At 34.8% G+C, this 71,615-nt stretch overlaps 5 protein-coding genes and 2 pseudogenes across 10 annotated transcripts; 3 read left to right on the forward strand and 4 right to left on the reverse strand.

Moving 5' to 3' along the window:
* Positions 1–3,649: 3,649 nt before the first annotated feature.
* On the forward strand, positions 3,650–13,290 carry LOC132031958 (3-hydroxyisobutyryl-CoA hydrolase-like protein 5). The gene is made up of 15 exons (XM_059421804.1): positions 3,650–3,799; positions 6,985–7,068; positions 7,185–7,253; positions 7,866–7,929; positions 8,043–8,116; positions 8,607–8,690; positions 8,803–8,887; positions 9,603–9,688; positions 10,462–10,583; positions 10,686–10,746; positions 10,901–10,999; positions 11,401–11,502; positions 11,616–11,657; positions 12,643–12,749; positions 12,845–13,290. Exons 1-15 carry the CDS (start codon positions 3,650–3,652, stop codon positions 12,954–12,956), a joined length of 1,341 nt encoding a protein of 446 aa, XP_059277787.1. The 3' UTR covers positions 12,957–13,290.
* A 1,658-nt stretch (positions 13,291–14,948) lies between these two features.
* On the forward strand, positions 14,949–21,337 carry LOC132031074 (DEAD-box ATP-dependent RNA helicase 53, mitochondrial-like). The gene is made up of 8 exons (XM_059420928.1): positions 14,949–15,435; positions 16,597–16,724; positions 17,127–17,538; positions 17,647–17,745; positions 18,000–18,224; positions 18,923–19,084; positions 19,739–20,297; positions 20,897–21,337. The coding sequence occupies exons 1-7, from the start codon at positions 15,049–15,051 to the stop codon at positions 20,255–20,257; spliced, it is 1,932 nt and encodes a 643-aa protein (XP_059276911.1). The 5' UTR covers positions 14,949–15,048; the 3' UTR covers positions 20,258–20,297; positions 20,897–21,337.
* Positions 21,338–21,847: 510 nt separating this feature from the next.
* Positions 21,848–30,444, reverse strand: LOC132031080 (uncharacterized). Of its 2 annotated transcripts, none has more exons than XM_059420936.1 (12): positions 30,302–30,444; positions 28,531–28,650; positions 27,316–27,398; positions 27,150–27,225; positions 26,962–27,029; positions 25,220–25,304; positions 24,753–24,859; positions 24,483–24,566; positions 24,104–24,250; positions 23,086–23,194; positions 22,887–23,006; positions 21,848–22,234 (listed from the first exon to the last, which is right to left on the reverse strand). In XM_059420936.1, exons 2-12 carry the CDS (start codon positions 28,616–28,618, stop codon positions 22,161–22,163), a joined length of 1,041 nt encoding a protein of 346 aa, XP_059276919.1. In that variant the 5' UTR covers positions 28,619–28,650; positions 30,302–30,444; the 3' UTR covers positions 21,848–22,160. The 2 variants fall into 2 exon arrangements, with proteins under 2 accessions (XP_059276919.1, XP_059276918.1); XM_059420935.1 differs by having other exon boundaries at positions 21,950–22,234; positions 24,753–24,871.
* A 3,885-nt stretch (positions 30,445–34,329) lies between these two features.
* LOC132031081 (WD repeat-containing protein 26 homolog) lies at positions 34,330–43,973 on the forward strand. 5 transcript variants are annotated; one of them, XM_059420938.1, is made up of 5 exons: positions 34,330–34,482; positions 38,625–39,484; positions 40,729–40,830; positions 41,606–42,235; positions 43,588–43,973. In XM_059420938.1, the coding sequence occupies exons 2-5, from the start codon at positions 38,726–38,728 to the stop codon at positions 43,813–43,815; spliced, it is 1,719 nt and encodes a 572-aa protein (XP_059276921.1). In that variant the 5' UTR covers positions 34,330–34,482; positions 38,625–38,725; the 3' UTR covers positions 43,816–43,973. The 5 variants fall into 5 exon arrangements, with proteins under 5 accessions (XP_059276921.1, XP_059276924.1, XP_059276920.1 ...); XM_059420941.1 differs by having other exon boundaries at positions 34,339–34,486; XM_059420937.1 differs by having other exon boundaries at positions 34,385–34,618.
* A 1,912-nt stretch (positions 43,974–45,885) lies between these two features.
* LOC132029279 (polygalacturonase-like) lies at positions 45,886–49,504 on the reverse strand (annotated as a pseudogene).
* Positions 49,505–56,260: 6,756 nt separating this feature from the next.
* Positions 56,261–59,891, reverse strand: LOC132031083 (polygalacturonase-like). The gene is given in 6 exon segments (XM_059420942.1): positions 56,261–56,683; positions 57,531–57,559; positions 57,562–57,624; positions 57,627–58,044; positions 58,628–58,927; positions 59,671–59,891. Coding segments are annotated over 6 exon segments (1,212 nt in total). The 5' UTR covers positions 59,800–59,891; the 3' UTR covers positions 56,261–56,410.
* A 6,204-nt stretch (positions 59,892–66,095) lies between these two features.
* Positions 66,096–70,092, reverse strand: LOC132031084 (polygalacturonase-like; annotated as a pseudogene).
* Positions 70,093–71,615: the final 1,523 nt, after the last annotated feature.

Below are 71,615 nucleotides of genomic sequence, written 5' to 3' on the forward strand. Positions count from 1 at the left end.
ACCAAATATTTAAAAAGTTCGAATTTCGGTTTGGATTTCGGGTTGGCCCAAACTGTGCCCACCCCTAATTGGGCAACAAAATCTTGACTAACAAATTTTTTAAGAGAGGCCATTTTCTTAAATAGGGCCAAAAACTCAAAAGCACCCCTTGTGGGAGTCATTCTTGAAAATCCCCACATCGATTTACATTAAAAACTTTAATTGTAAAATACAAGCTAAGTTAAACAACTTCTGTATTATTATATGAAACGTTAATTAGTTTCGTGAACACAAAACTCGAGCTTCTTTCTTTCATTATACACTGGCTAAAATATTAAGTAGAGTATGCAAAAAAAATTTTTTGAAAGATTTCGTACAAATAAATATATTCGTCTGTATTATTTGAGTGGCAAGTTTGAGATATGATGAAAGTCAAAGTTTTTGATAGATTGCTGAAAACATCAACTCAAGGAAAGTGCAATACATTATTAAGACAGATTGCATTTGTGATTATACAAAACAAATACAAATTAATTAAAAGAATAGAGGAAACAGTGGCAAAATGGAAAATGAGAATAAGAAAAAGATAGTGGAGAAAAATTGTCATTATCATACTATTCTAAAAGCGGGGACCTAAAAAGTTAAAAGTTGAATTACGAAAATGTCCATCAAAAGTTGAATGATTTTTCTACCCTTGAAACACTATTTAATTTCCAAAAGATTGGTATACATGTGATGAATACAAAATAATAACTATCCCTTTCATTAGATACATGTACGTGATGTGTGTTTCATCTTCCAAAGTTAATGTAATTTAATTTCTAAAAGATTGGTATACATGTGATGGATACAAAATAATTAATATCCCTTTGAATAGATACATGTACGTATGTGTGTTTCATCTTCCAAAATTATTGTTAGCTTTTGCTGTCTTTAGTTTCATTTAAGACTTGACCTGTCAGATTTCTAAGTGAATTTTCATATTCCAAAACTGCAATTCTTGCCCTATAAATACTATTTTCATAGAAAGGTTTTTTGTGCTACAATTCTTGTTTGTAGAAGATTAGAGGAGCTCTAAACCAATGAAATAATGTCAAGACAAGACGACTTGTGGCCAAAATTGTGAGGCCTGCTAATGTGGTGATTGACATCGGTTCAATTACTGGAATATCGGAGCTTGACGTCTTAGTTTTATATTTATTTGCAGAAATTAAAATTATGATAAGACCTCTCTACATATATAGTTGAAAAGTCACTTTCGTTTACTTGCTTTCCAAGCTTTTTAATATTTGTATGCTCAAATATTGAGTGTTTAGTAAATTAGGTTTGTTTCAATTTTCATTATCAAAGAAAAGCGAAAAAGGAAAAAAAATTGTCTTAGAATTTTTCTATATTCGATGTCTTATGCTGTTGAAGCTTGCTCCTAGGAATATTGTGTTATTTTTTTGGCCTTTGTATTTGTAATTTCATCTTTTAAGAATATATTTAACCAAAGGCTCTATTTTTTTTCTATAGCAAATGAAACTTGTAGAGTCAGATTAATGGTAGGTAAGTAAGTCATGTATAAAGAGACAAACTTTACATAAAAAGGAATTCACTTCCTTGCTAATTTCGTTAAAGGATTATATGCATTTATTAATTTTGGAGCACAAATTCATCGACATATTCATACCATTAGAAGCTATATTATCTTAATTAGCTTCACATATTTCTTGCTCGACGGCAAATGCACATTATTTTGAATAAAATGTAAATGGTAAAATCAATAGTCTTGATTTCAGGATTTTCCATTTTATAGTATAACTTTTTAAATATATAGAAGTTTTATAATAATGATAAGAGGCTAACGTGCAACGCACGTTCCCAGAGACTAGTGTTTATAAAAAAATAAAAAACATCAATAGTACTGTTTGTACTTTTTACACTAGTTTAATCCGTAAAATATAAACTTACAAAAAATAAAAGTTCTAGGATTTTGCATTACAAAAATAATCGACTTAATTAATCCACTACAACAAAACACAAAATTGTGACGGATTTATTCTTCCGTCACAGCGTTTGTTCGATTGTGATTATGGAATCACTTACACTTTTGAGGGGAAACAAACAATGACAACTAAACTTCTTGTTACTAAGATCTTGATGAAATTTTAACTTGAGTTAAGTTGATTACAGAGGATAATGACGTGGCTCAAGTGGTGAATAAAAAAGAATATATCTTCTTTCTCTAGCTATCAGAGAGAGGTTGACATCCCATCAGTCGAATTCTGCGGGTTGTGTCACAATCCAAATTAAACCCATAGCATGTATTGTCCGTTTTAGCTCAACAGGCCTAACACAAATTAATTCGTTTCTCAGGCTACGTATCATCGAGTCTAAGAGCGCACATACCATGTTAGCTGATGGTTCTTATCAGCATTTTAATAGTAAGAAAATGTCATATTAAATTGCCTCTGTTACCATTTCGTTGGTGGCAGAAGAATGACCATTTGGTTTTCATTTGAAACTCATTTGGCCACTATCTCATTTCATATTAATGTGTCCATAATGTTGCTGAATCACCTGAACGTTAGTGGCCATTAAAGTCAAGAAAGTGACAATTACTTTCTTTGTGACCTCCTACTCATTAATCACCCATATCCATCCTCTTTAATCTTGTAACTCATGTAACCTCTAAATCATAATTCTTCATTATTTACCTACTTTACTACCCCATTCATATCCTATTTAATTCAAAGATGATTTTCTTAGCTATAAATAGTTAGTCATCCTTACTTTGTGGGTGTAGAGAAAAATATAGAGTGCATGAAAAGTGAGTTAACAAAGAGAGTTTTATTTAGTTGAAGGAAACTGTTTTTTTTTTTTTTTTTTTGTTTTTTTTTGTTGTTTTGGACTCAACATCTTGTCCAGAGTTTGTTGAGTTATACGACGTTGTCGTCGTCGTATCCGAAGGGGACAAGTCGGAAGATTATCATTTCGGGCCAGGTAAAGATTTCTTTGCAAGTGTGCTTGAATCCCCTTAAAGAGAGCGAGATATTCTCGCCTCAGCCTAAAGCTATTTTATTTCTTCATTTTATTTTTCAATTGTAATTGTACTTTCAGTTGTATTTTAACCAACAATTTTAAGGAGATTCAATGGCTACAATTGAAAAATCCGCGGATATCAAAGTGGGAGATCTTCACAAGCCATTTCGGTTCAACGGTACTCATTTCAAGAGATGAAAGGGTAAAGTACTTTTCTACTTAAGTCTTCTCAATGTTTCTTATGTATTAACTGAGAAGCATCCAAATAAAGTAGACAACTCTTCCATAAATGATGAAGAACTTATTTCTCTTCAAGAAAAAATTGAAAAGTACGATGAAGATTCATACAAGTGTCGGTATTATCTTCTTAATTGTCTATTGGATAATTTTTATGATTATTATGATAGAACTTACTCTACTGCAAAGAAAATTTGGAAAGCTTTGCAGAGTAAATATGATACTAGGAAAGCCGGAGCGAAAAAATATCTCGCTAGTAGATTTTTTTTCGTTTCCAAATGGTGGACAACAAATCAATGGTAGACCAAGCTCAAGATTTTATAATGATCATTGGAGAGCTTAGGTCCGAGGAGATCAAAATTGGAGATAACCTTATTGTTTGTGGCATAATAGATAAACTTCCACCTTCATGGAAGAAATTTCAAAAACTCGTGCCCTTAAACAAAAGGAAACTTCACTTGAGACATTGATTATGCGAATCCGCATGGAAGAAGAGGCAAGGGGCCAAGATGCACTTTTGCAAACGGAAGAAAGCACCTTACAACCCGTCACAAACAAGGTAAATTTAATTACTTCAAATAATGTTCCTCCAAATGCTAACAAAAATACCTCTATGAAATATTTAATTGGGACAAAAACTTTTGGCTTGTTTTATAAAAAAATATCCTGCTGTACTTGAAGGCTTTTCTGATATGCAGATTGGAACACTTTATCTAGTGATTCCTGTTCTACCACTAGCTATATTTTTACTTTGGGAGGTGGTGCTATTTGTTGGAAATCAAAAAAGCAAACTATTATTGCTAACTCTACCAGGCTTTAGCTTCAGCTAGTGAAGAAGCAAATTGGTTGAGAGATTTACTATTTCAAATACCTTATTTTGAAAAACCAATTCTCCCTATTTTAATTCATTGTGATAGCACCGCTGCAATTGGTAGAGTTCAAAACCGTTATTACAACGGTAAATCCAGACCTATAAGGAGAAAACACAGTACTGTGAAATCATATTTGACAAGTGGTACCATTAACGTTGATTATGTCAAATCTTGTGATAATCTTGCAGATACACTAACCAAGGCCTTGGCAAGAGAAAGGGTCTGGAGCACATCGAAGGGGATGGGATTGAAGTCCATAAATTCATGAGTCGTATATGAGGAAACTCAAACTGGGGACTAGAGATCCTATAACCAGGTTCAGTGGGAAAAACAAATCATATGAGGACTTGTTGTGAAAAAAATGCACTATTATATTTATTCCCTTCCTATGGTGTGAGTGCATTATTCTGTAACGATTTGTGGAGGTTGAGTTTATAAACTCTTAATGAAATGCTATAGCTCGTATGAGTGGGGTGTTAATGTTACAGAAGCACCCTTGACAAATTTCACCTATGTGAGTGTGGAAGTAGGCCGCTTCCTATGAGAATTGGGCTCGTTCTCAAAAGCACTCATGAAAACCGGGATAGCACAAGGCCGTAATGTGCTGGCTGTTAAAGCTCATGTCATCACCTTGATTATTATGTGTAAGCAGTGATTCTTTATTTCCCTTAAACAGTCATAATTCAAGTCTGAGACCACTACGACTCTGAAGTAAAGATTATTGTTTTACTAAGTGGATGTTCAATGCAGAGCACACCTTCACTTTGCATAATAGTCTCCCTTCAGTTGGTAAACTCTCTTATTTAATATTAACATGAGTGAGAGATTGATGGTTCTCATAAGAATTTTAATATTAAGAAAATTTCATATTAAAATGCCTCTGTTACCATTTCGTTGGTGGCAGAAGAATGGCCATTTGGTTTTCATTTGAAACTCATTTGGCCAGTACTATCTCATTTCATATTAATGTGTCCATAATGTTGCTGAATCACCTGTACGTTAGTGGCCATTAGAGTCAAGAAAGTGATAATTATGTATCCTACTCATTAATCACCCATATTCATCCTCTTTAGTCTTGTAACTTATGTAACCTCTAAATCATAATTTTCGATTATCTACCTACTTTACTACCCCATTCATATCCTATTCAATGCAAGGATGATTTTCTTAGCTATAAATAGTTAGTCATGATTTTCTTAGCTATAAATAGTTAGTCATCCTAACTTTGTGGGTGTAGAGAAAAATATAGAGTGCATGAAAGGTGAGTTAACAAAGAGAATTTTATTTAGTTAACGGAAGGTGTTCTTTTTTGTGGAGCTTTGGACTCAACATCTTGTCCAGAATTTGTTGAGTTGTACGACGTTGTCGGGCTGTTGTATCCTGAAGGGGACAAGTCAAGAAGATTACTGCTGGACCGGTAAAGATTTGCTGCAGTGGGCTTGAATCTCCTTAAAGAGAGCGAGATATCCGCGCCTCAGCCTGGCGATATTTTATTTCTTCATTTTATTTTTTAATTGTAATTGTACTTTCAGTTGTATTTTCACCAACATAAGCTTATGTTATTTCTTATAAAGCTAGTATTTACTTTCATCTCTCATTGTGATGTGAGATTCGCCTTCATCGAGCTGAAAAGCGCATGTTGTGTTCTTATAAAACTATTTACTTTCATCTCTAATTGGTGTCATGTACACTTCTTCTTTAGAAAATTATCATTCCTTTTCTTTGACCTGCCCGCATCAATCCGTCCTCCGCCAAGTGTGATAACTAGTGAATTGTGGAAGTTTATCTCAAGTTTAATTGCCAATAGCTATCGCTGATAAATTGATCATGGAGTTGAAAGTACATTCCATTTATTTAATTCTAACTCAAGATTATGCGTTTATATCTACATATTGCGTCTTAATCTTTATTATGATTGTTAATTTAATATCTTACATATCTGGTAATCAAAATCTGAAGATACTTAATCAATACATAATGCACATGTGTCGTGAAAATTTTATAAGATTTTGTAAGCAATTAAATTAAAATCCCAGCAATAATAGTTGGCAAATGTGATATGAATATTTTATAACATTTGTTAGCTGTCTAGTTTGTTTATTATATTATAACAAAAAAAATAGTATTTTAATGATGCTCCAAACACATATATTTAAAGGTCATCTTCTGTGTACAAAAGAACCTAAACTCAACTTCTTTACCATTATATATCTTTATTGTTTCAAAGTATTTTAATTCAAAGTTCTCATTTGTGTAAGTGGACTTGCCACAATTTTTTTTCACTCGAAACTCTATTATATATACAATTTACAAATGCTTTTTTAATTATGGTAACTTATAAATTTCAACTATGTTCAGCTCCAAGTTCTGCAGTTAAGTTTCGGATGGCTGAAGCAACGCTAAAACCAGGAAAAGGGGTAATCTTTAATCTTTTATGCCTAGATATAAGAATTTAATTAAGTTATATATATTTACTAATTTAATTTTTTACGCTATACGGTCATTAATTTAAAGGATATCTACAAGTATAAATTTTTTTGAACAAAGCTACGGAAAAGTCAAACCATTTATGTTTAATCGACTATATATGCAAAAGGAATAATTCTAGCATTTTTAATATGTGAGATCAATTTATAATCTTGAAAATAAGACAAGTTATAGTTAAAACAGGTAAAGATGATCTGATAGTGTAAACATTTCATAGACAATGTATATAACTTAAATGATGGTAGGTGGTTATAATTAATGTGTTATTTTTATTGTGTTTAGTTAGAATATGCAAAATTCTGCATACGTTACTATTATAATTGTTTATCCTATACCTGAAATATTGGTACATGACTGTGTAAAAAAAGATTGAACTTTTCACCAGGTTGTTATTGCTGAGGAATTTGGCCATGTCACAGTGCTCACTTTAAATCGTCCTAATCAGTTAAATGCCATCTCTACAAAAGAGGTATATTTACAAATAGATAGAAGGGGATCAAACATGATTATTCAAGTCAAGAATTATTTAAAATGGCTTTTTTTTCAATTAACAAAAACACCATTTCAATTTTCTTTGTACAATAGGCATTGCTGCTAGGACAAATATTCGAGAAAGTTGAGAAAGATGACAATGCAAAACTTGTTATCATAAAGGCAAGTAATTTTTTTTTTTCATCCAGTATCCGTTTTGGGATTCGATTCGATTACTTTGGATTCGTGCCGAAAAATTTCAATTTAGGGTGAAGGACTCCCTACCAAAGACAACTCAATTTTCAAGGCTCAACCCGAAATCTCGGGTGAGATATTTTCCACCCATCACGCAGCCTTTCCTTTTGGGATCCGATTAATCCGAACTCACACCAGAAAGTCCTACTTTGAGGGTAAAGACTCTCTACTAAAGGTGCCTCAACAGCACCTCACCAAAGGCTACTATATTATATTCTAGGTGCTCAAAAACGAGACCTAAAATTAAGGATGAGATACTTACCACCTGCTATAGCCTTTCGCTTTGAAAACCGATTAATCTGGATTCACACAGTCCCACTTTAGGGATAAAGGGCTACGTACCTATATGACAAACGCGACTCTATTCCCGATGCTTGAACCCAATACCTCAAATTAAGGAGTAAGAGATAATTACCATCCCACCACAACCTTTGCGGTGACAAATATTTTCTTTTTTTCTCTAAATCACGTACGCTTATTACCCTATATTGTCAAATTTACTATTTCTTGAAATTGGATTTTCTTTTTAATGCAAAATAGGGAGCTGGCCGAGCTTTTTCTGCTGGTGGGGATTTGAGAATGTTCTATGATGGCCGAAAGACAAGTAACTATTCTTATTTTATTTGTTTTCTTTTTGGGGGCAGAAATAATTAATTTTATGTTTCAAAACTATTCAATGATCACCAAAATGTGACATTTGCTACTTCTATTTCTTAGGGGATTCTTGCGTAGAAGCTGTCTATAGAATGTATTGGCTTTGCTACCACATTCATACATATAAGAAGCCACAGGTACATGTTGTCTGATACTCCTCTGCGGGTCATAATATTTACATCATGTAACTGACTGTATCCACTGTAACAGTAAAATCATAAAAATACTTTTTATCATATTAAAGTAATTGAACTTTGTTCATTAAAAAATTATTATTTATGTCTGGATGTTACCTAATTTGACGACAAATCTTATTTATAATGGTGACTTTAGTGTTACTGTGGTACGTAAAGGTTTTTATGAGTTTTCTTATACTGTGTAAGTAGGGTCTACATTACATTCCCTTGAGGTTATGCTCTTTCTCAGAACCTGCGTGAACAGGAAATGTTTTGTGGACTAGTCTTTTCCCTCTTACTGTTATGGTGCGTAAAATTCGATTAATTTAGTGTGAGAATAAATTGATTTATAATTTACTGTTACAGTGGATAATCTTTATATACTCAACAAATAATTTTATGACTTTACTGTCGTAATTTTCCCTTTACTAAATGTTGATATACTTGACAGGTTGCTCTTGTTCATGGTATGTGTATGGGTGGAGGTACTTCCTTAATGGTGCCAATGAGGTTCTCTGTTGTCACTGAAAAATCTGTTAGTATATCTATCCACTATTTTCAAGTCTGATTTTAATCTGATCAGTTGTAAGAGGAGAGTGGAGACATGCATACATATCATATCTAACTTTTTATTTTGTTGGTATTAGTTATTTTCAACTCCAGAAACAAGACTAGGATTTCATCCAGATTGTGGCTTGTCTTATATGCTTTCTAGACTTCCTGGTCGGCTTGGTAAGCCTTCAAATGTAGCAGTTGAATAAATAGATATTGTAATCTCCTGGCTAAGTTGAAAATCCTATAAATTCTTTTTCTTCTAGGGAGAAAATCCAAATGTACTCATTTATTATATGAAATATCTTAATCTTAGTCTTTGTTATACTTTTGAAATAGTTCATATTCTTATCTCTCTCAAATCGTGCGTCATGTATTTAATTGCCCTTATGTTTATCGGAGCTTCAGTATGGACAAGGTGAATTCGACATGTCAAAATACGTTAGGCAGATGTTCAAATTCACCCATCTACTTTGACTATAATCTAAAATTACCGCAGTTATACCTCAATTTTGCGAATGTCCGTTAAGGTGAAAGGCAAATACGAAACGATTTGCTAATGGTTGTATTTATTTACTTTTGACTTTAACGAAGCCTCAGTGTGGACCAGGTAGATTCCAAATGTCAAAATACTTTTAGAAAAGTCCAAATTTACCCCTCTACTTTGACTATAGTTTAAAATTACCCCGAGTTATACTTCGATTTTGGAATGTCCGTTACGGTGATAGATATATGCGAGATGATTTGTTAAACAAAATATGATTGACCCTAAAGTTATATAGAGATATTTGTATAGTAGAGAAGTATTTTTGACCTTCTTCCCTTTCTTCTATGATGAACTAGAGGCACTGATTGATATATATTCAATTGACATAGCGTATGACTGTATGTATAGGAGAATACTTGGGCTTAACTGGGGCAAAGCTGAAGGGTAAAGAAGTGGTTGCTGCTGGACTTGCCACACATTTTGTTCCTTCTGATGTTAGTCCAAGCTTCATTTTTCACTTTCTTTTCCTTTTTCTTGCTTCACCATTCACCAAAGATCCTTCTCGTTGCACAAAATGACTAAAATAGCGATACTATGAGGAACTTATCACTTGTTCATGTAGCAGCTTATCATAGATGATGCAATAACTTATCATATGATGATTCAACAATTTTATCGCATTTTCTTTTATCATTCTAATCTTGATAAGATTAATTGTATCATCCTTATCTTGATAAGATTAGTTGTCAACCTTACCTTTATTAGATTTTAAGTCTCACATCGGTTGGTGATCCTTACTTACTAGATTTTGTAAAATAAAGGTCTTTAACCCTTAATGTACAACATCTTATTTTGAGTTATAAAACTTTTATATAAAGCTAGGGTTGTGCTTTAGTTAGGTTGCTTGTTTGAAGAGTGTTTTGTCTTAAGAAGTAAGTGAGTTATTCTTGGAAATAGCTAACTAAGGTGACCTCTTTTTAGGCTATCATATCATAGTAGAGTTTCTAACTTCCACAGTATGTCACGTCCTGTTTTTACAGAGTCATGCTATTACTCTACTTTTTAGATATCATATTAGATTTTTTTTTTTTTTGAGATATCATATTAGATTTGATATGAAGAGTTATTTGTTATTGTAGGTCAACTTAATCTTATAATGCAAAAATTTATTTAGACAATCCCTAAAGAAAACATGATATCTATATGTATTTGTTAATCATGTGTATGTATTTTTTTATTTTTTATTTTTATTTTTTATGAATGTTAGAAATTGCTTTACTTGGAGAAGAGCTTGTTGAGCTTAAGCACTGGTGAAGAGACAGCAATCAAATCAGTCATTGAGCAATTCTCAACAGATATTCAGATAGATGAAAGAAGCATCTTGAACAAGTAACACATTTTCATTAATAAATTAATGCAATCTATATCCTTTTTCTTCTTCTTCTTCGTTTTTCGAATATAAACTGAGATATGCCCGATAAATTAATTTAGGCTTCCTATAATCAATGACTGTTTTTCCAAGGATTCCATGGAGGAGATAATGAAATCACTTGTAAGAGAATTCTTCAGCCTTACCAAAATATGTTTTTGAGTTCTGTAAATTATGATAACCAAAAGATTTAAGTGATTTACCTTGAGAGTAAAATAATTTTCTTACTATAATACCATAGTGACCTCATTAATTGAGATGCTAATCTCATTTTCAGGAAGTTGAGGCAAGGAAAGTAGGAAATGATTGGATTATAGCAGTGCTTGAAGGGCTAAAAGAATCATCCCCAACAGGATTGAAAATAACACTAAGATCGGTAATTCTTCAGTATTGTAGTTGAACCTGTGATAATAAATTAATTATTGATCGATGCTAATCATTTTTTTTTGAGGGCAATTATCCTATAAAAAACCTAATTATATAGGTGTCTTTTTCATCGTTAATACATCGAATATAAACTAGATGACCCAATATGGTACACTATAATCTGCGCATAACTAGTATGTGACCATAACAATCACTTAATTTGGATTTTTGTTGTTACATATTACTATATTTAAAAAGAATTGTTCGTATACTGACTTGAGTTGAACATATTAAACACGTTTATCTTAAGTACGATTAGATCTAATATTCCATGATATATCGATCTTTTGTTTGTATTGTAATTATCAGACTTCTTCAACTACTAAAAATGATAAATATCAAATATTTCAGATTCGAGAAGGAAGAAAACAAACGTTGTCTGAATGCCTCAAACGGGAACTTAGACTTACAACGAACATCTTAAGAACAATCATATCTGGTGATATCTATGAGGTAAGTATTGTAGCATAATGTTAAAGCTATATTTCTAGAAATAACTTTTCCTTTTCTTAAAATAACTTTTCCTTTTTGAATATGTCGATTTTTTTCTTCTTATTGTTTACAAGGGTATACGTGCTGTTTTAATCGACAAGGATAACTCTCCAAAGGTATGCTTCTCTTCCTTTCATTATTCTTTTTAAAAGAGATTTTAATATGTTCAGCCAACGGTTAATTTTTTATCTCTAACCATAATTGTTGTAACCAATAGGATATACTCAATATACAACAAATATATATAATGTATATACAGATTATACCATAATTATACTGGCTAAACTTGGCAACAAAATAGTGTTTCGTGGTGTAAAATCTCTTTTGATATTCAAAACTTATGGCCTAGTTAATTTAGACTCGCATCATGTAAGATCTACTAAAGGACGAAGCACTTCATAGGAGTTGTCTCCATTATCAAGGGTCGAACTTGAGCTGATCTGTTCCTTTCTGGATGTTGACATATGGGAGCAAGTGAAGTTGGTACCACCATTTAAGTAATGCTCAGAAATTTGCAAGTTTAGCCCGAAGTTGTAAAGATTCGCGTACGAAGTTTGGCTTGGCAAGGACAAATTTCAAGCGTCTGTGCATGAAAAGTTTGGCTTGCCAAGGCTAAACTTTAAACCTGTATTTCTGAAGTTTCAGATATATACATTCGAAATAGAAGGTAGTTTCTTTGAAGTTCGACTATCAATCTTCATTCCTATGAAAGTCTCCAAGCTTTTCCAACAACATCCACTTGATGTGAATGCAGTTTTATATTCGAAATTCAAAACTCACTTCTCCAGACAAACAATGGTAATTTTAATGTTGAAACCTTAACTGACTACAGATACAAAGTTTTTAAAAAGTGACCGTGCCATAAAAATGTTGTTGTGCAAATAGGCTGTCTGTGCATATTTTTCGTACATATATATGTGCCCAAATATAATCTCTCCAATCCAATTTTAAATGATTGTATGTTTAGGACTAGTGAAGAAGCTTAGGAAACAACAAAAGAAAAAATGACAATAATATGCTAACGGGAGATAAATTATCTACACACCAAATTGATAAGTATATGCAATAAATGTCTTTTACATACACTTCATCAACTGTCAGTGGTACCCTCCAACTCTTGAGAAGGTGAAAGATGAGCAACTCAACATAATTTTCAAGCCATTTGAAAAATATTTGGAGCTCCAACTTCCAGATAATGAAGAGTTCAGGTTTGGTTCATTCACACTTTTTTTGGCTTCAAAATAATGCTCCTATATACCCTACATTATATGAGATGTAATAATTCATCTAATATGTTCAACAGGTGGGATGGAAAATATGAAAATTCGATATATTTTCAGATTAACCGAGAGAAGAATCAGAAGGAATCTCAATCAATTGCTATGGGAACTGGCCGTATACGATCTACCCTATGAGATCAGATCTAGATTCAAAATTTAAACTTGATGAATGCGATCTTTAAAGTTGATTGAATTCATTAATTTTGTTTTATTACATGGTCAAGCCAACTTCTATATTATTCATACAAATGTCGGTCTAAGATGTCTAGCAGTTGACATCTGATACTGCTTCAAAGGGTTTTCTTTATTTAAATGTGTGTAAATAATATTTCTCGAAGAAACAAATTGTGTGTGTATATACCATAGCTTCCACATGATAAAAGTTTGTAACTATGACAAGGAAAGTAAAAAATGCATTGTTGTGGATATCTGCCATTTAGAAACAATTCATAATACTCATTTAAGTTTAGAGAGATAGGAACATAAATATAGAAACGGCGTAGGAGGTAGAGGATGCCATTTGCTATATACCCCTGCTGTCAAATACTAGCAAAAATATTGTTTTTCTTTTTGAGTACACTGAAAAAAAAAAATTGAGCTTATTGCTTTGAAGGAAAGGAAATAGCAGGAAAGACAACAACTATTAACAGAGGTCTCTATTATTAATCTATAAATATGCACATGAAGCCAGACCATGTCAACAAACAATATTGAAAACGGAAAAGAACAAGGGAAACAAATTAAGGATCATACAACTAATTTCAGCTTGTTTGAAGTTGATAAATAATTGTTGACTTGGTATTGCATTTAGGTATATGCTATGTTAAAATACAAATAATAATGATAAGAGTAATGAAAAAAAAATCAAATGATACTTATTTGGCTTAGAGGCAAGTAGAAAAGATTTTTATAAAATAGTTAGAATTTTCTCCACGAGCAAATAGAATAGTAACTTTACTATCCTTGAGAAATAATTAAGCCACACGACAAGTAGCATCCAAAAACGGAAATATAACTCTAAAACATGCACCTCCAAATGTGAGTTCCCCTTAAACTTTTTCATAACCTTCCTTAAATATACAGAGTGATGATCAAAATTTAATAAACATTTGGCGGAAACGAAAAAACGCTAGTACTAACTTTTACAAACTTAAAGGACCAAAGTTGTCAATGGATATACTCAAGGGACTATTTAGACCTAGTATTTGATGACCATTCTTGTAATTTTTTCATACTATACCAAAATATCTCAAAATATCTTTTCACCCATCTTTTTAAAGTCCCTTTAGGTTGGATTTTCCCTTCGATTTGGTTTTCCAGTGTTTCTTGAAAACCTTATCAAACTTAACACTCCCATAAACCCTATCTAAAAACCTAGCATAAAAAATGGCTTTGTTCCTTCCTTGACCCTTGAGATGTAGCAAAATGAACGGTCTTTTTCTACTGAGAAAGTCTTTGTCTTCACTAACCTCAAAAAGGGTCATCGTAAATGTCATTTCCTACCAGCAAAAATGAGCGCTTTCCATATCGGATAAATATTTAATAAATATTGATTGTTAAATCTAGCAGATTTAAAAAAAATAATTAGAAATACAAGAAAAGTTCTATCAAATCTTAGAAAACTGCACAAAATATACTAAAAGTATCAGAAACTAAGACTCAAAAATTGTAACAGCCACCAAATAGACTAAAAATAGCAGAAATTGCAAAAAATAGACCTCCGAATATAAGTATCGATTATTTTTTCATGATTCCTATTAAATCTAACAACCAAAAGATATTAAATATCTAACAGAAATACCAATACTCATTTTTGCTAAATTTAGAAGTCCAGAATTGCTCAAAAATATATTCAAGGGACTACTTAGGACCTATTATTTGAGGACCATTCTTGTAATATTTCTCATCCTATACCAAAATATCTTTATGAAATTGATCAAAATGATCCTTATGGTATAGGGGAAAAGACCAAATATGACACTTTTTGTTATACAACAAGGACAATATTGATCAAGTAGAATATATTAAGAATCAAAACAAAGCAACCCCTATACATTAAGGACCATTTTGATCTTTTTCTCAAATATCCTTTCACCTTATCTTTTTATAGTCCCCTTTAGGTTAGATTTTCTCTTGATTTGGTTTTCAGTTTGTTTCTTGAAAACCTTATCCCTCTATTTCTCTCCTTCCTTTCCTTAAACCCTATCTTAAACCCTAGCACCAAAAAATGGCTTTATTCCTTCCAAGTCCTTTCAGATACAGCAAAATGAACAGTCTTTTTCTACTAAGAAAATCTTCATCTTCACTAACCTCAAAAAGGGTCACCATAAATGCAATTTCCCATATCTTTAGTGATAAATTTAGTCCAAGAAATGCCCTTCAAGGTTCCCAAGTTCACAGTTTTAGTACTTCTTTAACAATATCAGTACCACAGAAAAATTGGGTTGATGGTAAATTTGGGTATAATGTAAGGGGTTTTGCTGCAACTGCAACTGCAATGGTGGAAATTGAAGAGGAGTGTGATGAAGGACTTGAGATTTCAAAGCTTGGTATCTCTGAAGAAATTGTTTCTGCTTTGAAACAAAGGGGAATTACTAGTCTTTTTCCAATTCAGGTGAAAAAAGACAGTATTTTTAGCTCTTAATTTTGTTATATTTGTGTGTATTCTTCAAGATTTTTGATTTTAGTCTTTTTCCAATTCAGGTGAAAAAAGACAGTATTTTTAGTCTTAATTTTGCTATATTTTTGTGTGTTTATTGATGGTATTCAAGATTTTTGATAGTAAGAGTAATTTAGACTAGTCTGTATCCAATTCAGGTTTTTTAAACTGTTATAATTTCTATCTGTTAAAAAAGATGGTATTTTTAGCTCATAAGTTTGCTATATTTGTGTTATTCATTGATGGTATTCAAGATTTTTGATAGAAAGAGTAATTTTAGAGTTCTAGAGTTATAGGAGGTTCTCTACACATGAGTCATTTCCAGCTGGAAAAAAGACATTATTTTTAGTCTTAATTTTGCTATTACTAGTGTATTTGTTGATGGTATTCAAGATTTTTGGTAGAAAGAGTAATTTAGACTAGTCTTTTTCCATTTTAGGTGTTTTGAAGTGTTATAATTTTTATCTAAAAAAACCCGTAAGGGTGCCTCAGTTGGCTAAGCATGGGGCTTCCATAATGGAGGTCTCAGGTTCGAAACCCTTTGCCTACGACAGGGGATTTGCCTTCTGGGACTTGCCTGCCGCACGGGACTTGCCTGGTGCGAGTTCTCTCTTGTGTGGTTTGCGAGCTATTGCACAGGAGCTGGGTTTACCCTGTGCGCACCCGAAGGGTAGCGGCTGCGGGTTCTCTTGCCATAAAAAAAATTATCTAAAAGAAAGATGGTATTTTTAGCTTCTAATTTTGCTATATTTGTGTGTTTGTTGATGGTATTCAAAATTTTTGGTAGAAAGAGTAATTTAGACTAGTCTTTTTCCAATTCAGGTGTTTTAAGCTGTTATAATTTCTATCTGTGAAAAAAAGGCAGGATTATCAGCTCCTATTTTTGCTTTGTTAATTGGTGGTATTCAGGATTTTTGATAGAAAGAGTAATTTAGAGTAGTCTATTTCCATTTTAGGTGTTTTGAAGTGTTATAATTTTTATCCGGAAGAGAGAACAGCATTTGTAGCTCCTAATTTTTTTTCTCTATTTGTGTGTTTATTGGTTTATGATCAACTGAAATTCTATGAAAAAATTTCTGATTCAAGAAGGATTCTTTTCCTTTTGGATTGTATCAGAAAGCTGTTTTAGAACCGGCAATGCAAGGGTCTGACATGATTGGCCGAGCTAGAACTGGCACTGGAAAGACATTAGCTTTTGGCATTCCTATCATGGATAAGATCATTCACTTCAACAGAAAAAATGGGTTTGTTCACTCTGCTTCCTCTTTTGAGATTTATTTAATAATGGTTAGATATGGTAGAAGCATAAAATATTATGGGCTTTTTTCATTTTTGGCTTGTCGACCGAAATTAATTGCAGACGTCGCCCAAATATACAAAAGCTATACACTGATTATGTATATTATATGTTTATTTTGTGTATACAATATGTATAATATATGTATGTTTATACTTAATACACAGAACCTATATGTTTGCTGGCTATTATTCTTTTAAGCGGTTCAAAAATGTAATTATGCCAAATATTATCTCGTGTCAAGCTTGTGAGAGAGTTATTGATGACTCTCTATTTGTTTCTGCTTATTTGTTGATTATGTTAAATTCGTTTCAATTGATTTTTTTTGTGTGGTTATTAAACTATACAGACGGGGAAGAAACCCTTTAGCGTTGATCTTGGCTCCCACTAGAGAACTTGCAAAGCAGGTGGATAAAGAATTTTATGAGTCTGCTCCTGTTTTGGATACGCTATGTGTTTATGGTGGGGTCCCCATTCAACGCCAAATGAGTACTCTTCAAAGGGGAGCAGACGTTGTTGTCGGGACACCTGGTCGAATCATTGATTTGCTGAAGAGAGGGTCTTTGAATTTGTCAGATATCCAGTTCGTTGTTCTAGATGAAGCTGATCAGATGCTTAATGTGGGCTTCGCAGAGGATGTTGAAACAATTTTAGAAAATGTTAGGCAGAAACATCAGACAATGATGTTTTCAGCCACAATGCCAAGTTGGATATTGAAACTTACCAAGAAGTTCTTGAAGAAGCCAGTTCATGTTGATCTTGTGAGGCCACTATTCTCACTATTTGGACAGGAACTTACTGTCGTATTTTTGTTGAGTATACCCTAGAGGTTTTCTATGCTCAATAATTATGTGTAAACGTGTGTGCAGGTGGGGGACTCTGACCAGAAGTTAGCCGATGGCATTTCCTTGTATTCAATTGCTTGTGACATGCGTCAGAAACCAGCAGTTCTTGGACCCTTAATATCGGTATGAATCTATAGCCTAATATAGCTTGTTTGGCCAAGTTTCCGGGAAGCCGAAACTGGTTATTTTAGGAAATTGAGGTGTTTGGCCAAGCTTTTAGAGAAAAACAAGTGCTTTCGAGTAGTAGCAGAAACTGCTTTTCAGAAGCTAAAAAAAGTAGTTTTCCCCACTATCCAAAAGTACTTTTCAAAGGAGTAAAGTGATTTCTTGTTCTTTTTCCAAAAAAATTCAAGGCTGAGCATATATTTATTCTTCAGGAGCATGCAAAAGGAGGCAAGTGTATTGTTTTTACTCAAACAAAGCGTGATGCTGATAGATTGGCTAGTGCAATGCAAAAAACTTTGAGATGTGAAGCTCTGCATGGAGATATCACACAAAGCCAGAGGGAGAGAACTCTGTCTGGTTTCCGACAAGGTCAATTCAATGTATTGGTGGCCACCGATGTTGCTGCTCGAGGACTTGATGTGCCTAATGTTGATCTGGTTGGTCTTTCATGCTTTTATTTGCATAATTATTTAACAATGTTCCCAGCATTTCTTATTCCTTGTCTTCCCTTCTGTTTCCACTTTCTGTAAAGAAAGACTGAGGGAAGATAAGCCTATAAATTCGTATTAGGTACTAAGAAAGAGTTATCGCTACATACGTCACCCGAGGTAGAAGTTACTATAACATAGACTTACATGCTTATGGAATCTCAGTAAGTATAGGACACAAACTTCCAATGAGATTATGATAAACATGTAAGCAGTGCCACATAGATACTTATGAATTTTAGGATCATCTGGACAGCATTGTATCTTGAGCCAAATTTCACACCATGTACAGAGTATACAGCCAAAAAAGCATTTTTGAACACCCTTTTTCAGAAACAAACAAACCCTTTTCAAGAATATAAGTAAATATTTTATCAATAAGAGAAATGTGCACCAAGAGCACTACAATGGATAGCTGCATGTCTAGTGAGCTCTAAAGGCCTGTACAGGGAAGGAAGCAGTTCCTAGTCATCCATTCTTAATTGGGTGATTATTCAATGACTATAAGAAAAAGAGTCTTTTATGCAGTTATCCAAAAAAGATAGAGAAGAAACATGTTCATGCTTGAAGTTTTAGAGTCTTCTTTAATTGCAGTTTGCTTTTTGTCTTTTGCTATCTGGAGTTAAAGTAGAGATTTTGGTGCTCAGGTGATACATTATGAACTTCCGAACAATTCAGAGATCTTTGTTCATCGATCTGGTCGAACTGGACGTGCTGGGAAGAAAGGAAGTGCCATTCTCATGCATTCCTCAAAGCAGCATAGGGATTTAAAAGGTATCGAACATGATGCCGGCTGCAGATTTACTGAGGTAAGGATGCTTATACCTTAAAGTTTTACTTTTTCAAATCTTCATTTGGATTTGTTGATATTTTCACTATGGAGATAGGGAGGATACAATAGATGCATGTTGCTATACTTGTGTTCTGGTAATCACATAATGTTCTGTTTCTAGCCTCAGACCCTTAGGAGGTCGTTTGGTTTGAGGTATAAGCCAAGTTAATCTTTGGTATATAAATCGGTATTACTTCATACCATGTTTGGTTTCCGGTATTAAAATCCGTAGTCCACCTTCTATCCCTATAAAATAATACGTAAATTCTCGTATAACTTATACCCATATTAGTTATACCATGTTTGGTTCCCAGTATTAAAATACACATAAGCTGTGACAATCTTTTGTGTTTCTAATTTTCTTGAATTGCTGAAGTCAAACATGGGCCTGTTGGAGTATCTTGAACTGAAGTCATTGGGTTTTGGGCTGAAATATTTTGCAGTTCTTCAATACTTCTAATAGTTATTGATGGTTCATCTCCTAAACTCGAATCTTAGATAAGCAAAATTTGCTAGCTGGTGGTGATTGGACTTTTCTCCTTTATGATGCTGACATTTTTCCCTGTTCATCCTTGTCATGCTATTGCTATCTCATCAAATTATCTTCTCTGCATGTACTTGATGAAAAAAGCTTCCAACAATTAAAGTAGAGGCTGGAGCAGCAGCAGACATGTATAGTGAGATGGCCAAAAGTGGCGACCGCCTTGGCTCCTATGGAGCAGGCACCATGCGTAGTCGATCTAGTGATTTTGGTGGAGGTCGTTCCAGTGGCTATGGAAATAAGAGCAGCAGGTTTGGTGGAGAAGGCACTTCATCTTCTGGTCGAACAGGTGGATACGGTGGAACTGGTTCAGGAAGATCAAGGGGTGGATATGGTGGAACTGGTTCAGGAGGATCAAGGGGTGGATATGGTGGATCTAGCTCGGGCCGCTCAGGAAAGTTTGGTGGTTCAGCAGGCTCAAAACGTTTGGGTGGTTTTCGTAATTTTGGTGATTTCAGAAACTCCAAAAGTTCAAATCGGTCAAATAATTTTGCAGAAGAATTTGGTTCAGGCCGGTCTAGAAGATTTGGTGATTCAGATTATGACCAAAATAACCGTTCAAGCCGTTTTGATGGCTACGGAGATGGCAAGGATAGTGGTGAATGGTGATCAGAGTCGGGGGAGGAACCATTTCTAACTCCGTTGCAAGGCAAGTTTCATTCTCCATTACATGTAGATACTTTAGCCACTGAACACAAAATGTTGAAAAGAAGATTAAAAAAGCTAAGTCTCTAGGGTGTTATGCTTGTAGTGGGTGGTTTATTACTGGCTCTATCATGCACATAGTGGAGGGACCGTCCTTCGTAGAATAGTTTTTGGTAGTTGTGGGGACTGGGAAACATGCTTTCAAAAGGACATAAAAGTGAAGATACTGCACTCAACTCACATTGGTTGATATGATGCTATTAGGGCCATAGACATATGCATGTGATTGTTTTGAATGCTATGCTGCATTTCATTGTACTTTGTACCGGAAAATTTTTTTTGGGGGGGGGGGGGATATTCTTTTTTGGATGCTATAGCGAAAAATGATGCTATAGAGAACATATAACATAACATGAAAGATCAGTTCAACAAAAAACATGGCTGTTATAGTGAAATGTTGTTATAGAGAGGTCTGATTGTATATTTCTTGCCTGATATGTAATACCAGCAGCAAATAATGATTTGATAATATCATACTGCCTCCATCGTAGGAGGCTCCTAAGGTTTTAACCTGTTCTCATGTAATGCCTTTGGTTGGTTCAGGAGGGTGTGGGCCACTCAATGGATGGTGCAGATGAACTCTGATATGTGAAGTATATGCGTTGATTACCAGGTGCTGTAGCCGGAGTAGCAGCAGTTGCAGGTGATGATGCTACAAGTCATTACAGTTTAAAATAACACTTCAACTTCACTTGGTCTCGGAAGGCACCTACATGCTATATGCAATCTATAGTTACCAAGTTCTTACCATTGCTGGCATTATATTTCTTCGCTTTATGTTTATAAGTAATTTTTTTGAGCTCAAGCTTGAAATGAATACTTGTTTGTGAGAGCTCATATTGGTACTTGCTAGTTACCTAGTGATTGTAATGTTCCGATTTCAGTATAAATTTTGTACAAGCCTAGACGTCGTCGCATTTATTCATTTTATGTGGATGTACTGAATTATTTTATCAACAGGAGAAAAAGGGCTTACAGTGGAAAGTGTATTTAGTTATTACAGTGGAAAGTGTATTTAGTTATTCTTTTGCACTTAGAAATTGTGTTTCTTGTGAACTATTGTAGACTTTATAGTCTGATTCTGGACACACTCAAATAGAACAAATAAGCTACAACTTAGTTATCATGTCAAATTTTGGTGTTGAATATTTTTCTGGGAGCTGGGAAATTTGATTTTGGACAATTAATTATTAGAAAGACAGTATATGGTTTGAAAAGTTGCAACTTTCTAAGTATACATGGAATTAGTCGAGGTGCGCGGAAGCTGATTCGAACACCACGATTATCAACAAAAGGTTACAATTTTTTGAAACAATAAAACCTTTCAAGATTAAAATTTTTCTCTTTGCAAAAAAGTCTTTCTGTTCTTTCTTGCAGATTTGCAAAAAAGAAAGGAATTTATCTTATCACAGAATAAGAATGCTCATCGAGAAGGAAAAGGTACTCTTAGGAAGCGCATGCGCATCGAGAAGGAAAAGGTACTAGCCTAAGATCTTTTTCTTGATAAAGGAGATCAATATGCTCATTTCTATAGTTTCTCAACAAGTGAACAAAAATGTCAGTGAAATGTTCATAATCCTACGTTTTGTTACATTCACCAATGAATAATTTCTTTTCTTCTCAAACAGCTAGAATAAATTTGGGTATTGTTGTTATAGTGCTACCAAAATCACAGGATAAAAAGAAACAGGAAATCATTGTCCATAAACTTGCTGTTGATCTGTTTTGTTGGCTAAAACTCCTGCTTAGTGCACCAGTTCTGCAATTCAGCTTGGCTGAACATATCAGAAGTGCAATGTCTCTACGTTTAGCGCACAATAGTTCTGCTGTTTTTCTTTGTAACAGCTTCAAGAAACTTGAACATCCATCCATCTAGCATGCCTATTACACAAAACAAATACCAACATGTCAGTATGTTGGACTACATATTGAAGATTTCTGACTGATGCTGACTAACGGTTAAATTTCTTCTGCAAGAAACAATTTACGGGGGATTTGTCGATTCGTAATTAATGTAAGCCAAAAGCAAGTGATTTGTCGATACGTAATTAAAAAGACTAAATAAAGAGAAACTATGCCAATCCCAAATCTATCACTGCCATAGCATCATCATAGAAAATGCGTTTTACTTGATAACAAGAAATGATAACAAAACCTATAGTCACTTCGAGATGTTGTGGTCTGTAAAGTATACGCAAATGGTCAGGATAAAAAAATAAAGCTCAAGAGATTCCTTGCATGAGAACAGGGAAGACGAGATTCAAACACTTTTTTTTGAGTAACAGAAGAGATTCAAACACCTGCTTGAGACTATTAGAGGACTTCCCCCTAGGAATTAGAATTCAGCTCTTGATATATGGGTGATCAGGAAAAATTATTTTTCACTTCTTCACAGATATTCAAGTCAGGAGCCTTCAGTTCAATTAAATGAGGAGCATTTCGGATAAAAGAGTACAACAAAGTAGCAGGGACTTATGGCTTATCAGTGGTTTTCACATTAACTAAATCATACAGCTTAGTATTAAAGGCAAACCTGTTAAGGCAAATGTCCCACCCAGAACTGCACAGAGCCGAGTGATAAAGTGCAGAAAACTGCGACGTTCTTCTCTGATGGTCACTGTAATTGGTGACAAATCATACAAGAAGTATACAGCTGCATATAGGGGCAAAAGACACTCAGTGAACAATGAAATACAGCCAGAGGAGAAATGAGAAGGATAACGGAGACTCACCTGGCCATGTCCGTTCAAACTCATGGATGGTTGAAAAGTACTCCGTTACAGAAAATTGATTAGTCGGTAAAACTTCTTTTGATATATATCTATACTCAGTTGGAACAACCTACACGAAAAAAACCAGAACGTCAAGATATGGAAGCACGAGCACATCCAAAAGAAAAAAATCATTGTGATTCAACACTTATCTTCTGAAAAAATTCACAAGGAAATCCAATTAAGCCAACCTGGATACATGTTTCAACTAATGTTCCTTGTCAACACTGTTAGATTGTGTGAACCGTCTCATCTAAGTCTAATCTTGTTATAAAGGAGACAAACCTATTTCAAGTCTACAACACGTTTCCTTGTGCAATCAGTTTTTTCCACAAACATTTGTTCAGTGGCAGTGAGTCTTTAATTAAGCCCTCTTTATTTTGTAAATTGTCCCATCTAAGAATTTAAGTCGCTAGAGAGGAAACACTTTATTTGTTTATTTTAGATATGCGACATACAAAACCCCTAAATGGTTTAGAGTGGGGTTGGCCTAGTGGAGGAGATCTTGGACCTCCAACCATGCGGTTACGGGTCCAAGTCACAAGGCACAAAAAAGTGGAAAAAGCCACTGGTGGGCCCGTGGAACAGGATTTCAAAAAGAAGTACAAATCCGCTAATATGTTTTTCACACTGGCGGCCAATAATTGTAGATATTTAGCCTTGGTGAAGAATAAGATAATTAGGTCCTTATATTAAAGGAAAAGAGTGCAGGGTTAGGACTTTAATTCGGTTCATATATCATACGCCACAAAATAATCCAGACAAATTACTGAAGTATCATAACAAGTTTGTTCTTTCCATCACTTTAAGTAAGTTGGTCAAGTTTGTTCACTCCACCACTTTAAGAAAGTTGGTCAAGGCTCCATATGTCACAAAAAAAAAAAAAAAAAAAAAGATAAAAAGAAAGAATGGTCAAGGCTATGCTGAAATACCCTATGCAATGTATTCAAACTAAACACAGAATTAGATCTTCACAAACCTTAATGTAGTATTTGAATGTGCCGCTTGCTTCACGCAGAATTCGTGATGTTCCGTCAAGTGGGTTGTGAATACCTGGATATTTGGGCCCAAATGATAAGTCATGGATGATATGGCTTACATTGACATGAGTAGGCCCTTCAAAAATCTGCATTTTTACAGTATACTAATAAGAGTGAGCAAATACACTGGAAGTGAGGAGAAAAAATAATACTTCAAAGGCTATTCTGTGAACGCCGCTGTAAAATCCAATCTATGAGAAGAACTTAATGTATTTCAGAACATGGATAACAATAAAAATGGAGCAGTGCACATTTTCCAACAGTTATCGTGTATGTCCATCAAATCTATAAAAATTATAAAATATTAATAGAGCTGACCATTTGAGCAACAAAAATGTTCAACCCGTGAATGGATATATGGAAATTCCCAGCAACCCGCTGGACATCTAAAAACCCATACACCTGCACACAACAATGTCAGCATCGATTGGTGAACATTGCCATCACTTAGCTAGCCAAACATTGTTTTTTTTTTTTTTTTTTTTTTTTGAGTCCCAGAGAGAGAAAGATATGGGGGTGGGGGACTGGGGGGAAGAGGGGAAGTTACAATTACGAGAACAGGCATAAAACAAAGCGCCCAAAACATACCCTGCATCCTTCCCCAGCAGCCAATGCTTGCTTAACCTTCTTGATCATTTTTTCAGATTCTTCATCAATGCCCTGAAGATGGATCTTGTCCGAATCTTCATGATGTTCTGTGTGCACATCTGGTAAAATTTGTTACTTAAAACCATGTTATCGATTTGTAGGAGATTAATACTCAATAGTTTTATGCAAGTAGAGCACAAACTAATCAACTGATATATCCATATAAACGGAATTTCTCAAGTTATTTGCTTTTTGCAAGTTATTCCGCTTCCAGAAAGAGAGAATTTGATAAAAGATGCTAAGGTCTAAGGGAAGTTCTTTATATTTGTCAAGAAATTAACATTAACAAGCCGCACTAAGCATGTTTAAAGCAAAAGCATACCAGTGTACAACTTGGACTCAGATAAAGAGAAGCAGACAGTTAAACTAATGCTACTACCCAAATGCAGAAGAACCAAAGACATTACCATGTTTATGAGCTTCATGTTCCTTCTCAACAAGATCTGACAAATACTCAGTGCCAGTGATATGGCCATCACTGTTCAAGCGAAGCTGCAAAAACTCTCAACCTTAGTTGCCGAAAAAATCCTGAAAAAAAAAAAGTATATGCCTGGGCATGCATTCACTATAGACTGAATCTAAAATTAAATGCCAATTTGAAGAAAAAGAAAATTGCAAAATCTACTATAAACATGAAATAGAAGACAAATGACAAATATCTTCATAATTTGCTTCAGTGTTACAAAGCTTGCAAAGACAAATTCGCTTGACTAACAAACTGAAACTGTGAAGGTGTGGATGCTGGAGTACGCCTATTCATAGTTGTAAACTTTAAGACTTCCAGAAGTTCTAGCCTGCTAATACCAAGTTAAGTAAGAAAAAAATGTTGGGTGAATTACACTGACATTCCTAATTGCCGGGTTACAACAAAGAAACCAGGTGGTACGGAATTAAAATAATTGTCCTACATATTATGAGGCATCACATTTTTATTGGGAAAACTACAATAACATTGTACTTTACTAGTACACAATGGGCTTATAAGTTAATGGTCTTTTGGACAAACCTCCCATGCAAAAAGTTTCCTGCTTAGTATTGCTAAAAGATCCTTAAAATCTTTTCCAAACAATCTAGCTTATGAAGCTACTGACAGAATATAAGCCAATACGAACTGTTAGCAGGAAGTATAAGAAAAGTAAAAAGGAAAGGTCAATCTTTTTTAAACTACATCTCTTTCGTGTTTGTTAAATTTTTCCTTTTTGGCTTTTACGATTTAAGAGAGAGTTTCTTATAGAATCAATAGTATTTAAAGACTGTAACTTTACAAAGAGGATGATAAGTAAATTTAAAATTGCAATGGAGGAGGAGGATAAGTAATTGTGACAAAGTAGAATGGACATCAAAGTATCTTATCCACAACCTAAGTATGGCATAATTGATGTTGCAAATCATAACCATCAAAACTCGAGACATTTTATATTCGTTAAATTATTCAGATGCTACTGTGTAGTACCAATTACTAGATTGCCCGTTTCAGATACAATAAAACCAACCCCACCCAAAAAAAAAAAAAAAAAAAAACAATGACTAGATAGCCAAAAAATTAACAAACATGTCTTACAAGAAGACAGAAACAAAAACAATGCGAAATCCAAAACTTCACTAAAAACAGAACAATCCTTTTCATCTTCCATAATCCTTTTCATCTTCCATTTCCCCGCAGCGCCAAAAAAAAAAAAGTAGAAAAAGAATTGCTACATGACAAACTAAAAGTTTGCAATACTTTTAACTGGAAAGGCACCGGAATAATTGTGTTGAGTGTTGACTATTATAGGTCTGATAACATGATAACAAATTGATTCATCCCATAAAACTTATCCATCTAAGGCGTAAAAGTTTCTTTAACTAGAATCCGACAACATTAACATTATGATCCTTTTTTTTTTTTTTTTTTTTTTTGAAACTGTAAGAAACACAAAACAGCCTCTCTACCTTCTCAAGGTAGGGGTAAGGTCTGCGTACGCTCTACCCTCCCCAGACCCAACTTGTGGGATCACACTGGGTTGTTGTTGTTAGTAAGAAACACAATTTAATAAAACACGTAACAATCTAACGGTATTATGCATTACCCTGTAGTACAAAACATTCTCGTTTAGTTTTCAGTTCGATGGACAGCGAAAAATTTCGTTAGTCACAGTAAACCAATTACCTTCCATATGTTTGTATCAAGATCTACTTCATGCTTCCCCGACATATCAATAGCATCCACACTTAGCACTACCAAAAAGAATAAATTGATCAACCGCTGAAACATTACGAAAAAAGTATTAACAAAGAAAAGCGAAACTCAAATTGAAATAAACATACACGGACAGCAAGTAGAGAATATTGACTTACCATCACAAGGTAAAGAGGGGAATGTCATATTTATGTGAATGGGAAGATTTTCTCCACGTCTCGAGTCAACAGCCATCTGCACAGATGAAAGTCACAACAAACTTACTTCAAATGAGCTAGAATAAGCTAAACCTGAAGAAGATTTCATCAAGGAGATGTAAACTACCTGATGAACAGTATTTATATTAAGATAGTAACTCAGTTCATGCAAGAACAATGTTGCCATGATTAGCAGCCCCACGATGGAAACTGGTAATGAAAGGGAAGAAAGAGTAAAGTTAGCAAAAGAATCAAACTCAAGTAAAATACAGACACAAAATAAGCAAGAAATCTTCTACATGTACATTCAAAAGTAATGCTAAATTGGTGAAAACGTTGGAGAGAAATGTTTATGATATCTCACGATGGGTAACACAGATAACTCACAAATATTTAGCGGGACCCTAGGTAACACAGATCACACAAGTAAAGGTTGGCTATAAGAATCCTCTCTATTCATTCCACACACAAGGGTAAACGAAACTTTTCAAGAAATTTCATTTCTGATCAGTTATGCCTCAATCTCAAATTAGTTAGCTCAGCTATATGAATTCTAGATGTGATCCAATTTCATTAAGAATAATTAAGAAGAAAGAGGAGAATCAATAAACTATGCCTCATTCTCACATTAGTTAAGGTTGGCTATATGAATCCTCTCTATTCATTTCACTCACAAGGGTAAATGAAACTTTTCCAGACATTTCGTTTCTGATCAATTATGCCTCAATCCCAAATTAGTTGGACCAGCTACATGAATTCTAGATGCAAGCTCATTTCATTGGAAACAATTGAGAACGAATGCCGAGAATCAGTCAACTATGCCTCATTCTCACATTAGTTAAGGTTGGCTATACGAATCCTCTCTATTCACTCCACTCACAAGGGTAAATGATACTTTTCGAGACATTTCGCCTCTGATCAATTAGGCCTCAATCCCAAATTAGTTGGATCAGCTACATGAATTCTAGATGCAAGCTCATTTCATTGAAAACAATTGAGAATGAATGCCGAGAATCAGTCAACTATGCCTCATCCTCACATTAGTTAAGGTTGGCTATAAGAATCCTCTCTATTCATTCCACTCACAAGGGTAAATGAAACTGTTCAAGACATTTCGTTTCTGATCAATTATGCCTCAATCCTAAATTGGTCCGATCAGCTACATGAATTCTAGATGCAAGCCCATTTCATTAAAATAATTAAGAATGAATGTGGAGAATCAATCAACTATGCCTCACTCTCACATTAGTTAAGGTCCTCTCTATTCATTCCACTCAATACGCACGCACCATTTTGCAAACAAACAAAAAGCACAGAAAAAAATAGGATTAAGATCGAATACCAAAGGCGCCAAACTTGGTTTTCTGCAACAAGTGTTCTTCAGCATGAGGAAATGCATGAATAGCTCTTATTGCTTGCTTCACTCCCATCTTTCCTCTCCTTTATTTCCAAGATTCGATTGCTGTTCCAAATATATCAAAAATTAAACATCTTAAAGTTGAAAAACCCAAGAAATTCACATGATTTCATATTTAACCCATCAATCAAGCAATCAATTTAACAAATGAATCATCCATCCCTAAACATTTTTCTCTAATCAACCCCAATTCATTCAAAAAAACTTAACTTTACTTGTAACTAACTAGAAATTTCAAATTAAACGCCAATTTAGGAAATAAAATGAGTATATAAAGCTACCCCCTACGTCCCAATTTATGTGGAGCAATTCGAATTTCGAGAGTCAAAACCTGTTAATTTTGTCTGTGAATTCGAATTTCGAGAGTCAAAACCTGTTCATTCAAAACCTATAATGTTTAAATTTTAGAGAGAGAAAGTACAAAAAATTCACAGGCTTTCATTTTAATCCATCAATCAAGCAATCAATTAACAACATTTTGCTCTAATCAACCCCAATTCCATTTAAAAACCTAACTTTACTTGTAAATAACCCAATTTAGGTAATAAAATGAGTTTATAAAGCTGATATCGATCATTTATAGGAAATTGAAACAAATTACTATATACAAGCCAAAATGAATTTGCTTTACCCCATTCATTCAAAAACCTAACATTACTTGTGACTAGCTAATCATTTCAAATTAAACCCCAATTTTGGGAAATACAATAAGTTTATAAAGCTAAAATCCATCATTTACAAGAAAGTGCAACAAAATTATTCAGACCCGATTTATTAAAAATCCTAACTTTACTTGTAAATACTCCCTCCGTCCCATAATAAGTGTCACCTTAACCAAATTTTTTTGTCTCATAATAAGTGTCACCTTAGGAAACCAAGACATAAATTGACTAGTTTTTTCCAATTCTACCCTTAGACAATAAAGTAACATCTAAATGATGATTGGAAAAGCCACATATTAACTTGGTATTGTTGGATTCCCAATGTCAAAAGGTTTACTGGTAAAAGTAATTTATTTTTATTATATAGGGTTAATTTGGTAAACTTCACATTGCATTATTGGTTTTCTTAATATGCGTGTTTTTTGCAAAGGTGACACTTATTATGGGACAGAGGGAGTAACTAGTTATCTTTCAATTCAAACCCCAATTGAAGGAAATAAAATGAGTTTATAAAGCTAAAAATCCATCATTTACAAGAAATTCATAGGCTTACATATTTAATTTTGCTCTAATTAACCCCAATTCATTCAAAAAAACTAATTATTCCAAATTAAACCCCAATTTTAGGAAATAAAATGAGTTTTATAAAGCTAATACCCATCATTCACAACAAATTATATACAAGCCAAAAATGAATTATGATTTGCTCTAATCAACCCCAATTCATTCAAAAAACCTAACTTTACTTGTATATAAGTAGTTATCTTTCAAGTTTAACCTAATTTAGGAAATAAAATGAGTTTATAAATCTAAAATACATCAATTAACAAAATTATCATCCATTACATTTGCTCTATTCAACCTCAATCATTCAAAAAAAAAAAAACCTAAATTTACATGTAAATAACAAGTTATTTTTCAAATTAAACTCCAATTTAGGAAATAAAATGAAATTGAAACAAATTATGTACAAACGAAAATGAATTTTGATTTAAACAATGGAAAAACTGTTAAATTATAGAGAGAGAAAGTACCTATAAATGTAGAGAGAGAGAGAGACCGGAAAATGAGACTCCGATCTCCGACGGGAAATATTAGGAAGACAAGATTTAAAAGTTAAAACGTTATTTTAGGAAAAAATGGTTAAATTTGGCCCTAATACTATTTCATAATGTTTAAATTTGTCATTATATTCACGCTTGGACATTAAAAAAAGAAAGAGAGAGGGAGGGGGGGGGGGGGTGTTGGGGTGTAATTTCAATAATATATAATCCAACATAAAATATTATATCTGCATAGTTATATTATATACTTAATGTAAACAATGTATAAATCTTATATAAAAGTTTATAATAATGTATAAAAGGGTCATTTCGGGTAAATATTTTCTCCAAATAGATATAGAGTGTTATTTTCCCTAAAAAGACTGTGATATATGAAAAAAAACTGCAAGAATTAAATTTACACTGAAAAATATATTTAAAATTTGATATTGTATTTGAACATGCATTTAACTTGGAAAAATTTAAAATTACGTGAGTGGAGAAAATTTCTCACTTGAAAAATTAATTAAAATCACTTTTTCAGACTTGAAACTCATTTTCAAATGGTCTAATGTATGATGAAAGGCTATTTCAAAACAAGAAAAAAAATGCATGCGTTGATTAATGGTGTACTTTCAAACACAATGAAAGTCAAGAGATATTCCATGTCTCCTTACCTATTTGTGTTGGTTATGAAATACTTGAATAGATGCCTCTCCACTTTGCGGAAGGATCCAGATTTTAACTACTTTTCTAGATGCCAAAGATTGAATATTACACACCTAAGTTTTGCTAATGATCTATTAATGTTTACGATGAATCACTTGAGATTAGTTTAACTGTTGAGGAGTAGATTGATGCTATTTTGAGAGGAGCAAACCTCAACAAAAGTCAGATCTATTTTGGTGGGGTGGATAGAGATACTAAGAAGGTCATCCTACAAGAAATGGGCTATGAACTGGGTGAATTGCCATTTAAATATTTAGGAGTGCCACCATCAACTAAGAAGTTAACTGTTGCATAACGCAGGTCATAAATTGATAAGATCACTGTCAAAATCATTTGATGGATGGCTAGGAGATTTAAAGATTACAGTTAATTAAAGTTGTTGTTCTAATGGAGTACAAGCATACTGGTCACAACTATTTCTACTTCCCAGGATATCATTAAACCGGTAGAAGCAACCTGTAGAAGCTACATTTGTTCAGGAGAGGCTACAATTACTAAAAAGACATTACTAGTATCTTGGGATAAAGTGTGTTTGCCTAAAGGAGTCGGGGGCTGAATATAATCAATATGAAGATTTGGAATCAAGCAACACTCTGCAAACTACTATGGGCACTAGGCCAACAAAAGAAAAAAATTGGGATTACTTGGATACACACATACTATATAAGCAGAAAACCGGCTTACCATGGATATACCAAAGCACGCATCATGTGTGGTGAGGAAAATATTGAATTTGAGGAGGCATAAGCTTCTATTTAATCAACTCAGGCATTATCAGTAATGGCAAGTTTCTTATCAATATGGCTTACATACAGATTAGAGGAGATGTCATAAATGTACCTTGGAGGAACTTGGTTTGTCACTCTGCAGCTTGTCCTAAACAAGTATTTATTCTTTGGCTTGCATTGCATGGGAAACTGAGGACTAAAGATGTCATGCTTCAATGGGGTATGACTGTATCTAGAGACAGTGTATTATGTGGTTGTCGACTTGAGAACTTACATCATCTATTTTTTAGTGTGCTTTTTTTTTTTTTCCAAGTGGACTATAAAAGGACATGCTATAATGGTTAAAGTGGCGGAGGGGCATTTTGGACTGGGAACAGAAGTGTCAGTCGGTACAACATTCTAGCAGATCTAGAGCTCTAAGAGGGTTTCTGTTCAAGGCAACATTTGCAGTAGTCGTTTATGGGATATGTGGTGAAAGAAGCTCAAGAATTTTCAGCACTACAAGCAGAAATATAGAATCACTGTCACATGAACTGAAGACTAACATTTGCATAGGAGTTAGGAATAATGTGAAGCTGTTTAAATACATTAATACTTTATAGATGTTTTGTAGTTGTAGTATAGCGGGATTTATCTTGGTTTGATGTTGAGACTAGCAATCAGGTTTGATATGCTCTTGTTTTGTAATGTTGCACTGGTGATTAATAAAATGACTATTAATTGCCAGACAAAAAATTGCGGACAAACGGCTAAATTGATCCAAATTAGAGACTTTTACACTTGACCTACCACAAGACCATTTTTTCCACATTCAAAAGTCATTAGTAGAGAGTGATATTTTTGAACATTTAGGTAACATCAGCATCGGGGGATTTGTGTTTGGATAAACCTTTCGATGCATAGGGGCAAACTTGATTTCTTTTCTAGTCCTATAGCAGGCAAGTTCAGGGGAAATTGCACAAATAGCCAAATTTAAGATTCCTTTTTACGGCATAGCCGAAATCTATAACTTTTTGCATGTTTAGACTTCTTCTTCTATGCTTTGTAGGTTCATCTCTTCATATCTATTTCGTTGTCTACAAATACACATGTTTATGAAAGATTTATTTTGTTAATCAATTGTTCTTTTAGTTCTTTATCATTACAAACTCATTTTGATGCTCGAAATTTTTCCTTTCAAAGTTGCTGTTTAGTTCTATTAATGTCTCCATTTATAAAATTGTGACAAGACATGTAGTTCTATGCTAATTTAGACGAGTAATTTCAATGTGAGCTTTGGAAAAACGATACACGAGAAGGAGCGGAGGAGGAGAAGATACATGGTCTAATTTGAAGTTTGTCTATAGTAATTACAAATTAAATACCTTTTGAAACATTAGTTGTGGCTTAAATAGTAAAGAGAAAAGGAGATGTAGGTAGCAATTTCTATTCGTATAAAAGGGTACTTACTTTGGGGTGAATATTTTAATTTTGTCCCTACTTTTTAATATTTGCGAAATAATTACGGACTAAAATACTCTTAAGTTGACCGAAGAGACGTCGATAAGAGGAATTAACTATTGTTTTAAAATGTATTTTAAAACCGTGACCTGTAAGCAGGGGCAGATCTACTTGGGAGTCAGGGTGTTCGGATTACAGTGTATATGTAGGATTAATTTTCTGTGTTTATGTGCATATATTAACTTTTGAACACCCTCGGCAAAAAATTACAGTGTATATTTAGTTTTTTTTTCTTTTTCCGAACACCCTGAATGAAAATCCTGGATCCGCCACTGCCGGTAAGTCATAACAAACTGATATGCTTCATGATATATTCAATCTAACTATTGTTTCAAAGCTACAAATAAATAAAAGGAAAATATATTTCAAAATTATGACATACAAGTTATGACATTCCAGTGTAACTTTATAATGGATTTAACCTAATTCTCCTATTCGATTACTCACAAAGTATGCAATATTATCATAATTTTAAAGCTTAAACAAGGCAGGAAGAGAAATACAACTCAAAACTAAGTTCACCAAAGCTTACGTCTTCAATTCTCACAATTTGTTCCTCCTTCTTACGCCTTGTTTGGATGGTTGTTACATATTATTCATATTATATACTCTGTTGTGCTGCATTCTAATGTATTGTTTTTGTTGTTACATAATGCCAAGCATAAACAATTTGAAGGATAAACCTATAAAAAGTAGGTTACAGAGTAAAGCTATCATAATAAGACACCGTAAATGATAAAATATGATCATCAGATAATAAGCAAAGATAAAATGAAAAAAAATAATAGGAGGGTAACCAGGGATTAAATCGACCGTTACGTAACGATGAATAACCATACGATCCAATAAAATCAGATTAACAATCAAAACAAACATTGCATTTAAATTAACAACACAACACAATACAATACAACAATTAACAACTATCCCAAGCAAGGTGTTAGATGTTTAACAGAAATCTTCGTGTCAAAGAAATTCAGTATTATGCGTTCCTCTTAAAGGTTGTTTCTTGAACCACGCAATACTATACTTACAAATATTACAACAATATTTTACTACTAATACTTTTTTCATTTTTGATACTTACAAAGCACTATATATAAATACATCACACAAAAAAACTAAAAAAAATAAAAATAAAAATAAAAATACCCCCCTTCTCCACCATTTTTTCTTCACAACAATCAAACCGCCATTAATACAGCTTCCAAAACAGTTAGTAATATTTCTCTAAACTTTTTTTTTTAAATTCTTTTTTTTTTTATCTCCTCTTAAATCCATAGATTTGCTACACTCATCTAATATACAGATTATTATTATATTAAGGTGCCGACAAATAAGAGACAAAAAGGTATTTTTTTTTTAATAATTTCATATTGAGGTTATCCATTACAAATTCAGTTACTTTTAATCTTTTTTTGTATACCCATTTTGATCTTAAGCGTTATTGAAGATTTGACAAGAATCTATTGATATATTTTTGTGGTAAATTTTTTTTTTTTTTTTTTTTTTTTTTTTTTGTGTTTTGTTTTTATTTAAATTGTTTTTGAGTTGGGTTTTGTTTGATTCTTGATTATGGATATTGGTGAGTTAGGTGTAACTGTAAGTAGTTATTTGTTGGATTTATTCATTAGTACTTAATGACTTTTTGTAATTTGGATTATGTGTGATTGTTGTAGTTTGTTTTGAAGAACTTAAGTTAGTAGTTGTTTATGCTAATTTGGAACTTTTAGGAGTTTGTATAGAGTGGATGTGTTTCAAGTTGAATTAGTTGGGTAACAAAAAAATTTATTCATTAATGTCATTTGATATGGGATTGGCCGAGCGTCTATCGGGAACAATCTTTCTACCCCACAAAGGTGGTAGGGGTAAGGTCTCAGATAGATTCTACCCTACCCAGACCCCACTTGTGGATGCACTGGGTATGTTGTTGTTGTATATGGGATTGGATGAAGCGAAATGGATAGAGAGGAGGATTCATAGTGCCGGTCCTTTCTAGTTCTCGATTGAGGCATAATAGTCAATTAGAGTGTTTTATTAGGAGCTGATCTAGAGGCCTGATTATGGGTTCACGTGAACTCAGTAGCTCTTGTTAAGACCTTGTATAAATATTAAAATTCTACTATATATTTATACAGTCAAACCTCATTATAACGGCATTGTTTTTGTCGAATTTTGGTTACTATAAACGAGATGTTGTTATAAAGAACCTATATGATGTAACACAATATGAATCTAAGTTCCAAAGAAAACTTGGCTGTTATAGTGAAATGTTGTTATAGAGAATGACTACTATAGAGAGGTTTGACCTTAATACTAGCTTAAGGTCATTATAGGAACCATAAACTTTAAATCTTGGTTCCGCCTCCAAGCTGATTTACCTTAATGAACTAGAAACTATAATGTGTAGACCTGTTCTGACCATAGATTGCACTAAGTTTGATGAAGTGAACACTTAAGTCTATTGTTGTATTGTTTGGTTAGCTCCTCATCAAATATCTATAGTCGAATCACTAGCCATTGCAGTTGTTGGCGTGGATTATGTTTTTGACCTTCAAATGGAGTGGCATCGGTAGAGGACAAGATGCGGAAGCGAGGCTGAGATGGTTTGGACATGTCCAGAGGAGATGCACTAACGCACCAGCGGAGGTGTGAGAGGTTGGCTATGGACGGTTTCAGGAGAGGTAGAGGTAGGCCGAAGAAGTATCCGGGAGAGGTGATTAGACAGGACATGACGCAGTTTCAGCTTACCGAGAACATGACCTTACTAGGAGGTTACGGAGGACACAAATTAGGGTAGAAGGTTAGTAGGTAGTTGAGCATTGTCCCGCTTGTCCTTTCCTACTAGTAGTCATAGTATTATCTTTGTAGTTTTTGCCCTTCGATTTCTGTTATTATCTGATGTTTCTTCTACTTTACAACAACAACATACCCAGTGAAATCCCATAAAGTGTGGGTTTGGGTAGGGTAGAGTATACACAGACCCTACCCTTACCTTGGGAGGTATAAGCAATACAATAACAGAATTAACCAAAGCGAGTTTCTTCTATTTTGATTTTCGTATTAATTTGTGGTAGCTACTGCTCATTTTTTTTTCAGACTGCTCTATCATGCTTTTATAGTGTTTTGCCTTAGCTTATTCGCTTTCGTTATTCTTTTGTACCGCTTTGAATTTGCTTGTTCTTGTGCTGAGGGTCTACCGGAAACAACCTCTCTACCTCCCAATGTAGGGGTATGGTCTGCGTACACTCTACCCTCTCCAGACCCCACTTGTGGGATTTCACTGGGTATGTAGTTGTTGTTGTTGTATACTAGATGCAACTGGAAATTAGAGGACCATGATTATTGAGAATTTAGTCATTGTTGATCATTGTTGCAAACGTAAATACACACATACAAAAGTGTCGTCTCTAATAATTTCAATTTTTTAAAGAGGCAGTACACACATTTCAACATATTATTGGAGCAAGCAAAGGTCATGGGTTCGAGTCTGACTGGCACTCATAAATAAAACATATTTTACCTGCTTGGCCTAAGGGAAAGAATCATATCTACAAGTGAGGTGACCGGGTTCCAGGCCTTGTTGAAAAAACATTAAAATGTCCTCTCTCTAACATGTTAAGCTTGTAATGACCTAACAAGTTGACAGTGGCTTATGAAGTTTGGATGTTTTCTTTAACTATATTTTTTAGGATAGATAGTTTAACATCTTGGATGGTGTAGCTTAAGCATTCATTAGCCCCTGCTTAGAGGATAGGAAGTGTGGAGGAGATACTGATGACCACACTTGTGTATTTGTATCTAGTTTCTTATTCTGGCTTGGGAGACGGCAATAACTGGGAATACCACCTGTTTAGGTCTGATAACCCAAGGGTGAGGACTTGGTCGAGTAAGAAAAGAATCTATGCATTAAACTTATCTCAAAAAGGGAAAAATATTCTATGTTGACGAACTTAATTAGATTTAAAAAAAAGAAAAAAGAAAAGAGAGTAGAAGTGGGCCTTTCATTTTATGTGGATTTTGGAAGGAAAGAAATATGCAAATTGTTCAACAGTTCGATACTTGTATATGGATCATCTTTTCAATAATGAAACTTGAATGTCCGATTTGGGCTATTTGTTGATTAAGCATTTAATTCAGTCTCCTCCCACCCTCTTTCTTTCTCCCGTCTCGCCCTCATAGGTGTTTGAATACAATATTTTAACCTTGGTTACCGGTTCCATTTCTCTTGTTATTGCTTTATACACAGCTCATACGCTATTGACATTCAATTTTGACTTAAGCATGAAGAACCATTCTGTATAAGAAACAATTGCTGGTATGTCACACGGTCATGAAAAGTTGTTTGGTCTTATAACGGCATTTTATTTAGTAAATCTCCTTAATTGCAAACTTATGTGGGGTAGGCGATGGTTGGGAGGCTCTTTGCTATTTGTAACTGGCAGCATTGGATTGTTTTGAGCTATGTTACTCGGACTCTTCAAAATGCTTTGCGCACCTGTGTCGACACGACATGGGTGTGAGATCCAACACCTGACTTGCTCACCTTATCTTGGGTGCTTTGACTACATATATGACTGAGAACTATAGCTTCATTTTTTCTTTGTTGATTCATAACCTTATCATTAAATAAAATGCGCTTTACAGCAACTTGGGTATTTGGTTTGGTTGTTGGGTTTATGTCATATATATAGTTATATAAAGTATGAGAAATTCTTTGAGCTGAGGGTCTCTCAGAAACAACCTCTCTACCTTCTTAAGGTAGAGGTAAGGTCTGCGTACAATCTACCCTCCCCAGACCCTACTCGTGGGATTACACTGGGTATGTTGTTGTTGTTGTTGTTGTAAAGTATGAGAATGTTTTGCTATTACACGAGATATTTTATGAATAAAATATTAGGTGTTTATAAAGAATTGTTTTGTAGCTACAATTAATCGAGATATATACTTTATATGTTGTAATATACATTTATTGGCTGTATCCCCTTACCCATATCCGCAGTCGAATCGATATCCCTAAATCCTAAAATTTATGCGATGAAGAATCCAACCTTTAGATCCGCGCCCCGTATCAGGTACCCGTACACGTGTCCTTAGGTTTTGAGAGTGCATACAAAAATGTTTAGTATATAATAGATTGAAAGATGATGTGAATATGAGATGTTTTAAAACCTACGCTCTTGTTAATGCAGTTTGTGTCTTTCTCCTCTACTTCTCCGCCCCCGTCTCCCTCTCCCTCTGTATTTCATTTTTCATATCTTGGATTCATTTAAGCAAGTAATCCTCTACTTTAAGTTTTTTCTTGTTATGCTTTTCCAACTTTATTGATTGTATGTTCTTTCCTTTTCTGGTGTTAGGCAGGTAGTCGTGTTTTTCCTTTGAAGGATTGAGATCACGATTTCAACTCCCAGATCCGTTTATGCACCTGCTGTTATATATGGACTGAGACATATATTTCATGGGAGGCGCAGAGGATGATGAACCACTCTCAAAACGTGTGAAAATATCATTTGGAGAATCAGCAGATCGTTCGAACGGCACACTTTTTAGGGATCCTGCAAGTTGCTCGATGGTTCGTCCTCTGGAAATTCAAGGGGACGATGAGATTGTTGGTACAAAAGGAGTTGTCAAGAAAGCCGAATTTGTTCGGATCATAGCCGAGGCATTAAATTCTCTTGGTTATACGAAGACGGGGGCGTATCTAGAGGAAGAGTCGGGGATACCTTTGCATCCCTCTCCAGTAAATTTATTCATGCAGCAAATCCTTGACGGGAAATGGGATGAAAGTGTAGCCACATTGCATCAAATCAGTCTCGTGGATGAAAAAATTGTGAAGTTGGCATCTTTTGTGATACTGGAGCAAAAATTCTTTGAACTGTTAGAGAGGGGAAAAATCACGCATGCTTTGAAGACATTGAGGACTGAGATTGCACCTCTTTGCATAAATAACGATAGAGTCCGCGAGCTTTCATTATGCATTATATCACCTTCACAACAGGTTGTGAAAATAAAATCAAGGACAAAGCTACTAGAAGAAATGCAAAGACTGCTCCCCCCTTCAGTCATGATTCCTGAAAAAAGATTGATCCATCTTGTTGAACAGGCCCTTCAATTGCAACTAGAATCTTGTATGTATCACAACTCATTAGCCACTGAAATGTCATTGCTCACTGATCACGAGTGTGGAATAGATCAGATTCCATCTCGAACTTTGCAGGTTAGATCACATTTGACTCTTCATGCTTTTTTAACCTGCAAGCACTATCATTTCAGGATGGGCTTTTTTCATTTTTGGCCTGTCAGCCGAAATTAATTACGGGCGCTAGCCAAAATATACAAAACATATACAGTGATTATGTATATTATATGTATATTTATACTTAATATACAAAATCTATACATTTGTTGGCTATTTTGTATATTAGATCACTGTAAGGCATTGGACTGGTAATTATTTCTTTCAGGATTGGTTGTCAGGTAATTGCGTTATTAATCACCTAGTAACTTGTTCCATCTGTGTTTAAGTTTATATCAGTGGGTGTGAGGTGATGTGTTGATCAAGTTCCAAGTTTGTGCTTTCTATTGTGTAAAATTTTGATTTATTCCATATTTAATTATGCTGTCATTCTGTCAATAATGTTTGCCTATTTTCTTATATCAGCAAGTACAAGTATGTGTATAAGGCTATTACTGTGGTGCTCCAGTTCAAGCATGTATTATAAAATTTTAAAACAAGTTAAAAGGATAGTAACATACATAAATTGAAATGGAGGGAGTGTTCAATTTTTTAGCACTTTCAGAATCATGAGTATAAGGTTTGAAGATCTTCAAATTTTATCGTGATATAAGGCTTAGTTTAGGATTGAGATTGTTGTAACAATTTGGGATAATAAGGTTCTAGGATCTTCGAAATTGAATTGGAATACTGACATGCTTCTTCCTCTTATTCCCTTCTTGCTTCTCTCTATTTTCCATTAAGTTTTTTTTTTTTTTTTTTTTTTTTTTGTCCTCTACCTAGTCCAATATCCACTTTATTGTTCTTACCCTTCTTTCTGTCAATTTGCATCCATCTTTTAGACGTTCTAGATTTGAAGGCCTGCGAGAGTAGATTATTGATTCTTCCATAGATATCAAAAAGAAAGTATGCACATGTATTTCCTAGAGAATGATGCAGAAAAGTTTGTCAAATGTGACGACTTGGTTTGAGTTTTTCTAGTAATGTCCTTGTATAGAGCTTGATTGCATATATTCCTCATATGGAGGGTTTTCCTTCTTTTAACAATGATATAATTTACTTGACTATGATTGGTAGAAGGGCTTAGACTAATTTTTTTTCTCCTGAGAATGAAGGGGTTTAGATCAATTATTAAAAGTTAAAAGTAAAAGAAAAAAGAGAAGGGTTCACTGATCACGCTGGGCTCTAATCGTTTCTTCCTTGCTTGCATGCTTGCAATTGGCCAGATATTACAAGAACACAAAGATGAAGTCTGGTTTTTGCAGTTCTCTCATAATGGGAAGTACTTAGCCTCATCATCTGCCGATTGTTCGGTTATTATATGGGAGGTAAGTTTAAGTGCTCTTAAATATTGCTCGATAGATTTTTGCTTTATCAAAAGTCCTCTTGACTATTGCTTGTTCTACCCTCTATTAATTTTAACTAAAAATATCACTTTTTTTTGTTGAATTTCTTCTCTCACTTCATTCTTATTTTATGTATCCCACAATACCATTTTAACAATGGTGTACGATGTGCAACATTCATCCTCCGACCTTTAGAATCCTATTATAGGTGTATAGGATTCTCTACCTTCACAAGGTAGGGGTAAGGTCTGCCTACACACCACCCTCCCCAGCCTCCACTTGTGGGATTATACTGGATATGTTGTTGTTGTTATGATTTTTGGCAAAAGATCTAAAATAGATGAGTTTTCTGGTTCTTTTTCCCGAGGGAGGTAGTTCAGAGAACATGGGAAAAGTGAGCTGTTATTGTTGAAAATCTGATTTTTTATGATAGGATTAATTGAAGATTTAAGTTCACCTATATAGGATATTAATCCTATATAGGTGTATAGGATTCTCTACCTTCACAAGGTAGGGGTAAGGTCTGCCTACACACCACCCTCCCCAGCCTCCACTTGTGGGATTATACTGGATATGTTGTTGTTGTTATGATTTTTGGCAAAAGATCTAAAATAGATGAGTTTTCTGGTTCTTTTTCCCGACGGAGGTAGTTCAGAGAACATGGGAAAAGTGAGCTGTTATTGTTGAAAATCTGATTTTTTATGATAGGATTAAATGAAGATTTAAGTTCACCTCTCAATTATTTGCCCTTTTGCAGATGAAGTTGGATGGGAGGTTCTGCCTGAAGCACCGATTTTCTGGTCACGAGAAGCCTGTGTCATATATCTCATGGGGCCCAGATGACAATCAGCTTCTCACTTGTGGAGAAGAGGAGGTTGTTAGACGGTGGGATGTGAGCTCCGGTGAATGTATACATACTTACATGAAACATGGTCTTGGTTTGACCTCCTGTGGATGGGCTCCAGATGGCAAAAGGATATTTTGTGGTGTTACTGACAAAAGCATTAGCATGTGGGATCTTGCAGGGAAAGAGCTGGATTGTTGGAAAGGCCATCGGATTAGTAGAATAGCAGATTTGGAGATAACAAGGGATGGGAAACACATGGTCTCTGTTTGTAAAGATAATATGATACTATTATTTGGATTGGAATCAAAAGAAAAGCGAATAATTCAGGAGGACAAAGCAATAACTTCATTTGTATTGTCCGCAGACAGTAGATATATATTGATAAGTCTTTGGAACGAAGAAATACATCTTTGGAGTATAGAGGGGAGTATAAGACTTATAGCCATATATAAAGGGCATAAACGAGAACGCTTTGTCGTACGGTCTTGCTTTGGTGGAATAGATCAATCTTTCATTGCCAGTGGGAGTGAGAATTCACAGGTACTTGACCAAATCTTTTTGTTATTATGATTTGTATGCCTATTTTCATATTCAAGCAATTTGACAATTCTACTCGGATGGTTTACGTCTTTTGACCACGAATGCATCTTTTTCATGACCACATATTATTCTCTTTTTGTAATGGAAGTTTTATATTGGTGGTACACATGAGCTGCCTGGTTAGCAACACAAAACCTGAAAACTGAAAATTGGCATCAGATGTAAACATATACCAGTAAAAAGTTTTTCTATTCCTTTCCTGATTACTGGGCAGAGATCACAGAAATACTTAGTGATATACTGGATCTTGTACTAATACAGTTACTACCCTCTTTCCTATTCTTTCTTTCAATGCTATCGCTTGTTTGGTTCTTACTTATTTGCATCAGCAAAGAGATGTAGGACACCCTAATTCTTCTATGTGAATTAGCTTCTCCCGGTTGTAGACGGTTCAGCCATACCTGGTGCCAGGGGCGGAGCTAGGTAGGCACCAGGGGGTTCATCTGAACCCCTTCGGCGAAAATCACATTATATATAAAAGGTTAAAATTATTTTTATGTGTATATAGTAGATGTTGAACCCCCTTGACTTCTTCGTGTATTTACGTCTTCATATTTTTGAACCCCCTTGGTGAAAATTCTGGTTCCGCCACTGCCTGGTGCCATGAAATGATTGAGAACTATTAGGGGTGGCAAAATTAACCCATGAAAACATGATCCGCCCAACCCATTCAAGTTTGGACGGGTTATTGACCTGTCCATTTATTAGCTCAGCCCATCTAAAAATTGGGCTGATAGCTAACCCACATTGAATTGATATGTAGCCCAAATTGACCCATAAAAACCTTGTAAGAATATTTTCAAAAAGTTATTTTTTTAGTTTGATATGTTATATATAGCTATAATAAAGAAAAAAATATTATAAAAGAACAAACAAAGAAATTAAAAGCTTAATAAGAATTGGGCGGGTTGAGTTATGACATGTTTTTTTAGCCCATTTTAGCCCAAGTGATGACCCGTTCATTAATCAACTTAACACATTTTAACCCGTTCAAATCCAGCCCAGCCGCCATTTGACACCCATAAGAACTGTGATGGGTCGAAATGAATCTTGCTAGCGATTTGTTATTTGGGCACCAACTCCAAGTTCTTTTTCTTTTTTTCTTTTTTTTTCTTTTTTGAACAATCAAAAGTAAGGTCGTTCTGGCCTGTCTTCTGCTCCCAAAGATGACAATGTCCTGCTTTTATTTCTTTCTTTGTGTGCTTTGACATCTTTATTATCCTGGAGAGAGTATTTGCTCAGTGTTTTATCCCAGATAGAGAATTTGATCTTGATCTCATACCATATTTCAGGTATATATATGGCACAAATGCTCATCACAAGTCATTGTGGAGTTGGCTGGACATTCTGGGACTGTCAACTGTGTTAGTTGGAACCCAGCAAATCCTCATATGCTCGCATCAGCAAGCGATGATCGTACTATTCGCATATGGGGCTTGGCTGGTGGAAACATGAAGCACAATGGCAATGCAACTGGAACTGTTAGTAATGGTGTGCACTACTGCAATGGCGGATCGTGAAGTCTCGGAGGTGAATGGGCGAGTGAAACATTACAAGATTTCTTTCATTGACCATTCGCTTTCTATGTACATTCGTTTACATCATCAAGCTTAACATTTTCGATAAACAAGAACATGCATATTGCATTCAGTCCGGCAATAAATCATGAACTTCTCCATCTCAGTTTCTATATTTTTTTGGTTGATTTCTTGTGGGTTATGAATCTTTGATATTCAACTGATCAAGAAAGTAGATATTAGCCCAGAATTTCAAAAGGCCAACTTTTGATCTCCAAAACTTTGAGTGAGAGACTCATCTTTTGGCCCATGGGGAAATGGGAGAACTATGAGGTTTTCTCACTTACTGATAAGCAAGTTCTCACATTGTTTTTGTGTTATAGTTCATAATGGTGTGAAAAATGGTATTTCTAGTATTTTTAGATGGTTTCATTATGGCTTTGTTTGGTAGGATCACTGGCTGGGATAAGAAAAATCTTCTTTTCTTGGAGAAAAGTGATCTGTTCATTGTATATCTTCAGTCATTTGCTCTGCCTGCTATTGACTTGGGTTTTAACCTAATTCAAGTCGAAGAAACTTATTCAGTAGTCACCGTTAACAGTTGTTTTGTCCTTGAATCTTTGCTGTTGCTCTTTTTTTGGGGGCTTGGAGCTTAGCCCATTCATTATTTTACCGCTTGCATTTTAGCAGAGCAGTTTCTTCATAGAGTAGACCAAAACAGGGCGGTTACCACTTGTAGTCTTCTTCATCGACTAGGCTAGGCCATGATTTTAACGGGAGTCCCAACTAGGCTAGGTCGGGACAGAGAGAGAGAGAGAGAGAGAGATCCCCTATTCTTTGAGATTTTGCTTGTGACGGTAGGATTAGATATAGGCAATCAAGGCAAGTCGAACATAATTAGTCTTAGGGTAAAATAGATTGACCTAGCTAATCGCTTGATGACTCGGTGGAGAAAGGGAACAGAGAGTTGCTCCCATAAACAAATGAATTAGACTTCTAGTCCTGATCGAACCAGAGATTGCGACATCTCAATCTTATAGGCGAAAAGGGTCTGAAGTTTGTGCTGAAAACACTAACACTGAACGTGTTTTTTATATTTACACTATCAATGTAATTTGACATGTTATACCAAGTTACTCTGTTTTCCTCTTTGTCAGATTATATTTGTTAGAAACTGATAGTTGTTTTTGCAGAAAACATAACCTGATGTAGACAAATATTATACACTGTTAGTAGGCAAAACTTATTTTATTAACATTACCTTGCTCCATCAGGACTCCAAACATCTCACTTTGTGGGGTTGTAGACAATTCAATTGAGCACCACATGTTTGGTTTCTCAAAACTGCATACATTAATTTGAGTCAAACCTCTTTACAATAATCTTAAGCAAGATTGAAAGAGCTACCCAGTGCTCTCCACAAATTTCCTTGCACCTTTGAACCATCTCCTGTCACCAGCTTGTCATAGTTTAGCATGTGTGAGTCCTTTTCCTGATGTTACTAAAGTACATGTGGATTAAATATGTCATGTCATACTCAAGGGCGGAGCTAAAAACATATGTATGGGTTCGCCAAACCCAATAATTTTAGTTCAAATCTTATATTCTATTAAGATTTCACTATATTCTACTGACATCTGATGTTGCTATACAATTTCGAATTCATAAAGTTCAAATTCTAACTTTGCCTCTTGTCAGACTACCTCTACCATAGTATAGTACTACTATTATGGGAAGAATCAAATTGTTTTTTAATTATAAATGTTTAGATGTAGATATATACAATAATTTTTTTTTTTTTTACTTTTTGTTATACGTATATCATGAGTTCGAACTATGTCACTGTTGGAATTTGGTATATAAGCGAGAGCATGTTAGAGGGGCAGGTCCAAGCTCCTTCGGGTTTCAAACTTGCATGCACAATTGGAGTTGGGCTGGCTAACTCACCAGAGATTTCTCGAATATAAATAAAATAATTTCAATGCTTTTTAACTTTAAAAAAAGTAAAATTTGGGTATGTGAGAAAATGTGTAAATGGGAACTGTAAATATGGGTAAAAGACAATGGGGCAGATCTCGGGAGGTAGAGAGGTTGAGAATTTCTTATTCAAATTGTAAGTATTTTTTTTTTTACATCTTTTTATGGTCATCTTGTAAACATCCTAAATTAAAGTGGCAGAAAGAAAATGAACAAAATTAGGGAAGTAACTAAGAATTAATTAATTAATTAAGAAGACGAAGAAGCAGCAGGAGTAGCAGCAGGGGAAGCAGCAGCAGTGCAAACTTGTGGATTTTGCTTTCCTTTTAAACTTGGCTTAATATTCTCACAACTTGATTTTGCTGGACCTTCTTTTCCACTGTATGTGATATCAATGTCTCCAACTTCAACACCTTCACATGGAGTACCTTTACTGCAAAGAAGTGATACTGCATCTTGAGTTCTTGATGTTCCCTTTATGTTTTGGAAAGTCACTTTGCTGATCTTCACTTGTGAAGGCAACTGCAAAAAAATAAAATAATAACAATGAGGAAATCGTGGTGCAACTACAGAAATTGTTGGCATGTGACTAGGAAGCCAGAATGCAAGCCATGAAAACAGTCTTTTGTAAAATGCAAGTAAGAATGTGCACAACAGATTCAACGCGGTTCTGTTCTTTCCTAAATCCGTGCATAGTGGCCTTTTGAACTTTAGACCAATGGTCTAATTTTGACAAGAAAAAAAAAAAAACAATGAAGAAATCTTGGTAAAACGATAGAAATTGTTGGCGTGCGACCAGGGGGCTTAGGATGCAAGCCATGAAATTAGTCTTTTGTAAAGATGCAAGTAAGAGTGTACACAATAGATTCAATGTGGTTATGTCCCTTCCCAAACCCGTGCATAGTGGGTGACTACCTTTCAACTTTAGAGTAATGGTCTAATTTTGAAAATAGTGGTTAAATTCTAAATAACAGGCTACAGATGTGGTTATCTTCCAAATTATCTAGGTAAAACACTTCCTAGTAAAAAATTTTCTATTCTCAGCACACGAACCATAGACTTATGATTAAGATAGTAAATACTCCAACCATGTGTGTGCAATAGACTCAATGTGAATCTGTCCTTTCTCAAACCAGTGCATAGTAGGTGGCCACTTTTTGAACTTTAGACCAATGGTCTAATTTTGAGAAAGTGGCCAATTTTAAAATACAAGCCAACATAAGTGGTTGTTTTTGCAACCTATTTTGATAATGCGCTTTCTGCCAAGAGGTTCTCTATTCTTAGTGCTCGAACAAGGGGACTCTGATTAGTAACGTAAGGATCCTAACCACCTCGACAGAATGATAATTATAAGTGCGTGATACTTACATCTTTGTTGCATTTGCCATACCGGGCAATAAACTTGATCAATGACAACAAATGGTTGCTAACATTTTGCACAATGATATCCTCAAAGTGAATATCGCAGACAACACCAAAGGAGAAGTGTGCCATGTCTTAATCCTAACACCATTGTCGGCTAACGAAAGTGCAATTCTTAACAAAAACACCAACAACTCAAGCTTTTCATCGGATTTCCACCAAGGCTACCAACACTAATACCATGACCAGTGTCCACAAGTGACCTTAGTGATGTAAAGTTGTTCCGTTTCATCGCCAATGGAAATGCAATCGTCTCCGGTAGCAAAACTGGAGTCTGTAACATTCACAGAGCTCGACCTTGAGATGTGGATGCCATCAGTGTTGGGCTTCTAGCGGAGCACCGACGTTGAAGTGGAGGAACGTTAAGTTCTTGCATTGATTCACGTTCACGTGGAATGATTTGCCGTCCAAAGGTAGTTACGTCCTTGATTATGGAATTTGTGAGGGAGTTGAAGCTCAAGTTCTACACCATGCAAAAGTAAGAGAAAAATAAAAAAAATTCATAGAGTTAGTATAATTAATCAACGGATTTTGGTCATGGCATAACTATAGTATGTTTAGTCAAGTTTCTCAAAACTATTAATTAATGTTTTTTTCCTCCCTAAAAAATGTAGTTATATTGGAGAATTATGGTGTTTGGCTAACTTTTCAAGAAAAAAGTAAGTGGTTTTGAGTAATAAGAAATTCTATATCTGATAAAAGGAAAAAGATGAAAAAATTATATTTTTCTTAGGTAGAAGTAGAAAATCGAAGTTTTATTTTTTATTTTTTTTAACAGAAGAAAATACCCTTAAAAAATAATTATATTATTTAAAAACTATCAACAGTGTGGAAAACAATAATATCATGCTTGGCCGCACAGACCAAATGCAAACGGTTTCTTAATACTAGTAAAAGCATTTCTCAATCAATTCGATCAAATACAAATAGTTACTTTTCTCAAATACTTTTCCTGAATCTCATTTGATCGTAAACTTTTGAAAATCGACAGATTTTGAAAGTTTGACCAAACAGAAACGTCTCAGAATAATATTAGTGGACTTACATTGGGAAGCTTGTTGCACTTTTTGGACTCCTTGCATTCCCATGCAGCTTTACCTTGACCATCAAGGATCCCACCACCTGACATGGTGAATCCATCAAGTTTGTTGACGGTCAACCATTCACCGCTTCTTGAGTTGGTTAGGATGCGAAGGAGCTTTCAAAGTGGCTTGGATTTGAAGTTCAATTGGGCCTTTACATGGGCCTTCTAGTTTCACTTGGTTCATTTGGAATGTTCCCTTTGGGATCACAATGGTGCTTGGGCTTGTAGATTGACATGCCTCTTGAAAAGCTTTCAGAACGGCCTAAACAATAACCAAATTTTACATCAACAAAATAGAAAAAAAAAGATTTATATAAAGAAAATAGAGAAGAGAAAGAATATATTGCAGTTTGTTTTGAAGATATGTAAGGTGCTTTTTGTTTTCTTATAACATTTATGTCTGGTCAGCTTATGTGTATTTTTGGTTATTTCATACAGCTGTCGAATATCTCTTTCATCCAAGACTTAATCATATTGAAAGAAATCAACTAGTGTTTTTTCTATGTGTTGGTTTGGATGTAAACCTGGCTTCATGATTTCTGATTTGAATGTAATCTCGATCTTCATTATTTTTCACTCATTTCATTAATCACTAGGTCTTATGACCGACTCAAGTATATTTCCAAGGGGGTTCAAAAAATACAAGAATATTGCATCAGGGATCTGAGCCTATGACCTAAAGCAAATTTTAAACCCCCTTTGCCACTACACTAAATTCTTTTTATACATGTCAATGGCATTCAACAAATCATATGTATGCAAATGATTTCATTTTCGTCCTATTTGTGCTATATAGTTTTTGAATGAATGAGATTCAATTTAATTTCCTTGCGTATTCCTAGCTCCGCCCTTGGCTAAGCCACACCATTTGGTGCAATAAGGCTTTTATAAAATGTGAAATTGTATTTTACTATTTTCTTGGATGAAAGTAGGTATAGAATAGGTTAGAATGTATCAACCAGATAATGAGGGGGGAAAAGCATGACTTACCTCACTAATATCAGCATTGCTATTGGCACCATACTTTGTTATATCAAAAGTTGCATTTTGAGATTCCCCAAGGTGTGCTAGAAATAACACCACCAATGCAAAATGCACCAACTTGAATTTCAAATCCATCTTTTCTAACCCCTCCAACCTCTTTTTTTTTTTTTTTTGGTTGAAGTTTTTGGGGTAGTAATTCAATGTCTTCTATGAAATGTAAAGAGAACAATGTTGAAGCCCTTTTATAGTGTAAATTGAAACTTTCCACTTATTTTAAACCGTAGATTGAGTTGCGGAGAAGGTGTTGGGAATTAGTTTTTCATGGTAGCTAGTTCTTTTTTTCTTATGTTTTTTAAATGATTTATGTTTCCACCTATAAATTTTCTTGTTTTACTTGGTCTAGAAGTGCGGTGGAAATCAAATTCTCGCAAATTTTAGGGTGTGAACATTATTCGAGAGATATTTTGCAAACTCCTTTAATTTTAACACGATATAAGTTTCCCATAAATATGGTCTCTTCAGTCCAGCGGGAACATAAGCAAACATCCATCTATTGACATAGACATGACGTGTGGCTCCAGAATTGATTAACCATTCCTTGGATTTCCCACCTAAGCTGCATTAGGAGAGCATAATGCACAAGCCAATTTTGTCAATCCTTGTGAGATTTTTGGAGTTTCTTCAACCAGATTGTTTGCTTGACCTTTCTTGTCCTTCTTTAGGGCATGGCAGTCCACAAACTTATTATATCCACTCTCTTCACAGTTGTAACAATTGCTCGTGAATTCTTTATTGAAAATCTTACGAAAAATATTTGATCACGAAGATTATTGTGAATTTTTGAAAGCTTGAGGCGCGTCAAAAGACACCATCCTTAAGGATATTTCACCCGGTGTAGGTGTATCCTTCATAATTCAATAAGTTCTTCTAGTATAAAACTAGGAGCATCGAAACGAACAAACATTAAATAAAAGAAAACCCAGCACACTAATAGAATCTGAGAGAAGGAATTTCTCTACATCTTATTCATTCACCAAGGAATTGGACAAGTATATATAGATAAAAGAAGACAACATGAGAATGACTTATGGTGATGGTGAATGTTCCAACCGTTGGCAATAAAGAATAGTAAATGCTAATTGAATGACAAAGGGTTTGTTACAAAGGCCTTATGAGAACGTTAGAGCTATACACAATAAATATGAATTGAAATTATTATGGCTTATTAATGGTCTGTTACCATTATCAGAAGCTAATAATGTTAGAGATATTATATTGTTTTTTCCAAGACTTCTTGTTTGGACCATTCTATTGTCCAGAGCATCGCAGCCACAAATTTCTTCAAGTCGGCGTCTTCAGTTTTATTTTTCTTTTCAAGTGCATTCCATGATTCTTTCGAAGTGCCAACATTATTGTAGACGTTGTACAAGTCGTCCTCCAACCCACTGAGGATGTTGTTCTTACACAAAATATTAGCGTGCTTCCACGCCGCTGGAATGCCCTCCTTAATGAACTTTTGCAGGCTCAAAGAAGTCACACTGCTAAAAAAGGGCTTTTCCCGAGAGATACAAATCGACGGACGATAACCAACGAGGAGTATCGGAAAGCTTATCTATTTTAAAAAAATAATAATTTTTGAATAAAAACCAATAGACATCCGTCGGTTGTTTTTTAGCACAATTGGGCAGAATATTATTTCCGAGAGACACCGTTTGTATATTAGTCGGAGTGTTTTGCGCCAAAATAATTATACAGAAATTGGTGGAAGCAATCAGTTTAATAATAAAAATAAATAAAAAGTATTTTCCTAAGACCAACCGTGTCCCTCGGTTTTTTCAATCAAATACCGGTCAACTCATTAAATGAAAACCGATTGACTGACTGCGTTTGTCGATTTTATGTTAATACAAATCTGGGCAGATGTAATGATTGAAATTGTGTTTGAAGCTTTGGTAGGTTGTGTATACCTATTTGGGATCCTTCTCGGGATGGTCGGGTGAAAGTCTGAGGGCTCGATGTGTTTTGACACCACGGGTTGTGAACTAAAATTATAGATTTTTTGTGTTGGTTTCCTTTACGCGTTCGTGAGCCAGGGAGTTGTGACCACGAATGTCAGATTCATTGGTCACCACGAATCGAAGGGATTTTAGTTTCCAAAATCAGAGTAAAAAGCCACGAGGGCTTTAGTCTCCACAAACCAAAAGTAAAATGAATACAAGAAATAGTAAAGTAATTAAATTTCTCAATCTTGTTATCTTTCTGTATTCGAAACAAGTAAAAAGATAAACAGGAACATAACATTAATTAAACGAAAATGAACTTCCGAGCCCACAGATTGCACTGTGTGTACTTAAGGAATGTAATCCCCTCACTATTGCCTAATGTTGCGTCCAAACGCACACGCAAGTATACGTAGTCGTACAAGTAATATACTGATTTTAGAAATCGGATGTCGAACCCACAGGGAGTTATGATTAACCGTCAACTAAATTAAGCTATCCAAATTATCTATATAAGAGATGAAATTCGAAGATTGTGATTATAAACTAATTGAAGATAAAAGAGACAAATAGTGAACTTCAACAAAGAATGAGCGGGTTTTTATATTATCAATGAGACGAATGTTCCAGGGTTGCGGTTGGTTCACCAATCCGGTTGAGTTTTCGAACTATTTCCCTTTAATCCGAATTGTCAACGATTGCTAATTTACCGGATTATTAACTCTCGTAGTATTCTCCCGAACTACTACTCGCCTATTCAAAATAGTTCGCTGCCTATATTCCTATGGAATTGACTTGTTAAGAACGCAATTCGTTTATGGTATTTAATTGAACGCGGCGCCTAGGTATATTCCTATCCTAGCCACAAATCCTAGCCCAACTGTAGGGATAATCAGATCACGCCCTCTTTAATCCTTCTCTAATCTAACAACATCTTTCCCAAGCATGTATATTAGATAGTCGATAGAACCTAACTGTTGGCCAAACAATCAAGCAATTATGAACAGAATTAAAGAAGCAATCAAACTCAACAACTCATATTAAGATAAGAAATAATCACCAAACATCAATAATCATGGTTTACCACAACCCTAGAACGAGAAGTTTAGCTCCACATAGACATGGAGGAAAAGCAACAAATCATTCAAAGAAAATATATAAACTAGTAATAGGGAGAAGAAAAGATAAAACCCAATAATCTCCGGCCTCCACGGCGGCTCCTACTCTCTCTAGGTCAAAAGTCCCCTATTCTAATGTAAAAACGGCTATTTATAAGCTAGGGCAAATATGAGATAAGTGGGCCCAATCCCGATCAACTTAGGAGAACTGACGCCTCTTGTGCTTTGGTCATGCATCGCATGGCCATCGCATGACTATGTCTGTGCATCCGCTGTGCTCCGCACAGCCAATGCATAACAGGTCTGAGAATCAGAAAGGGGTATTTTGTGCGCTGGGTGTGCGACGCACAGCCAATGCATGAGACCCTTCAGTGGTTGTATTTTGCCTTCAAGTGTTGCAACCTCCTTCCGCTCACTCGTCCAACCCGCACTGCCTCAGAATCAGCCAGAATTGCTCGGATTACCCTTCATTGGTCCTTGTTGTACCCAAAAGACTTCAACGTGACCTTCTTTTCTTTTTCCTCTTCTTCAATTTTGCTCCAAATCTCTTCATCTTCACACTGTAGCATTTTCAACTTAAACCACCTTCATTCCACAATAAAGCACAAATTAGTCCCATATCACATATTTAATAGATGTTAGGTGTATTTAATGCATTAGCTCTAAAATACAGTATAAGTATGGGTAAAAGATGGCGGAAAAGTGTATAAATACACCTAACATCACCTAACATTGGATTATTTTCTCCCAAAGTAGCGATTAACGACTGCGACGCGAGCGCTTGCCATCTTCCCAGCTCTTTAAGCTAGAGTTTAAGTGCTTTTTTATGTATATCCAATAAATTTCTTTCCCTCTTCAATTTGGGACAAAAGTCCCAATATTTCCTATTCCTAACCTAAACCAGAAGTCATGGAATCAAATTCCATTGGCACAAAAAAAATAAACCAACAATGAGTCGGTTTATTTATTAGTGAGTAAATGTAGTTGTTGACTTGGACAGTCACATGTGCATTTTACTTGATTTGACATGCTTATAAGCTCACACTTTTTCCATCAAATTTATTCTCTGATTAACAAATCATAAATTTAGTGATTTAAATTTTACTTACAAAATTAGTTTAATGAGTTCAGTAAGAAAAATCAAAAGTTCGATGATCATATGAAAAATTAACTGGCACTTAGATAAAACTTAACGACGACATATTAAACTAATTGCTAGCGATTTTTTATTTGGGCACCAACTCCAAGTTCCTTTTCTTTCCCCCTTTTTTTTTGAACAATCAAAAGTAAGGTCGTTCTGGCCTGTCTTCTGCTCCCAAAGATGACAATGTCCAGCTTTTATTTCTTTGTTTGTGTGCTTTGACAGCTTTATTATCCTGGAGAGAGTATTTTCTCAGTGTTATATCCCAGAGAGGATTTGACCCTGATCTCGTACCATGTTTCGGGTATATATATGGCACAAATGCTCATCACAAGTTATTGTGGAGTTGGCTGGATATTCTGGGACTGTCAACTGTGTTAGTTGGAACCCAGCAAATCCTCATATGCTCGCATCAGCAAGCGATGATCGTACTATCCGCATATGGGGCTTGGCTAGTGGAAACATGAAGCACAATGGCAATGCAACTGGAACGGTTAGTAATGGTGTGTACTACTGCAATGGCGGATCGTGAAGTCTCGGAGGTGAATGGGCGAGTGAAACATTACAAGATTTCTTTCATTGACCACTTGCTTTCTATGTACATTTGTTTAAATCATCAAGCTTAACATTTTCGATAAACAAGAACATGCATATTGCACTCAGTCCGGCAATAAATCATGAACTTCTCCATCTCAGTTTCTATAATTTTTTGGTTGATTTCTTGTGGGTTATGAATGTTTGATATTTAACTGATCAAGAAAGTAGACTCATCTTTTGCATATTGCGCAGAGTTTCAAAAGGCGAACTTACTGATAAGCAAGTTCTCACACTGTTTTTGTGTTATACTTACTAATTGTGTGCAAAAATGGCATTTCTAGTTTTTTTTTTTTTTAGATGGTTTCATTGTGGTTTTGTTTGGTAGGATCACTGGATGGGATAAGTAAAATCTTCTTTTCTTGGAGAAAAGTGATCTGCTTCAATCATTTGCTCTGCCTGCTATTGACTTGGGTTTTAATCTAATTCAAGTCGAAGAAACTTATTCAGTGGTCACCGTTAAGAGTTCTTTTTTCCTCGAACCTTTGCTGTTGCCTTTTTTTTTCCCTGGGGGGGGGGGGAGTGGTCAGAGCTTAGCTCATTCATTATTTTACTGCTTGCATCTTAGCAGAACAGTTACTTCATAGAGTAGACCAAAACAGGGTGGTTACCACTTGTAGGCTAGGCCATGATTTTACCGAGTGTCCCAACTAGGCTAGGTTGGGACAGAGTTGGGGATGAGAGAGAGAGAGAGATTCCCTATTCTTTGAGATTTTTCTTGCGAAGGTAGCATTAGCTAGGTAATCAAGGCAAGTCGAATAGAGTCAATCCTCGAGTGAAGATCATCGGATGGAAAAATAGATTGACCTAGCTAATCGCTTGATGCCTCGGAGGAGAATGGGAACAGAGAGTTGCTCCCATAAACAAACGAATTAGACTTCTGGTCCTGATCGAACTAGAGATTGCGATAACTCAATCTTATAGGTGACAGAGAGTCTGAAGTTTGTGCCAAAAAAAAACAACACTGAACGTGTTTTTTATATGTACACTATGTTCTACTAAGTTACTCAATTTTCCTCGTCAGATTATATTTGTTATAAACTGTTAGTTGTTTCTGCAGAAAACATAACTTGATTCACACAAATAGTATACACGGTCAATAGGCAAAATTTATTTTATTAACATTACCTTGCTCCATCAAGACTCCAATTAAACATCTCACTGTGTGGGTTTGTGTACAATTCAATTCAGCACCTCATATTTGTTTTCTTTAACTAACATACATTTTGACTAAAAACTTTTTACAATAATCTTAAGCAAGATGAAAGAGCTAGCAGTGGTCTCCACAATTTCTTTTTGCACCTTTGAACCATTTCGTCATAGTTTAGCATGTCAAAGTCATTTTCCTCATGTTACTAAAAGTACATGTGGATTAAATGTCATGTCATACTCAGGGGTGGAGCTAAAAACATATGTATGGGTTCGGCCAAACCCAATAATTTTAGTTCAATATATTCTATCAAGAGTTCACTAAATGTATATAAAAATTAAAATTTAGAATCCAGTTACTGACATGTGATGTTGCTACAGAATTTCAAATTCATAATGTTCAAATTGTAACTTCGCCTCTCGGCATACTAGCTCTACCATAGAATAGTACTACTATTATGGGAAGAATCAAATCGATTTTTTAATTATAAATGTTTAGATATATACAATTTTTTTGTTTTTTTGTTTTCCCCCCGTGGCTTTTAATTTGTCGCACGTATATCATGAGTCCGAATTATGTCACTGCTGAAATTTGGTTTTAAGCGAGAGCAAGTTAGAGGGGCAGGTCCATGCTCCTTTTTTTTTGGTTTGGTTTCTCATCCGGTGTCCGATACCTGCATTGGAGCCCAACTATTCTGGATTCGCGCTGCATAGGGCCAATTCGGGAAAAGCGCTCCATAACAAAGATTTTTCCATACCCAGAGCTGGTCCATGCTCCTTCTAGTTTCAACCTTGCTTGCACAATTGGAGTTGGGCCGGCTAACTCACCAGATATTTCTCAACTATGCATAAAATATTTTAAATATTTTAACTATTAAAAAAAGTAAAATTTGGGTACGTGAGAAAAGGTGTAAATGGGAAATATCTGTTTGGATCACTTCTGTTTAATTGAATACGGGTAAAGAAAACGGAGCAGATCTTGGGAGGTAGAGAGGTTGAGAATTTCTTATTCAAATTGTAAATTTTTGTTACATTTTTTTATGGTCATCTTGTAAACATCCTAAATAAAAGTTGAAGAAAACAAAATGAACAAAATTAGGGAATTAACTAAGAATTATTAGCTAATTAATTAAGAAGACGAAGAAGCAGCAGGAGCAGCAGCAGGGGAAGCAGCAGCAGTGCAAACTTGTGGATTTTGCTTTCCTTTTAAACTTGGCTTAATATTTTCACAACTTGATTTTGCTGGACCTTCTTTTCCACTGTATGTGATGTCAATGTCACCAACTTCAACACCCTCACATGGAGTACCTTTACTGCAAAGAAGTGATACTGCATCTTGAGTTCTTGATGTACCCTTTATGTTTTGGAAAGTCACTTTGCTGATCTTCACTTGTGAAGGCAACTGCAAAAAAAAAAAAATAATAACAATGAGGAAATCATGGTGCAACGATAGAAATTGTTGGCATGCGACTAGGAAGCCAGGATGCAAGCCATGAAAACAGTCTTTTGTAAAAATGCAAGTAAGAATGTGCACAACAGATTCAATGCGGTTCTGTTCTTTCCTAAACCCGTGCATAGTGGCCTTTTGAACTTCAGACCAATGGTCTAATTTTGAAAAAAAAAAAAAAAGCAATGACGAAATCTTAGTACAACAATAGAAATTGTTGGCATGTGACCAGGAGGCTTAGGATGCAAGCCATGAAATTAGTCTTTTGTAAAGATGCAAGTAAGACTGTATACAATAGATTCAATGTGGTTATGTCCCTTCCCAAACCCGTGTATAGTGCGTGACTACTTTTCAACTTTAGACTAATGGTCTAGTTTTGAAAATAGTGGCTAACTTCTAAATACCAGGCTACAGATGTGGTTATCTTGCAAATTATCCAGGTAAAACACTTCCTAGCAAGAGGTTTTCTATTCTCAGCGCACGAACCATAGACTTATGATTAAGATAGTAAATACTCCAACCATGTTGTGTGCAATAGGCTCAATGTGGTTCTATCCTTTCTCAAACCCGTGCACAGTAGGTGGCCGTTTTTTGAATATTAGACCAATGGTCAAATTTTGAGAAAGCGGTCAATTTTAAAATACAAGCCAATAGAAGTGGTTGTTTTTGCAAATTATTCTGATAATGCGCTTTCTGCCAAGATGTTCTCTATTCTTAGTGCTCGAACCAGGGAACTCTGATTAGTAACATAAGAATCCCAACCACCTCAATAGAATGATAATTATAAGTGCGTGATACTTACATCTTTGTTGCATTTGCCAGCTGGGCAAGAACTTGATCAATGACAACAGGGTTGCTAACATTTTGCACAATGATATCCTCAAAGTGAATATCGAGACAACACCAGGGTGAGAAGCAGGCCATGTCTTAATCCTAACACCATTGTCAGTGCTAATGAAAGTGCAATTCTTAACAAAAACACCAACAACTGGCTTTTCATCAGGATTTCCACCAAGGCTACCAACACTAATACCATGACCAGGTCCACAAGTGACCTTAGTGATGTAAAGTTGTTCCGTTTCATCACCAATGGAAATGCAATCATCTCCGGTAGCAAAACTGGAGTCTGTAACATTCACAGAGCTCGACCTCGAGATGTGGATGCCATCAGTGTTGGGGCTTCCAGCTGGAGCACTGACGTTGAAGTGGAGGAACGTTAAGTTCTTGCATTGATTCACGTTCACGTGGAATGATTTGCTGTCCATTGTAGTTATGTCCTTGATTATGGAATTTGTGAGGGAGTTGAAGCTCAAGTTCTAAACCATGCAAAAGTAATAGAAAAAGAAAAAAAATCATAGAGTTAGTAGAATTAATCAACGGATTTTAGTCATGGGATAACTATACTATGTTTAGTCAAGTTTCTCGAAACTATTAATTAATATTTTTTTTCTCCCTGAAAATTGTAGTAGTTATATTGGAGGATTATGGTTGTTGGCTAAGTTTTCAAGAAAAAAAGTAAATGGTTTTGAGTAATAAGAAATTGTATATCTGATAAAAGGAAAAAGATGAAAAAAGTATATTTTCCTTAAGCAGAAGTTGAAAACAGAAGTTTTATTTTTATTTTTTAATTGACGAAAATACCCTTACAAAATAATTATATTATTTAAAAACTATCAACAGTGTGGAAAAAAATAATATCATGCTTTGCCGCACAGACCAAATACAAACGGTTTCTCTAATACTAGTAAAAGCATTTCTCAATAAATTCGATCAAATACAAATAGTTACTTTTCTCAAATACTTTTCCTGAATCTCATTTAGTCGTAAACTTTTCAAAATCAACAGATTTTAAAAGTTTGACCAAACAGAAACGTCGGAGAATAATATTAATGGACTTACATTGGGAAGCTTGTTGCACTTTTTGGACTCCTTGCATTCCCATGCAGCTTTACCTTGACCATCAAGGATCCCACCACCAGACATGGTGAATCCATCAAGTTTGTTGACAGTCAACCATTCACCGGTCTTGAGTTGGTTAGGATCTGAAGGAGCTTTCAAAGTGGCTTGGATTTGAAGTTCAATTGGGCCTTTGCATGGGCCTTCTAGTTTCACTTGGTTCATTTGGAATGTTCCCTTTGGGATCACAATGGTGCTTGGGCTTGTAGATTGACATGCCTCTTGAAAAGCTTTCAGAACGGCCTAAACAATAGCCAAATTTTACATCAACAAAATAGAAAAGAAAAAAAAAAGAAAAAGAAAGATTTATATATAGAAAATAGAGAAAAGAAAGAATATATTGCAGTTTGTTTTGAAGTTATGTAAGGTGCTTTTTGTTTTCTTGTAACACTTATGTCCGGTCAGCTTATGTGTATTTTTGGTTATTTCATACAGGTATCGAATAACTCTTTCATTCAAGACTTAGACATATTTAAAGAAATCAGTTAGTGTTTTTTTATGTGTTGGTTTGGATGTAAACCTGGCTTCATGATTTCTGATTTGAATGTAATCCCGATCTTCAATAATTTTCACTCACTTCATTAACCACTAGGTCTTATGACCGACTCAAGTATATTTACAAGGGGGTTCAAAAAATACAAGAATATTACATCTGGGATCTGAACCTATGACCTAAAGCAAATTTTAAACCCCCTTTGCCATTACACTAAATTCTTTTTATACGTGTAAATGGCATTCAACAAATCATACGCATGCAAAAGAATTCATTTTCGTCCTATTTGTGCTACATAATTTTTGAACGAATGAGATTCAATTGAATTTCCTTGCGTATTCCTAGCTCCGCCCTTGGCTAGGCCACACCATTTGGTGCAATAAGGTTTTTATAAAATGTGAAATTGGATTTTACTATTTTCTTGGATGAAAGTAGGTACATAATAGGTTAGAGTGTATCAACCAGAGAATGAGGGGGGAAAAGCGTGACTTACCTCACTAATATCAGCATTGCTATTGGCACCATACTTTGTTATATCAAAAGTTGCATTTTGAGATTCCCCAAGGTGTGCTAGAAATAACACCACCAATGCAAAATGCACCAACTTGAATTTCAAATCCATCTTTTCAAACCCCTCCAACCTCTTTTTTTTTTTTTTTTTTTTCTTTTTTTGAAGTTTTTGGGGTAGTAATTCAATGTCTTCTATGAAATGTAAAGAGAACAATGTTGAAGCCCTTTTATAGTGTAAGGAAATTGGCAAAATTGAAACTTTCCACTTATTTTAAACCATAGATTGAGTTGCGGAGAAGACGTTGGGAATTAGTTTTTCATGGTAGCTAGTTTTTTTTTTTGTTTTTTTTAAATGATTTATGTTTCCACCTATAAATTTTCTTGTTTTACTTGGTCTAGACGTGCGGTAGAAATCAAATTCTCGCAAATTTTAGGGCGTGAACATTATTCAGAGATATTTTGCAAACTCCTTTAATTGTAGAGAAAAGACATCATTTCCCCCCTGAACTTGGCACGAAAACTCACTTTAGCAACTAAACTTAACTTCTAATTATATACCCCCTTAAAGAACATAGGTTTCAATTATTCCTACCCCCCCCCCCCCCCGAAAAAATAATACCACTCTCACAATGTGAGGTGTATTACACTCGCGCCACGTCATTGCCATGTCAAAAATTACCAACCCTTCATTTTTTGTTTTCTTTTATTATTTTTTCTCTTTCTTCTTCTTTCTCCCTTTTCTCTTTCTTCTTCTTTCTCCTCATCCTCACCACACTTGTAGCAACCACCACCACCACCGCCGCCGCCACCACGACCTCCACCATCACCATAACCACCGCCTCCTTAAATCAACCCAACTGAAAAATCCCATCTTTGTCACCTTCATCTTCCTCCTTATCCTTGTCATTCAAACCTCCATTATCATCAACAAAAAATCCTATCTTTAATTTTTTTTGTTGATACCAATCCAAATTTCAGTCCAAAATTAGCAAATATCAACACTGCCTCTTTAAAAGATGGAATCAAAATTTGAACGGAGGTGGGGAAGGTTTGTGGGTTGTCCAGAAGAAGATGAAGCAAACCAATATTTGTGGGTTTTCTTAATTTGGTGATTTGAATGAGAAGTAGAAGCAAAATTGGAAGAAGATGGTCCGCTGGAAATTATTGTTGCTTCGGTGGTGGTGGTGGTGGTTATGGAGGTGGGGGTGGGTATGGTGGTGGTTGAGACAGTGGGTATGGTGGTGGTGGTTGAGACAGTGGGTATGGTAGTGGTAGTGGTGGATACGATGGTGGTAGCCGTGGTGGAGGTGGATATAGAGGAGGTGGTGGTTACGGTGGTGGTAGAGGTGGCAGTAGGGGGAAGGGGAGGGGTTGATCAGTTGGGTTGATTTAAGTGGGGTGGGGGAAGAGGAGCGGGTGGGGGTGGGGGGGGGAGTGCATTTTTATTTTTATTTTATTTTTTAATTGTATAATAATATTCAGCGGGTCCACCTTTTTGTGTTCTTTACTCTCTTAATTTTTTTTTTTTTGCAACGTCAGCATTTGGGGTTGTATTTAATTAAGATGAAAGTTGTTTAGGGGGGGTTTTTAAACGCTCATAAAATTGAATTGCTAAAGTGAGTTTTCGTGCCAAGTTTGGTGTTTGGGGGGGGGGGGGGGGGGGAGGGGATGATGTCTTTTCTCTTAATTTTAATAGTTGTGAAGTTTCCCATGAATATGGTCTCTTTGGTCAAGCGGGAACATAAGCAAACATCCATCTATTGACATAGACATGACGGGTGGCTCCAGAATTGATTCACCATTCCTTGGATTTCCCACCTAAGCTGCATTAGGAGAGCATAGTGCACAAGCCAATTTTATCAATCCTTGTGAGATTTTTGGAGTTTCTTCAACCATATTGTTTGCTTGACCATTCTTGTCCTTCTTTGGGGCACGACAATCCACAAACTTATTATATCCACTCTTTTCACAGTTGTAACTATTGCTCATGAATTTCTTGTTAGAAATCTTACGAAAAATACTTGATCACGAAGATTATTGTGAATTCTTGAAAGCTTGAGACGTGTCAAAAGACATTGACCTTAAGGACATTTCACCCGGTGTAGGTGTATCCTTCAGAATTCAATAAGTTCTTCTAGTATAAAACTAGGAGCACCGAAACTAACAAACATTAAATAAAAGAAAACCCAGCACACTAATAGAATCATAGGAGAAGGAATTTCTCTACATCTTATCCATTCACCAAGGAATTGGACAAGTATCTTTATATAATATAAAGCTAGGCATAGACAAGATGATCTGACACCTCTCTTTGGCCAAGGTTTCTAGTTATCTTTTTTCTCCTTTTTTTTTTGACAATTTTTCCCTATTTTTTCTGTTTTATTATTGAACAAAAATAAATATGACAATTACTACTCCTTCATTCATTCTTATCTTTTAATGTAAATACTTAAATGCCTCAAAATTTACTACTCCACCCATTCCTATTCTTTATTGTAGAGATATTTAATTGCTTCAATATTTACTACAAACTTTCATTCTCTCCATGAAAAATGAAAATATCTTGAAACAGAGTAGTCTAATGGATATCATTTCAAGTAGAATTTGGAAGGGTTCAGATCAATATAAGAAATATTTTCTTATTTCAATTTTATTTTATCTTTTCTCTCATTTTTCCCATTCTATTCAATTTATTTCTTATGTTAATTAGAAATCCAAAAGTCACAAATTTCCGTTCAATTCAATTTAACCTTTCCAATGCATAACCTCCAGATATTGAAGGTGTCCGCACTAAATTACATCTTTCCTTATCGAATAATATAATTTTGCTGCATGTCATACTGTCTGAGTCAATCTCACTTTGATCTCCAATAATGAACATGCCCCAACTATTTTTACTTTCGTTCAATGATCCAATCAAGTCCAACAAGAAGAGCAAAATATGTTACGTGTTTTATCTTAAGGTGTTTAATAGGTTCTGATTATTAGAATGGATACACTCACTTCGGAGGAGAAGATTTCGATCACAAAATCATGGACTATTTCGGAACTTTTTCTCTCTTTAACCTTTATAATATATCTTTGATCTGATATGCTCAACACAAAAAATTGTTTCATTTAATTTTATTTTGGCAGAACTGCTTGTGCTTGAATCACTGCGTTGAGTTTGAATAGTGAGGCGAATAGTTGGCTGGCTAATGCAAAGATTAATTTCAAAAAACAACATGCTCCGATAAAAAAGTTCAGGACTCTTTCAATATCCTATCAAGACCATTTACCACAGTGTTAATCAAGGTATGATTACTTTAACTATCATAATGTTATTCTATTGTTTTTTATCCCGTTAATTTTTGGGTCACATAAGTTACCGAATAATTTTAGGTGTTGGAGGGTGAAAGAAGCATTCCAAGGAACGTAACTAACACGAGCTTGGAACTATCGGGAGTTTCTCATGTGATAAAGGTAAGCTAATTTATCCAACAGAGCTTAATTAATGATCTCAGAAATAAAACTTTCAACATAATAACTTGGCACAATCGTATTTTTGGTTTGTGCTTGCAGTAGGGGAAATGGAAAGAAACCGCATTTACAAGGCAAATGTAAAATTCTAAATGAAATAATGCATGTGTATTTGATGTAACAACGAACAAAGCAGCAAGAAATCAAAATCTTTCTGAAAGATGAAGAAGGAAGGTACAAGATAGACGGTGTTACAATTTATGGAGAGGGAGAGTAATAAATGTTATTTGGAATTTGAGCTATTTTAAGTCTCAAAGTATTGAGAGGAAGAAGTACAGAAGAACAATGAAAAAGATTATAAAAGGAAAAGTAGTACTCCTTGGTAGTAGAAAAGAAATATGAAACGGTAATGGACAGAGAGAGCAACTTGAGTTGCCATTTATTTGTTCTTTTTTTCTCTGTGTTTATAGAATCTTCACTTTTTAATTTTTCTGATCTTTCCTGTACATTTCATGTTTCATTTACATGACTCGAAGATAATTCTATAATTTAAAAGCTTTACTCTCTCTCCTGTTCAAAATAAATGTCTAGTTAATCTTTTTCACACCCTTAAGAAAATACTAGTTCTTAGGACAAAAAATACAAGTATTTGACTAAACTATCCTCAATTAATAAGATTCTTGCTTATTTATTTCCTTGAGGCTTGAGTAAGTTGGGGCAAATCTAAAAAAAATGAAGTTAATTCTTTCTTGATTTTGTACGTTTATTTTGAACCAAAATAAAAAGACCAAGTAAACACTTATTTTGAACCGGAGGAAATACTATCTAATAAACAAAAGTTCAGATACATGTAAACATGTATCTAATGTATATAATTTGACTAAGAGAATCATGCACACACAGAGCACACGTAATACGAACTTTTTCCCTTTTCCTTTATTTAAAGAAAATTTGATAAAAAATGAGGTTTCATCTAAGCTCTTGTTCTAAGAGAAAAATCGTGTTTCTGATTTCAACTATATATAAATTACTTTTATATACACACACATGATAACTATTAATATTTCTATTGCGATTGAAAATGCAGAAACATTATTTATAAAATATTGATGTTTTTGACAACCGCGCGAAGCGCGGACAAGTTAACTAGTATATAGATAAAAGAAGACAACATGAGAATGGCTTATGGAGATGGTGAATGTTCCAACCGGTGGCAGTAAAGAATAGTAAATGCCAATTGAATGACAAAAGGGTTTGTTACAAAGGCCTTATGATAACGTTAGAGCTATACAAAATAATCATGAATAGAAATTATTATGGCTTATTAGTGGCCTGTTACCATTATCAGAAGCTAATAATGTTAGAGATGTTATATTGTTTTTTCCAACACTTCTTCTTGTTTGGACCATTCTATTGTCCAGAACTTCGCAGCTACAAATTTCTTCAAGTCAGCGTCTTCAGTTTTATTTTTCTTTTCAAGCGCATTCCACGGTTCTTTCGAAGTGCCAACATTACTTTAGACGTTGTACAAGTCGTCCTCCAACCCACCGAGGATGTTGTTCTTACACAAAATATTAGAGTGCTTCCAAGCCGTTGGAATGCCCTCCTTAATGAACTTTTGCAGGCTCAGAGAAGTCACACTACTAAGAAGGGCTTTTCCCGAGAGATACAAATCGACGGACGATAACCAACGACAAGTATCGGAAAGCTTATCTATTTTTTAAAAAAAATAATTTTTGAATAAAAACCAATAGACATCCGTCGGTTGTTTTTGAGCACAATTGGGCAGAATATTATTTCCAAGAGACACCGTTTGTATATTAGTCGGAGTGTTTTGCGCCAAAATAATTATACAGAAATTGGTGGACGCAATCAGTTTAATAATAAAAATAAATAAAAGTATTTTCCTAAAACCGACCGTGTCCCTCGGTTTTTTCAGTCAAATACCGGTCAACTCATTAAATGAAACCCGATTGACTGACTGTGTTTGTCGGTTTTATGTTATTACAGATGTAATGATTGAAATTGTGTTTGAAGCTTTGGTAGGTTGTGTATACCTATTTGGGATCCTTCTCGGGATGGTCGGGGTGAAAGTCTGAGGGCTCGATGTGTTTTGACACCACGGGGTGTGAGCTAAAATTGCAGATTTTTTGCGTTGGTTTCCTTTACGCGTTCGCGAGCCAGGGAGTCGCGACCACGAATGTCAGACTCATTGGTCACCACGAATCAAATGGATTTAGTTTCCAAAATCAAAGTAAAAAGCCACGAGGGCTTTAGTCTCCACAAACCAAAAGTAAAATGAATACAAGAAATAGTAAAGTAATTAAATTTCTCAATCTTGTTATCTTTCTGTATTCGAAACAAGTAAAAAGATAAATAGGAACATAACATTAATTAAACGAAAATGAACTTCCGAGCCCACAGATTGCACTGTGTGTACTTAAGGAATGTAATCCCCTCACTATTGCCTAACGTTGGATTATTTTCTCCCAAAATAGCGAGTGACGACTGCGACGCGAGCGCTTGCCATCTTCCCAAATCTTTAAGCTAGAGTTTAAGTGCTTTTTTATGTATATCCGATAAATTTCATTGCTTCTTCTACTTGGGACAAAAGTCCCAATATTTCCTATTCCTAACCTAAACCAAAAGTCATGGAATCAAACCCCACTGGCACAAAAAAAAAAAAAAAACCAACAATGAGTCAGTTTATTTATTAGTGAGTAAATGTAGTTGTTGACTTGGAAAGTCACATGAGCATTTTACTTGATTTGACATGCTTATAAGCTCACACTTTTTCCATCAAATTTATTCTCTGATTAACAAATCATAAATTTAGTGATTTCAATGTTACTTACAAAATTAGTTTAATGAGTTCTGCAAGAAAAATCAAAAGTTCGATGATCATATGAAAAATTAACTGGCACTTAGATAAAACTTAACGACGACATCTCAAACTAATTGTAGACCTAAAATTCCATTCATGCTAATTTTCTTATTCAAATTGTAAAATAATTCACACATTTTTATGTTCATCTCGTAAATATCCTAAACTAAAGTGGGAGAAACGAAATGAACGAAATTAGGGAATTAATTAACTCTAAGAAGTATTAATGAAGCTTAATTAATTAACTCTAAGAAGTATTAATGAAGCTTAATTAATTAAGACGACGAAGCAGCAGCAGGTGCAGCAACAGGGGAAGCAGCAGCAGTGCAAACTTGTGGATTTTGCTTTCCTTTTAAACTTGGCGTAATATTCTCACAACTTGATTTTGCTGGACCTTCTGTTCCACTGTATGTGATGTCAATATCTCCAACTTCAACACCCTCACATGGACTACCTTTACTGCAAAGAAGTGATACTGTACTTTGGGTTCTTGATGTACCCTTTATGTTTTGGAAAGTCACTTTGCTTATCTTCACTTGTGAAGGCAACTGCAAAGAATAAAAATAAAAAAGAATAACGATTCTGAGGAAACCTTGGTGCAATGATAAAATTATCATCGTATTTGTGATCGGGGGCACGATGCAAGCCATGGAAACCGTCTTTTGTAGAAAAGGCAAGAAAGTCTGTGCACAATAGATTCAATGTGGTCTTGTCCCTTCCCAAACCCGTGCGTAGTGGTAACCGCTTTTGAACTTTAGACCAATGGTCTATTTTTTTAAAGTGGCTAATTTCTAAGTTCCGGACGACAAAAGTGGTTATTTTTGCAAATTAGCTAGGTAAACCCTTCCTACCAAGGTTTTCTCTATTCTTAGTGCTTGAACCAAAGATCTTTGATTAATCTTTTATTAAGATTGTGAAAATCTCAATCATCCCAACATAGTGATGAGAAAAAACAAAGAGAGCAGTGATTAGGAGGAAATCTTTGATGCGACGATAATAAATATCGTCGTGTGACTAGGAGGCAACAATGCAAGCCATGAAAATAATCTTTTGTAAAAGTGCAACTATATAAGACTGTGCACAATAGATTGAATGCGGTTCTATCCTTTCCCAAACCCGTGGGTAGTGGATGGACACTTTTTGAACTTTAGACCACTGGTCTAATTTTGAAAAAGCGGCCAATTTTTAGGTACAAGCAAAAAAAAAGTGGGAATTTTGCAAATTATTCAAGTAAAACACTTTCTACTAAGATGTTCTCTATTCACAGCGCTCGAACTAGGGACCCGAGATTAAGAGTCTAAGGATCTCAACTACCCCAACACAGTGATAATTATAAATGCGCTATACTTACATCTTTGTTGCATTTGCCAGCTGGGCAATACACTTGATCAATGACGACAGGGTTGCTAACATTTTGCACAATGATATCCTCAAAGTGAATATCAGAGACAACACCAGGGTGAGAAGCAGGCCATGTCTTAATCCTAACACCATTGTCAGTGCTAATGAAAGTGCAATTCTTAACAAAAACACCAATCACTGGCTTTTCATCAGGATTTCCACCAAGGCTACCAACACTAATACCATGGCCAGGTCCACAAGTGACCTTAGTGATGTAAAGTTGTTCTGTTTCATCGCCAATCGAAATGCAATCATCCCCGGTAGCAAAAATGGAGTCGGTAACGTTCACAGAGCTCGACCGCGCGATGTGGATGCCATCAGTGTTGGGGCTTCCGGCTGGAGCACTAACGTTGAAGTGGAGGAACGTTAAGTTCTTGCATTGGTTCACATTCACGTGGAATGATTTCTTTGTCCAGTGTAGTTATGTCCTTGATTATGGAATTTGTGAGGGAGTTGAAACTCAAGTTCTACATCATATGCAAAAATAAGAAAAAAATATTCAAAGAGTTAGTACTTATTACGATTTTGCTTATGGGACGATTAGTTTGTTTGGCCAAGTTTCTAGAAAATTATAAGTGTTTCTTAGAATATACTATATGTTTATATATACATAAATATTAGTATATTTTCTTAAAGTTGTTATCTTGGAAAGTTATGATGTTTATCCAAGTTTTCGAAAAAAAAAAAAGTATTTTTCAGTAATAGTACAATTTTTTTTGGCCTGGGAGGAAAAGATGAAAAAAGTACATTTTCCTTTGAAAGTAGAAGCAAAAACTTGTTTTTAATAGTAAAAACAGCTTTTAAAAAAATTTGATAATAAAATTACCTTACTAAAAATTTATATTTACCAAAATTCTCATGGTAATTAAGGACAAAAATACATCTATGACCAAATTAAGTCTCATAAACCTGCTCTCTATTTTGTGATTTTATTTTTCATATTTTAATTAAGTAAAATTGTAAAAACTTAAATAAAATATCTCATAAAAATCATTTCGAAAGATACTACTCATTGTAGAATATATAATCTTAAGATTTTTTTTTTTTTTTTTTTTTTTGTGATTTGACACTCAGAAACATTTTAAGAAGATTGACCAAACACAAACATCTTCTTTGATACTGAACAATGTACTAGCAATACTTAAACAGTATGGCCAAATACCAACTGCTGCTTTCCTCAAATACTTTTTCTGAAGCTCCATTTGATATAAAACACTTTTCAAAATCAGCAGATTTTGAATGTTTGGCCAAACAGAAAGGTCTCAGTTAAAAACTATGCAACTTACGTTGGGAAGCTTGTTGCACTTTTTGGATTCCTTGCATTCCCATGCAGCTTTACCTTGACCATCAAGGATCCCACCACCAGACATGGTGAACCCATCAAGTTTGTTGACTGTTAACCATTCACCAATCTTGAGTTGGTTAGGATCTGAAGGAGCTTTCAAAGTGGCTTGGATTTGAAGTTCAATAGGGCCTTTGCATGGTCCTTCTAGTTTCACTTGGTTCATTTGGAATTCTCCCTTTGGAATCACAATTGTGCTTGGGCTTGTTGATTGACATGCCTCTGTAAAAGCTTTCTGTAAAGCCTACGCAATAACAAAATAGAAAAGTTAAAATTATTTAAATCACCAAAATAGAAAATAAAAAAGTATTGCAATTAGTTTTGAAGATTTATACATAAGGTGCCTTTTGTTTTGTTCTCTATGGCAGTGGCATCCAGCCAGTTTATGTGTATTTTAATTATTTCATAGGGCATTTACTACATCCCACAAGCACAAGTATCGAGTAAATTTGGCTTCTAGGTTTAGGCCAAAGGAAAGAAATCATGACCTAACATTTTTTTTTTTTGTTATAACCTTTTTTTGCTTTCCCAATCTGAAGTTTGGCACCACTTTGGAGCCCGACTAGTTCAAATTTACACCAGAGTCCTTACTATATGGGTAAAGCGCTCCTTACCATGGTGCCTCTATAATTCTATTATTAATTTGAATGTAGCCAGGATGTGTCGGGATTTTCACTCCATTTACAACTAGGCCCAGTGGCAGAGTCAAAAAAATTTAAATTGGGGTTTCAAATGTACAAGAATATCATACCCCAGGATCTAAATCTATGATCTTAAGCAAATTTGAAACCTTTTGCCACAAGAATCTTTTTTCACATGTAAAGGGCATTCAACAATTCATATATAACCAAAAGAATTCATTTTTATCCTATTTACTCAATAAAGAATTCTCAGGAGAAGGAGATTCAATTGAATCGTTACGTCCATCTAGTTGTGTTCCTGGCTAGGCCACACCCTTCGGTGCAATAAGCTGCTTATTTTATGAGATCCCTTTTCACGCAAACTGTATTTTATTATTTTCTTGTGTGAAAGTAGGTATATAGTAGGTTAGAATCAACCAGATAATGAGAGAAAAAAGAAGCATGACTTACCTCACTAATATCAGCATTGCTATTGGCACCATATTTAGTTATATCAAAAGATGCATTCTGAGATTCCCCAAGGTGTGCTAGAAATAACACCACCAATGTAAGATGAACCAACTTGAATTTCAAATCCATCTTTCAAACCCCTCCTACCTCTCTCTTTTTCTTTTTTCTTTTTGTAGTTTTTTTTTTTTTTTTTTTTTTTTTTTTGTTTGTTTTTCAATTTGAAGTTTTTGAGGTAGTACTTCAATGTCTTCTATGAAATGTAAAGTGAATGTTGAAGCCCTTTTATAGTGTAAAGTTTTGGCACATTTGAAACTTTCCACCTATTTTAAGCCATAGATTGAGTTGTGGAGAAGACGTTGGGAATTAGTTGTTCATGGTACCTTTTTTTAATCTTTTTTATTTATTTATTTAGGGTTATTCACCACCTATAATTTTCTTGTTTTACTTGGTCTAGTTTTACCTGCAAATTAAAGAAGAAAAAATAACACAGAGTTTTTAGATCTTTCTATTACTCTCTCTATAAATATCTTTATATATTTTGTATAAATAGAAATGTATCATATCTAAACGGTACCATTAGATTGTAAGTCTTGATCGAACTGATTTTTAAAAAATCCAGTGTTCAAAAATTTATTAAAAAGTAGTCACTTTTAATGCGGAAACACTATGTCAATGTCATTAATGTCGAACTTAAACAAGTAAAAAGTCCAGGATACTGTCTTGAGCCCGGGAAGGATATCTTTCAATGAATGTAATTTTGAAATTCTTGATTCCGAGAATTGCCTATTTTTAATGACTTTTGAATTTGTGATTTTTTTTTTAAATCGGAAAATACTCCCAATGTATGAAAAATAGCTCACAGATACCCTTCGTTCACCTATTGGTCTAAAAATATCTCTAACTTAGTTTTTTAGTTCCAGAATACCCCTCAAACTAACATTTTAAACCTTTGATGGAGAAAGCAACGTGACTTATTATGCTTGACCACATATATTATTTCATTTAAAAGTTAAATCAACCCACTTTTAAACTCAAACATCACCGTATATACTTTTAGTTTGTCTTCCCAACTACTTATCTATAGCCACATCTTGGAACTTACTGCCGTTTACTTTAGTGTGTCTTCCTAACTACTTATTTTAGAAGCACTTGTAATAGATACAAACACCCTTGCAAACTCTCCTTATAACTTGCAACATTTTTATCGTGAGGCTGATGCATATCTTATTTTTCATTTTGTACATTATATGAAGTTTTCTTTGTCATGATACAAGGAAAGAAATCAAAGAAATAAGCAAAGCAACAAGTGTCGTGATCAGAACTTGTTCACTGTTCTCTGCTCTGCTGTTTAACGTGTTTCTCCTTTTGGATTGTTAGCACTATGATATTAGCCAGTTGGCTAAAATTTTGCTATCGTCATTTTTCTTGGACATTAGATCAAGGGTGACCAAAAATATGTTATCGAATTGATTCTTGGTTTAACTGAACTCATGTTAATGGTCATGTCACGTTGAGTCTGGGCGCGTTTATTTGATTTACATAGTGTCATCTTACACTCTGTTTGGATGGTCGTTACTCGTTACCCGTGGTTTCATAATGTACAGTATTGTATTGTATAGTATCGTATTGTATTATAGTGTGTTGTATTAATAAATACAATATTTGCATAGACTGTATCGTTTGTTGTGGTTTAATAATATTTTGTTGTTTGATTTGACTGTATGATACTGTATAATAACGTGTAAGTTTAT

Source organism: Lycium ferocissimum, chromosome 9 (assembly GCF_029784015.1).
Source record: "Lycium ferocissimum isolate CSIRO_LF1 chromosome 9, AGI_CSIRO_Lferr_CH_V1, whole genome shotgun sequence".
In the NCBI taxonomy this organism is placed as follows: domain Eukaryota; kingdom Viridiplantae; phylum Streptophyta; class Magnoliopsida; order Solanales; family Solanaceae; genus Lycium; species Lycium ferocissimum.

Coding starts and splice junctions, on each gene's coding strand:
- LOC132031958 (XM_059421804.1), top strand. CDS start 3,650: ATGGAAGAAATTTCAAAAACTCGTGCCCTTAAACAAAAGGAAACTTCA. Junction 7,254..7,865: donor CAAAACTTGTTATCATAAAG/GCAAGTAATTTT, acceptor AATGCAAAATAG/GGAGCTGGCCGAGCTTTTTC. Junction 11,503..11,615: donor TATCTGGTGATATCTATGAG/GTAAGTATTGTA, acceptor ATTGTTTACAAG/GGTATACGTGCTGTTTTAAT.
- LOC132031074 (XM_059420928.1), top strand. CDS start 15,049: ATGGCTTTATTCCTTCCAAGTCCTTTCAGATACAGCAAAATGAACAGT. Junction 16,725..17,126: donor CACTTCAACAGAAAAAATGG/GTTTGTTCACTC, acceptor TAAACTATACAG/ACGGGGAAGAAACCCTTTAG. Junction 18,225..18,922: donor ATGTGCCTAATGTTGATCTG/GTTGGTCTTTCA, acceptor TTTGGTGCTCAG/GTGATACATTATGAACTTCC.
- LOC132031080 (XM_059420935.1), bottom strand. CDS start 28,618: ATGGGAGTGAAGCAAGCAATAAGAGCTATTCATGCATTTCCTCATGCT. Junction 25,305..26,961: donor TTGATACAAACATATGGAAG/GTAATTGGTTTA, acceptor GAGTTTTTGCAG/CTTCGCTTGAACAGTGATGG. Junction 24,251..24,482: donor ACATTTTTGTTGCTCAAATG/GTCAGCTCTATT, acceptor GTAAAAATGCAG/ATTTTTGAAGGGCCTACTCA.
- LOC132031081 (XM_059420938.1), top strand. CDS start 38,726: ATGGGAGGCGCAGAGGATGATGAACCACTCTCAAAACGTGTGAAAATA. Junction 39,485..40,728: donor TTCCATCTCGAACTTTGCAG/GTTAGATCACAT, acceptor GCAATTGGCCAG/ATATTACAAGAACACAAAGA. Junction 42,236..43,587: donor GTGGGAGTGAGAATTCACAG/GTACTTGACCAA, acceptor ACCATATTTCAG/GTATATATATGGCACAAATG.